We start from the raw sequence: 51982 nt of genomic DNA on the forward strand, positions 1-51982 counted from the left end.
ACTGCAACAGAACAATTATGATCAGAGTGAATGAAACATGAACAGCCATGCACATGTAAGACCAACATAAAATCAGTAAGGCAAGGGTTAAAAAAGTGACCTAGAACACAGCCGAGAGCAGTAAAACTGGTAAACACTGAGGGCTGTGCAGTGTAAACAGAGCAGAAGGCCTGTGCTCTGGGAACAGGAGGATGGCAGCCAGGTCAGAGTACACTGTAAATGCCATCCCTGCCCCTGCTGTCACAAGAGGGAGGCAGAATGTAGCCATGGAGATACCCAAAATAAGAAAACAAATTGTGGAACAACCATCTAAGATAAATAGCAGATGAAGTAATCAAGAATTGGTGGGAAGCAACCGACTGCATTAATCTAACTGCTGATCAGCACAGACCCGCCCAGGGAGCGGTTTGCCATTGCTGGCTCAGAAAATGCAAAGGGACAACGAGGGATGAACGGCAGCAGTGAGAACTGGACAGGGCACGTTCTCTGGCAGACAAGCCCTCCCGGCTGTGCCATTTTGAAGGCAGGTCTTGGAACTATCAAGTATGAAAGTATGAGAAAATTATACAAAAACAGAATATCCTTGAGTTGGAAGGGACCCATCAAGACCATGGAGTCCAACTCCTGTCCCTGCAAAGGACACCTTCAAGCCTCCCATAGGAATGGGAGGACAGAACCTGCTCACAGCAAGTTACAACCTAGAGCCAAGCAGGAGAACCTAGATTCCCACCCTGGCGATCAGCCAGCCCAGACGGGCGGTGGTTTGTCACGGGCATGTTCTGAGGGCGGCACAGGCCGGCGGCCGCCCCGCGGGCTCTCGCGAGAGCTCCCGTTGCCGTTGGTGACGGCGCGGGCGGGACGGGACGGGGCGGGGCCGCTTTGAATCGCGGCGGGCCCGGGGCCGGGCGCGCCATGGCACCCGAGCGGCCCGGGAGGGAGCGGGGCGATGCCCCCAGCCCCAGCGCCGCCACAGCCGCCGGCTCGACGCGCGTCGAGGTCCCCCGGCCCCCCTCCATTGAAGAGTTCACCATCGTGAAGCCCATCAGCCGCGGCGCCTTCGGGAAGGTGTACCTGGGCCGCAAGGCGGGCCGGCTCTATGCCGTGAAGGTGAGGCGAGGCCGGGGTCCGGCGCTGCTGCCGAGCAGCCCTGTGTGGGAAAGCGGCGTTCCCGGTATGAACCCCGGGCCCTCCTCGGGGAGCGGCCGCTGCTCGGGCACACCCCGCTCTCACCTCCCTGGAGTCCTGGAGGGTTTGGTCAGGGGACCTCTGATAACGACAGCTGCTTTTATAAGTACTTTAAATTTAAATAAGGGGAAATAACGGCAAGAACCTTGCCAAGCGCCAGGGTGCTGTTGGCCTCTCGCCTGTAAACAGTTGCCGTAGCTGAGCCCCCTCAGCTGCTGCGCCTGCCGGGGGGTAAAGCAAAGCCTGAGAGAGAAGGCGAGGATAAAAGATAAAAAGCGTTCTTGCTGAGTAAGTAGTTTAAGAAAACTCAACAGAAACCTGTTGTATTTTCTGTCCTTGCACAAAGGGCTAAAATCTAGGCTTGTTGTTACTAAGAAGCTTGCCAATTAGTTGTGCAAACTTGACTTTGTGATTAAAAGGATAATAACAATCTACGTAGTACACAAAGAGTAGGAAACATAAAAACAGTCATACAAAATAGGCGTCGCTCTGCAGATCTATATGTCTCTATGCAGTTTTATTATGAGCATTTTGAGGTTAAATTATTTGTGTGCTCTGTTTTGTTTTTTCAGGTGATGAAAAAAGCAGACATGATCAACAAAAACATGGTTCACCAGGTGCAGGCAGAGAGGGATGCACTGGCTCTCAGTAAAAGTCCTTTCATTGTGCACTTATACTACTCACTTCAGTCAGCAAACAACATCTATTTAGTGAGTAAAAAAATGTCTGTGGCATTTTATGGTAGTCTTGAAAACTGAGCGTAAACGATAGTGATATCTCAAAACATTTTTGTAATGGTATTCCTTAGTCACTTTTGCATCTTTCTCAGAATGGTTGAAGAAGTAAAATATTTCTTTCTCCGGTGTCTTTGAGCTCTTTCTGCTCATGTTCCCCTCTGTTACAGGAGAAACTTAGAATTTCTAACAACTGCTCTGTCTTAGAAATATTAGGGAAAACAAGAAATCATTCTATTCAAGCAGATGCCAAATGACTGGAAGATACTCCATGGCTGACCTAAAGGAAATCTATTTTACTTATTGCCAGTGCTCAAATTTTGTTACAGTTGTTGGCCTACATGACAAGATTATAACTGAGTGGCAAAACTAAATGCTGGTCCACGCAGAGCACTGTGGAGCACAGCAGGACTTGTGCATGGGTTCATGTACTGCTTCCACGTAAGGATTCAGACTCTGCAAAGGGTCTGGCACAATTTGTGAGGGTTGCTGTAAGCACACACAGGGAGCAGCGTATGAAATTCTGAGACAAGGTTGCTGTGCACTCCTACAATGCATTTATATATATGTGTGGAAGAATATTGTGTATTGAACTGTAAGTACTGATGAGATTTCCTGACCAAAACCCCATAAATGCCTTCTTGACATCAAAGAGTGAGTTTCAGACTTCTATTTTATTTATTGCTGACTTCTATTTTATTTTGAGTATGACATGGACCATCATAATGTGTTTGCATAATGGCCTGCTGGGTGTATTTTTTTCCACTCATTTTCATGTGTCTTAATTGCACACTAACTCTCACTGCATTTTTGATAGTTTGTACTTATTTCACAAAGTTCAGGTCTTAATTTAATATTGTGTATAAATGACAGCAAGATAAAGTATTGAGATACTTTGATTTGTGTAGAACAGGTTGTCTTTGGCTTCAGGCCTTGAGTTTCACAGGAATGCTTTGCACTTCATTTTCTATACTATGGAAATATACACTATTAAGCTAAATATAGATTAATATATGAATATAAATATAGGTTAAAATACATAATATTCAATATAGAAATATGGAACATAATATAGAAAATTTTCTGTAGTTAGCTCTCAAAAACTGTAGTCAGCTTTTTAATTAGCTTCTAAAAGTAATCTAGGCAAATAAAATGAGCCAATAGGCTACACAAAGAAAATGTTTAATGCCTGCTGTTACAGGACACTTCAATTATTTTATCCAAGTGAAAAATATTGTGTGGGAAATTAGGTTTGAACAAAGGTACTTCTCTCTGCTTCTGCTCCTTGAAATCATACTTTTCTAGGGGTGAAAGTTATTTTGTATTTTACTTCCAATTTTGAAATGTGTTTTAAGTTTAAAATGCTTGAATGGCAGGTGATGGAGTACCTTATTGGTGGAGATGTCAAATCTCTTCTGCATATTTATGGATATTTTGATGAAGAAATGGCTGTTAAATATATTTCTGAAGCAGCATTGGCTCTTGACTATCTTCATAGGCATGGAATAATCCACAGGTGAATTTATTTTTTATTTTTCTTACAAATAAGTATTTGGTAGTTTGGGTTTTTTACTTTTTCACTCTAACACATAACCATCATTTCATTGTGGCAGCTTCCACAGGCACCTCATTTGCTGGAGCTGCTGGAAGCTCTTTGTGTATGTGTGCACTGCAGCAATGCTGTGAACCAATGGCTAAAATCAAACCTGTGCCTGTGTGCTGAGCACACAAACCCACAGAGCTTTCCCCTGCCAGCTCTTTGCCAGTCCAGAGCTGGATTGGCTGTGGTGGTTCAGGAGCCCTCTGGGTACTGCACACCTGGGCCTGTGGGACAAAGGGACGCTGGTGATGCTCCCCCAGAGTGAGGGCTCTTTTTGCATTCAGCAGTGCTGCAGAGAGCACAGATGAGAACTCTGCTGGAGCTTTGCTTGTCACCTGTAGGAGCTGCACATCAGTGAATGTTATGATGGTGCTGCTTGTGGAGGATGCTTGTCAAGCCTGCTGAGGCACAAAATATGCAACTCTTGACATGCATGCTGATTTTTACAAAGCCTGAGATGTTTGTGCCATGTTTAATGCTGAATACATTTGATTCATATGATGTGTTCCTTGAACTGGAATCTTCTGCTGGCTAGGAGATGTTACTGTTAAACAGCTCTGACCAGTGTTTTGTATTGAGTGTTTCTGGCCAGTGAACTTCCTTCGTGTTGCTCAGTGCTCTTTTTGCTGACTCCAGCTGTATTCATATTTTCAGGGACTTGAAGCCAGACAATATGCTCATTTCTAATCAGGGACATATAAAGTTGACAGACTTTGGGCTTTCCAGAGTTACTCTGAACAGAGGTAAGAGTTGTTTCTATCCTTTTGGTTGTGTTAAAATGTATTTCTGCATCACATTTCCATGTTCTTGAATACTTCACATCCCTGTCAAGGGTGCCTTTCAGTTAAATAAGTGCAAATGTTGCAGTAATATCTGATTTCTAATAGGTAAGTACTGATTAGCTACATGCTGGTAGGGGGTCTGCTCTTAGCATTGCCCTTCAGAAGGTAAGATATTTATTCTTGGGACAAGGGTGTATGAAATATGATCTAGAGCTCTTTCTTTGGAGGGATATGGATTTCAAAGTTTTCTGAAGTCTGCTAGGAGATTTCAGTGGGTGAATAAATAATTCTGGCTTGTTCCTGTTTCTCTGACTACTTCTGGCCTTCAATTCATGTCTCTCAGTCCTGTATAAATTAATTTCCAATAAATTAACTGGGACATTCCAGATATTAGTTTGAGGGATAAGGGGAAGATCAGCTCAGTGCTTTGGCATGTGAATGTTCTCTTTTCAAGCAGAAAATATAGCTGATTAGTCATGACTGTCTGGCACAGGCTGCAGATGTTAAGGTGAATAGCCAATTTCTGAGCTGGTTTGTAGCTCCTTGGCCAGATCATCCAAACTTATGCTGCACAGCACCAGCTCAGGTGTTTTCAGACAGCTGCTGAAGGGTACATCCTTTTGATATAGTTAAAGGAATGTTGAAATTCAGAGTTGTCTATGGAGTTTGATTCATGGTTTTAAGAATATAAAGGAAAATCCTGGATATTCTGTATTTTTTATGATCTACTGCTTTAACTGATGTTCTAATGGGACTGGTTATTGTGTCTAGTTGAACATTATAAGAAAGCTTTAAAGCTACTTACTGCTAGTGAGCAAAAAAAAAAAAAAGGTATCCAAGGTTGAATTTTCACCTGTGAAAAATTCTTGTGTAAGTTTTTTGAGATGTCTTTTGGAAAAAGAATCAAATTTAGTATCCTATTCCACAAGCCATAAGCTGGAACTGCTGCCTAAAAACCAAAGCTGATATCAAATTAGAAAATGTAGTGCTTTTTGCATAGTGTGTTGGAAAAGAAATTTGGCTTCTACAACTTCTGTATGAATAAATGTTTGGATGTATAAGAAAAAACACGTTGTGTTAAGTAAGAATTTACAGGTAGGTCTTCAGTTGGTCTTGGTGGCTTCATTTGTATATTTTTTGAGTATGTGACTCAATTTTTTATTTGGCTTCATGAAACTTAAGTAAATGTCTGCAACTTTGCCTTTTTTTAATATCAAAATGAAGGCCTGATCTATTTGATTTTGGATTTTGTTTTCTTCTGTAGAGATAAATATGATAGATATCCTTACTACCCCATCAATGGCAAAGCCAAAACAGGACTATTCACGTACTCCAGGACAACTGTTGTCTCTTATCAGTTCTCTGGGCTTTGTAAGTAAATTTTCACTGTCTTTGAAATATTTAATTTTAGTTTATTTACTATCTTAAATTCAACAGTTGGCATGATAAGGCTATTCTTGCATCTCTTCTGCCAGCTGGTAGAATGACTTGTGATGTGTTTAGAGTGTTCTGAAATTCTGATGTGATTATCTTGGACTTTTGAATTGCTGACTTTTTAACGAGCGTGGCCAAGCTCCAATGCAAATATAAAGAATGGGTGAAGTTACACTCTCAATCCTGGATTGAGAATTTGTTCAGACTCCATTAACTTTGAACTGTGCTTCTTTCTGCCTGTTAGTATACTCCTCCTGTAGGAATGAAAGTGCCAGGGCACAAATCGAGTCCAACATCCGACAGTCCGCATGGAGCAGTTTCTCCTGTACCTATGGCCCAGAAGGAAAATACCCCTCTTTCAACTAAATTGTTCAAAACACGTGAGTATAACCAGGCTTGTGCTGAGGAATACTCTGCCTGTAAGGTTGTGGTCTTTTAACTTTATGTGAGTAGTTTGGGCCTACTTCATTAAATGTGATTCTGTTGGTGTCTTGCTCTCCACCATTCCTCCAGTGCTTTACATATGACACGTTTTCACCTACACTGCTTATGTCATCTTCTAAAGTGGTTTTGTTTGATTGGTTTTTTTCAAATCATGACCCCTGAATTCGAAATCGCCCTGTAACATTTTATGGAAATAGTGTCAGTTCTTGACATACTTTCAGTGGAAATTGTTAAATAAAGCAATGTATGCTTTCATTTAAATTTTCTTCTCTTGCTGATTTCTCATTTCTAACCTGAAATGAGAAGGAAGGCAGCTATGCTGCTAATGTTTATACTGCTTTTACATTCTTGGCAAGTTCCTAATTAAAAAACTGTGTAAATTGACTATGCAGGAAAGATGACAAGAGAAATTGTTGTCAGCATAGCTTTCCTTAGCTTCCTTTGATGTGAAAGCTTATCATAGTGTGAAGTCAGTCAGTACATGTTGCCTGTTTGTATCAACATTTGAATTTTTTTTTCTCTTAAGATCTGGATAATTCTCAATTAACACCTGTGATGCCAGCGAGGAGTTTAACTCCTACTCTGCTTCAGTCAAGAAACAGGTTTGGTACCTCCAGTGTCAGTAGTCAGTCTCACACACACCTGTCCAGTGTGGAATCAGAAATCTGGATCAGCCCCAGGTGCAGGAAAGGTGTAGAGGTCAGGACTGTTTCATCCTCCCACTCTAAATTTAAATTAGTTTGTACTTGTCTATGCAAATGTCTGCTATTTATTCTACTTGCCTCGGTTATTTCAAGTGTTGAGAAACTTTCCTACAGTAGAAGGAGCAAGGGTTGTAATTTGTGTTGAGTAGGATTTTGGGTCAAACCAATATAACCTTTTCCCTCAAACAAATATTAGTCCTTTGCAATATAACAGGAGAAGCAAATGCTACTGATCCTGCAGCAAAGGAGTGAAAGCTTCCCTGACCATCACTGCTTTAGCCCTATCCTGCACAAGATGGGCACTGCTGGGAGCAGTGGCTTTTTGGAAGCTGACCTTGTCCCTATAGCTGTATTTGCTCAGCATTTTGGGGGAAAGAATTTATTTAAAAGACAGAACTTGGGAAAACAACAAAATCCACTTCAAACTTCTAGTAGCTGTTAAACTGAAAAGTTTAAGGCTTTATTACTGAAGGGTTTTGAATCAACTAACCAACTAACCTAACACCAATAATTATAGCTGTTGATATTTTATCCTAAAATATTTTATCCTGTTTTAATGTGTTCGTGAAATTCTGCACAAACACAAACCTAAAAGAAAATGCTGTGTTATGTAGTTCCTTGCCATGATTCCTATTTAGAGCATACAGAACAACTTACAGAATAATAAATTGTTTTAAATGTATCTATCTGTTTCTTAGGCCTTGGTTTTGGTATTATGTTATCAAAACATTAGGGACATCAGATTTTCCTTTTGTCATCTCTGAAGTGTAATATACCACAGGGTACTATAATGGGGTTCTTTCCTTTGGACTTTCTTTGAAACTGAAAACTTCTGTAGCTTCTTAAAATAAAGTCACAAATACAAAATCAATTGCTCTGTTTTTTCATCCTTTGGCATTTAAAAATATGTCATTTTCTATTGTATTATAATGAGCTTATTTTATGTTCTTAAAAGAAATCAAATTACAAAGTCATCCCTTATTTGGTTTTGATTTTTGTTTATATTTTGAAGTATGGTTTTCACTAGTAGTAATTAGAATGAGTAATGCTTGCAAATCTGCATTTCATTATGTAGGTTGTAATAAAGCATTTCAAGTTAAACATTTCTATAATGCTGTAATCATATTTTTCTTGATACTCAAAATTTAATGTGCTTTTTTGCAGCAAAGTGAAGATGAACCTCGTTCTACAACATCCAAAACTAGTAACAGTGGGTCAGCTCTCCTTTCAAGTGCTATATTGCCAAATAGCAAAGAAGTTTTAAAGAGGAAAGAACTTGAGTCTGCCATTTCTCCCATTGCCAGCAATGAGTCTGGCAGCAGGCAGAAGCTGGGAAGTGAACATTTGGATATAACAGATACTCCTGTGAGCACTCTGAATGTGAAAGTAGTAAGAAAGTGTATTTCTGAAGACAAGATTTGGAAAGAAAAAGTCTTTGTAAATAAAGGAGACATGACTTATGAAACAGTGGAGATTTCCAGACTACAACAATCGCTTTCAAGGCAGAATGAGCCTGTGAAAGAGGAAGTAATGTTTGAAAAGCCAGGTGTAAAAAGAAGCTTTGAATCGGTTGACACTAGTCCTTGTCAGGAACTTAACTATGTTAAAAAAAGCAATGCAGAATATAAACGTGGCTGTCAGATCTCAGAGTTTGCTGCAAACAAAGGGACAGGTTTGACAACAGAAATTCAATCCTTAATGCTTTGTAATGATGGATGCCTTTGTGACACCTGTGAAAGCAAGGAAGAAGTTAAGAGTTTTATTGGTAACCAGGAAACAGCAGAAAGATTGCTTACTCCAACTGTAGCTAAAAATCTTATGTGTGATCTGGATGCAGACTGCGGGAAGGATGATGAAAAGGAGTACATGAACTCCAGTTTTTTGGTCACTGATGATGAAAAACCTTTAGATGTCTTCAGTGCAGATTCTGACTTACTTCCTGAAGTGTCTGTTACAGAAAGCCATCTAGAAAAACAGCTTTTAGATTTGGACAGAAGTGTTAAAGACCTCTCCTTTGAGGAAGCAAAACCTGAAGGTGTGCTGATAACATCACCAGAGTCCCGAGATGCCTTACAGGATGGAGAGGAGGCACATACAGTCCAGAACTGCAAGCCAGTGCATCAGAAAAAGGATAATGACCAGAAACACGTGGAAGAAACTTGCCTTGACACTGTATCTTCTCCTTCAGCAAAGATGAAGGAAGCACTGAGTCTCTTCAAAAAAAATGCCGTTGCTTTTCGGAGTTATAATAGTCCAATCAATCTATCCAATATATCTGAGCCATGCAGCATGGCTTCCTTAGATATAATGGATCTTTCACCTGCCTGCAGTGGCTCTTACCCAACAGCTATCACTCCATTACAGAAAGGAAGACCATATCAGGTCTATCAGGTAGGTAAGGAGGCAGACAGAAACTTTGTACATGCATTGGACATTAGGGACCTGAAATTATTTCAGTGGTAAATTTAGGGAAAACTCAAATAGTTTGAGTTAGTCTGTCAAAATGACGTCTGTGGACAGGGCCTCACTTGCTGCACTTGTGTGGCCAAAATTATCATATCTGTAAGAATTTAGCAGTAGCTTTATGTTCACTGGTTTGTCTTTGGCTCAACATGCACTGACTGTCCATCTCTGAGAAATCTTTGCTGTTACAGTGAACTGATTAAAAAAAAGCTGTGCTGTTTTTTCTCATTCTGCTCCTAGTGCAGTGCCATATTTTCTGTGAGCAGTTTTAGGTTTCCTAATGTAATGGGAAGTCTTTGTTGGTTCTTTTTTGGGGGGGGGGGGGTTGGGTTTTTTTTTTCATTATCCTGCACTCTTCCCATGACAGTGTGAATGCTGTTCAGCTGCTGGTAAGGTGCCATTGTACCTGCTAGTTTTTTTATAAATCCTGCTAAAAGTGATGGTGTAACATATTCTGTCAAGTGCCAGTTACAAGCCTATTACAAAGATTGATGTGAACAGTGATAGCTGCTGATGTGACACTGGAGGGAGAACTTAAGGAAAAGTTTCTCAAAGAGTAAGCATCTTTAATGCTTCAAGACTGTTGAGATAAAGCAATGCAAGCACATTTCACACATGCTTTTCAGGGAATGTTTTGTAACTTGTTCTTGGCTTGAACTTAAGTATCAATTGCTCCATCTGTGACTAAAGCTGGAGCTGGGAGTTTGTGAGCTGGTTTTGTTTGACATGTGAGTCCTTGTCCCATTTTTCAGACCCCTTACCGGGGGGATGCTGGCACACCGTACAGGACTCCAAAGAGCGTTCGAAGAGGAGCTGCCCCCGTGGAGGGGGAGCGCATCCTGGGGACCCCAGACTACCTGGCACCTGAGCTGCTTCTGACACAGCCTCATGGTAAGTGAGGCACACCAGCATCTGGCATTACCTGAAAGATGGCACTTGACATTTCTAAATGTCTTTAGAACTGTAAACCCTTCAAGCGATAAGATTGGAAATTGTTCAAAAACAGCTAGTGCTAAGCTTTTGCCATCATGGGTGGCTGTGTTTGCTTCAGCTGCTCCTTCCATCCCTTTACTGCTTTCTCATAACCAGAGGTTTTGGTTGTCCAGCAGCAGGCTTGCTGCCAATCAGCATTGGAAGCTGCTTTGGCAGCCTGAGACTTGTATGTGGCTTAGGAGTAACAACTTGGTTATCCTGAGTGCCCTTAAAGATTCTTTGGGATGGGAAAGGGGAAATTTAGTGAAATTTTAGAGTGAAAGGCTTAAGCCTCCAATTATTTTTAGAATGTTTTCTGTGTTTATTGATAATTAAGTGTTATGTGAAGCCAGACCATTGTATGAAGTTGCCTTAAAATCAGTTATTGAGTTGAGTGACCTCATGAAACACTTCAGACATCTGATAGGATCTTCTGTACAAGGGTGCAGCACTAGCCATCAAATTTTTGGAGGCTGGTTTTTTGGGTTTGTTTGTTTGTTTTCAAAATACTATACTAAAATAGCACAACTTTGAAGGGCATAAATGTCTTTGTCTCAGATTCTGAGGTCCACTGAGATTAACAAAAAGTCTGAAGCAGTTTACTGCTAAATTGCAAGAAGTATTAACAAAAATTAAATGCAATGTGTCTACCTCTAATACAGTTGTTGATGTATAATTGCATTTTATTTCCATCCCAAAAGTATACTACTATTTTGTAGAGCTGCAAGTCTTGGGAAGATTGCATGAGAGAGAGACTTAAATTGAGAGGCAGTTATTACTGTCCTGTGGAGCAATAAAATTCTGTTAATATAAATTAACTGAAGTTCTATTAAGAGATTTAACAATTTACCATTAAAAACTGAAAATGCTAAATATATGTGATTGTTGTTTTGCACTTCCATTTAGGGTTCCTGGATATCTGGCAGGTGTTAAAACTGGATAATATTTTGGAAATGTAATCAGTGCTACTTAGACCATGTGAAACTTGGTCACAAGGTGATTTCTCTGTGGTTACTGGGTTTTCAGGACTTCAGTGAAAACTTGCAGAATCTGGGGTTTGTGTCAGGAAATAAGTCTCCCTTTACCTTCAGTGAATCCAGGGTTTTTGAGGCTTCAAATTTTCCCTCACTAAATATTTCACATGTTGAGTTGCTTGTAAATGTACTTTTAATCCTAAATTAATCATGTTACAAAACTATTTTATTGTTGTTTCTAACTTAGATTTAACATTGCCATCTTTCCTTATTGTGGAATACTGTCTTAGGGGAAAAAAAAAATCTTCATTCCTATGCCATGGAGAATCATACTTGATATTCAATGTTTGTATTTGTTATGGGGTTTTTTCGGGCAATAATTGTAATATTTTTACTTCATTGTCTTTTCATATGCAGGGACTCTGATCTCTGGTGAGTTTTCTATATTCTGTGCAGAGCTGAAATGTTCAGCATAACTGAACAGTCAAAGTATAACCAGATCACAGTTTCTGAGAACATTGTTTGGGTGAACAATGTTTCTGTGTAGAAAGACATGTCCAATATACCTCCACATGAAAATGTGTGATGCTCACAGAATCAGGAAACAACATATCAGTGTGACTAAGCTATCAGAAATCACACGTGTGAACATGTACTTCAGAAGGAAAGTCAGCATTCTTAAATTGTTTAACACAAGGTAAAGCCAGAGACACTTTTCTCATTGCTGCCTTTCACTTCATTGCAGTCAGTGTCATTCACTGTGCCTAAGGGTGAAGAAGGTTCAGGTGCTCAAGACCTGGTGTTATTGCTTCTTGCTTCAAACCACAGAACCATAGAAAATCCCAAGTTGGAAGAGACCCACAAGGATCATTGAGTCCAACTCAAGTCCCTGCCCAGGACAGCCCCAAAGTCACAGCATGTCCCTGAGAGCACAGCATGTCCCTGCAAACACTTCTTGGGCCCTTACCAGGCTTGGTGCTGTGGCCACTTCCCTGGGGAGCCTGTTCCAGTGTCCAGCCACCCTCTGGGTGGAAAAACTTTTCTTGATATCCCACCTGAACCTTCCCAGCACAGCTTCATGCTGTCCTTTGGTCCTGTATTGCAGGTTTATGGTAGGAGTTAATCTCATTTAGTTAGACTTTGTGTGGGAAAAATTGCTGCTGAAACCTGGTTATTACACTGTTCAGGTTGTGATCTTATTAGACTTTGACTGGAGCTGGGAGTATTTTAGTGAACATCCAGGTACTCTTAACAACAGAGGATGTGAACTCACTGCTTTGATGTGCTTAGCTTGGTGGGCACTCTTACTGCTGTTAGGACATGCTAAAAGTGTATTAAATTTCTGGCTAACAATCTGGTTTTCAGCATTTCTAAACTTCACAGCAGTCTTTGTGAAATGGCTCAAAACATTCATTTGCTTGGAGGTGTCTTAGGTTTTTCTCTATGCCAAAAAAGCCAAGAACAATTAGATTTATTATCTTTCCAAGTTTTGGGGTTTTTTTAACAGCAATTGTGGCATCTGTTCTTTATATGGTGGAGTGGGCATGGCTTGAAGATGCAGGAAGCTTAGGATGCATGCAGTGGTGTCTGGGACTGCTTTGCCTGCTGGTTTCAATGTACATTAATAGGAGAGATTGGCAAAATGACAAAACCCTGGCATGTGGAAAACCAGAACTATTTAATAACAAAGCAGAGATAGCCAGTAACTACACATTGCCCCAGTCAGTTCAGTGTAATGGAAGGCAATGCCAGCTTCATGTGTGCTGGCTCGTTTCTGCAAGCTGTCTTCATGATGTTCATCATAATTTAGACAAACAAAAATGAAGTTCAATGGTCTGAAGTTTTGGAGACTTGTTAAAGAACTGAGAGAAGGGCACAGACAGCAACATGGAGCACTTACCCAGGCTCTAGTCATGAGGCATCTATTTCTTATCACAAAACAATGTCCTGGAGGAGTTAGCTCCTGGATTCTCTGGGATGGGAGTTGAGAATTAGATTGTTACTAAGAGCCCCCTTGGTTTTATCAGTAAACCCCAGTATTATCCATAATGAATTAAGGAGCAGAGTGGCTATAAAAAAACCTTTTAATATATTTTTAATCTGCATGTATATTAAACACAACCTGTCTCTTCATAATTTTCAAGAAACTTGCAGAATTTAAACACTCTTCAGCTTTTGCTAATCTCAAAGTCTTTGCAAGTATCGTTTTTGAAAGTGTAATTATGTGGGTTTATTTTACCAGGTTCTGCTGTAGACTGGTGGGCCCTTGGAGTTTGTCTGTTTGAGTTTCTAACGGGAATTCCACCTTTTAACGATGAAACACCAACACAGGTCTTCCAAAATATATTGAAAAGAGGTAATCTGCTTCAGTAATCAGAGCAAGTATGTATTTCCAATATTTGTTTAATAGTTTGAGTTACCAACTCCACTCTCTTCTTGTCTGTAGACATTCCCTGGCCTGAGGGTGAAGAAAAGCTGTCTGATAATGCCCAGAATGCAATAGATCTTCTTCTAACAATTGACACTACGAAGAGGGCTGGACTGAAGGGTTGGTATTAAAATTGTTCTTCGTAACTTATTGCAGATTTTTAAGTGGTGATTTCCTCCTCCTGAAACTTAGGCTGATAAACTTCAGTGCCTCCCTAGGTTCCATGTATAGTACCACAGCACTTAACAAGTTGTGGTATTTTCTGTATTTCTTGTGGGGTTTTTCCTTTTTGAACAAGGTAGTTCTGGGGCTGGATTGTTTTGTTGATTTTTAATTTTTTTAATTGAACTTCTGTTTTGCTTTACTGCTGTTCTGCTATGCATTTTTAGTGTTAGGCATCTGATGTCCCAAAGTTCTCTCTTCTCTAATGAGTATTTGGAATTTTTAACCTAAATGACATTGGGAACCTTGATTAAAAGATGATATTTTGGGAGAGAAGCCTCCTACAACAAACAGTTAATTCAGAGAGAGCAGGTTTTTTTAGGAATCAGCCTCTCTTTACTGAATGCAGAGGAGAATACAAAGTTGGACAACATATACTATACAAAGTCTACTTTTTTTTCCCTTGTAGAAGGGCTTAAACATTTCCTATTGTTAACAGTGATTATGCTTTTTTTTCAAAAAAGTTGATAATGGAAAGAAATTTAGAGTGAGATACTTTGGAAATAGAGAAAGAAATCTTATGAGAACTGTTCAGGAAATCACTAGAGAAGGAAATTACTATGGAAAGGCTTACACATAAAGAGACTAAATGCTAGAAGCTGAAATCAAGCTAAATTAAAATAGAGAAGGTCAATATTATGAATGAAGATTATTATGTCAGCAGACAATTCTGTGGCTTTGATAGATCCCAAAAAGCAATTTGAAGGAGTTTTAGTTAAACACAAGTTATTGTCTTTGTTTCTGGATTTTAGAGTGGAATCCAAATTGCCTGTCAAGGGCAGAATTTTAAAATAGATGACATAATAGTTTCTTCCTATCTAAGCTTCTGCAAAATTCATTCTTTGTCAAGATTTACAACTGTATCTGGCCTCTTTGTCCAATTTATAGTCCACTGAAGTGAAGTTGGATGAGTAGTTTTCAGAACAACCATTAAGTTTTTCTTGTTGCACTTAAGTTTCCATCAGTGTCATCTTCTCTCCCCTCTCCCTTTTATCACTACAGCATGAAGCCTTTGGTACTGGGAAATCCCAGTTATGTTGTTGTAGTGCTGTGCTTCTCTAAATTCAATCTTTCTGGGTAAGAGCAGCTTTCAAGCTGCTTTTGGCTCAGTGGAACTGTATGGAACAGGTTCCCTGGGTGGGGGTGGCAGCAACTTGTCCTGCCAACAGTTTGGTCCTACTGAAGTTGGGGTTAATCAAAGCCCAATTGCAATTTGCACTTTTATGAACTTGTAGAAAAGGAATATAGAGCAAATCTCCTGACAGTTATAGATAAGGGAACAAAGTGACTGTGGGGCTTGGACATAAGGAAGTTTCTAATGCTGATGTGAACTTCTGTTTCAGAGCTGAAGCATCACCCCCTCTTTCACGGGGTGGACTGGGATAATCTCCAGAACCAGACGATGCCATTTATACCTCAGCCCGATGATGAGACTGACACCTCTTACTTTGATGCTAGAAACAATGCTCAGCACCTGACTGTGTCTGGATTTAGCTTATAGCATCAAGAGAAGTGGACATTCTCCATGGTTTTGCACACTTACAGGTTGTCTTGTAACCCTAGTTTGGTATTGACTAAGTTTCCTTGCTGAATTTAGTGTGTTTCAAGTTACCAGCCTATTTTTATTCTAAAGAGAAACTACTGTATGAAACTGGTATCAAGTGCCTTCGTGCTACTTGTTATCTCCTGCACCTTACTGAGAGGCCAGAGCATTGGGCTTCTTGGACCTAGTAACTCTTGGCAATAATGGGGCTTTTTAATAGTAATAATTATTCCAGTTAGGAAGTGTGGTGTTATTTCCCAGCTAAACATAATAGGGAAAGGATATAAAGGAATTGTAATTGTATCTAATTAATAACTTAGCTATTGATGTTTCAGTGTTGTGGCAAGCTGGTTTGGGAGCAGTCCTGTCTGAGCAGTGTGAATATATATCCACTGTGCAAAACTGGTCATTTCTATTCAAGGTGGAAAACTGAAATCTTAATGCAGCATTGCAATGTCTTGTCTTCTGTTTGTCCTATTCCCAAGAAGGGCTGGGAGGGTACAACAGTTAATTCCAAGTTAATTCCAAGTTCATTTGGCTAGAAGTGGCACATGAGGCTGGCAGGAGACTATCCTGTCCTAGAGAAATGGGGCAGGGAGAGGATACTTGGGGCAAGTCTGTTAAACAAATGCTTTGCTGAAGTTGTGGTGTTGTAACCCCTTGGGCTGTAGGAAGCTGGACTGAACACACATTTTAGCAGTTACTGGTTTTATATCGAAATGCCCACTGTGTGTGTGTGTGCTCCCTTGTGTCAGATGACAAGTGACAGATGATTTGTTTTCTAGCAAGCAGTATTCATACTGAAGTATTAAAGACTATAATATATTGTAGGCTAACAGTCTGTTTTGTAAACTCACAGCCAGAGCTTGGATTTTGACTAGAATATAAAATAGAAGTGTATGTTCTATATAAACCTGAATTAGGGGGAAGTATATTTAAATTTATATTTAAATGCAATACAACTCTTGTGTCTGCTAGGTTTTAGAGGTTTATTTGTAGGTAATTCTGTTTAAATAGTTTTCAGTATTTTTCTTGCATATGTATCTCTAACTTAAAGAAGATTTTAATTTTTCAGGTTAATGAAATGAACATGTTAGATAAAGATCATTTGTGCTAGATGGTGTTACCAGCCAAGGGCCATGTGCCAGAAGCCAAGCATTTTGCCAGTGATTTTTGCCAAGTGCCTTTTAGTTTCATGAACTGACTCTTTTTGTAGCAGTAGTGAGCTGTCCCTTCATTACCCTGCTTCCTGCAAGACAAGATTTATTGATGGAATTCTGAGCAGAGTCTGCCAGGCTTTCTGCTGCCCCCTCAGGTTGCTGGGAAAGGAATGGGAGTGGTGAGGAAAAAGGAAGTTTCCTAGAAAGACCTAAAGAGAGCTGATTTTTAATAGCTCAGAATGACCAATCCCAGTTCTTGTTATGAAAATTCAATTTTGTGAAACAGATCTTGGCAAGTTGCAAAACATACAGTGAATTTCACTCCCTTTGCTAAGGACTGCAGTTTCAGAGAACTTCTAAATTGTTCAGTCACACTGCAATTGTTACATGATGGAAAAGGTGCAAACAAATGAATGCACTACTGAAGCAGTATTCATAGACAACATTCTCTGAAAGTGATGAGAAGTTCTTCAGTGGTTTTGCTGTGTACTGTTAGAATATATAAACTGGGGTAGAAGGGTACCTTAATCATTGGTACTTTATGCAATTTATTCTTCCATTTCTAGTAATCTAGTTTAAGAAAGCAAATCTTAAGAAAGCAAATCTTATGATTACATGTCAAAGAAATAAGAAACTGAACGCCACAACAGCTCTGTGTCTTCAGTGCTTTGGAAATGGTTACACCAGTTCCCATTGGTGGTGTAACACATTCCCATCAAGGTGGAAGAAACTTCTTGCACTGGTAATAGTCTTCTTTAACCCTTTGAAATAGTTCTTAATCATCTACAAGGGTCAAGTAAGCTTCTATAAAAATCTTATCCTAAAAGAAAATTGTGGTATTTCTACCAGTTGATTAATGCAAAAGCATAGAATTAATACAAAACCAGTTGATTAATACAAAAACATAGAATCTGTAGAACAGTAAATTGGCCAATTGACAAATCTGAATGTTTAATATAAAGTTATCACTACACTGCTGTCCAAAATTTAAATTTCACACAATTAGCCCTGAAAATATTGCAATATCCTGTTCTCTTAATTATCTTGCATTTATCCAGGTTATAGCAAACATGGAGTTAAATGTCAGATGTTGATTGTTGAGATTTGTGATGTTGTGGGCTGTTCTGGTTGGTGGGGCTTTCATCTTTTGTAAAATGGTGAATCCTAGCTTTATTGTTCAACATGGAATTCCTTATCAACTCAGTCCCAGTGGTTTTGTCCCAATTGTTGCTTGACTTGAAATACTACAGGTGAAAGTTTAAAAGGTACAATGTAGTAGCTGCAAGAGATCTCGTGTTTCTTATTAGTGAAGATCTACAAATAACAGTGTAGGCTGGCAAAAGTTTCTGATCCATAGAAGCTGTGGAATACCACTTGGCAAGTCCTGCAGCTGTCACATGGTGCTCCCTGAAGGCCTAAACTTTATGTGCATAATCTACACATAAACTCTGCAGCTTCCAGGTTATCTTGGGAGACAGTTTATCAGCCATTACATCTGAAAACTACTGGAGAGTTCAGTGTTGTACTTGGTTACACAGAAGCAGCAGTTTTGGATGGTTATTCCCAGCCCTTATGTGCTGTTGGGCACACCTACACATGGGGCAGTGTCTGGGGACCAAGGTGCTGAAGTGCTGCCCTGTGTTGTTGAGCTCAGAGATTCCAGTTTCAGCATGATTGGTTTTACCACATGCTTACTCTGGCAATAAAATGCATTCTTTTCCTCTCTACTTCATTCTCCAAAAGTTCACTTTGCACTTCAAAATTCATGCTTCAAAAATTCACTTTACTTTTGTGTAAATATATAAAATAAAATAGTGCAGTTGTGCTGCTGCTGCTTCTGTATCTTGTTTTTCTTTTGCTGTGTTACTTTTGCCCCTGCTGGGAGTGTGGCAGATGGATTTTTACACAAAGAAACGCTGAGTGCTTCCCAGTACCTCAGCAAAGGCAGCGATTTTAAGTTAGGAAATACCTCTTACTTTCAGTACAGGTCTGTATGCCCTTCAGTTAGCTCATACCTTGCTAGGCCCTGCCTGGAGGCTTCAGTAGCAGCTCCGTTTGTGTGCTGAGATGGCAGAGTCCTGAGTGGTAACTCCTGCAGGGTGGGAGTCTCCTCTGCATAACTCACATGAGTCAAGAAAGGATGGGGCTCCACCTCCTCAGCACCTGCTGTGCTGCCCCAGCCCCAGAACAAAAGCAACAGAGCCCTGAGGATGGAACAGCTGCACCAGGCACACACTTAGACCCAACTCTGCTTCTGTGCTCTCAGCTGAGCAGCTCTGAGGGGATGGAGTGTCTGATCTGCTTTGATACAGAGCAAGCTTCAGGAGCAGCCTGATTTGCTGCAGGGAACCTGACTGATGTTTGCTTCACAAGAGCAGTCTGGGGCTGGGTCTGGCCCTTCCAGGGCTGTGCAGAACTGTTCAGGCTCCCAGCCCTCCTGCAGAGAGCACAGGCTGAAGCTGTGTATCCCAGCTCTGAGCTCCAGCCTTCTGCTCATGCTCTGCCTCCACATCAATGCTGTGTCTCTTTGCACCTGGGCAAATGATAAAAAACCAAAACAACCAGTTTTCCTTACCTTTAAGCTGAAATACCTGCTGGCTAGGAACCTCTTCAAATAATGGTGAGTTTGAGATAGGCCCAGTTGTGAGTTACAAGTGAATTGTTACTCAAGTGATGATGTTTTGTATTACAACTTCCAGGTTGTGACTGATTCTTCATGATACAGCCAGCAGGCTCTTGTATACACAGCATCTGGTGTACAGCATTCAGGAAATATTAAGTCCAAGATAAAATACAAAATATTAAGGGACTGATTTATTGAAATATGAATAAATAACAAGGATAGTACAAGCCTACATTTATTTGAGGGGGAGGTTAACAATTAAGTACCTTTGGGAATGTCTGTCCCATGTCTAAGAGCTCGAGCCCTACAGGTGCCAGGAGCTGTGGGAGGCACTCCAGGGTGGTTTGTCCTGCCAGAAGACATGCTGCCTCAGGAGCCTGGGCTTTCCTGTGACCTGCAAGCTCGAGTGTCCTTCCTGAACCATTTCTATCCTTTATGATGAGAAATCAGTCACTTTAGAAATTTTAAGCTCAGGCACAATGGCTTCAGGTCCCAGCAGAACTTCCAGGATAAGCTTTGTTCAAACCTGAGTTTTCAGTACATCTCATGCCAAAACTCATCTCTGGCACATGAAACCATCTGCTTGTTACAGCAGTCTTCAAAGAGTTTACAGCTATTTTATTTTTTTAATTCAGCTTTACAATAAGAAAATCAGAAAAAGGGAAAAGTAACTAAAAAAATTTTTCACGTAACTAAAAAACAAGATTAAAATTTCTCTGGTAAAACCAACATTAAATTCTGTGATTACATTTTTATACAGTATAGCTTGTATGAAAAATGTTTTCCAAACTATAAAATATTTTCAGGAAGGACCAAAAAAAACTTTCCTTAAAAATTAGTTGTAGGATGTAGTCCTGGTGGAAAATGAAAGCACATCAATAATGGTGAAATTTGAAGATTTAGAGCTTAACCATGGATTATGTTATGATATAATTCTTCATAGCAAACTGTAAGTTTTCTGTCAAATCTACTTTTAGTGCATTTACATTTTCCAGAGATTTATACAACTTATATATTAATTTATTTTAAAATTAAGTGTAAAGCATGCTTTTTGTCAAGCAGACTTCACAAGGTTGTACCTCTATCTATATATGGGTTAATAAATATTCTGTGGGGAAAAGAAAAAGATCAGCTCCAAAATCAGCTGAAAAGGTTTTTTTTCTGAGAGGAAGTAGAAGGATAATAAGAAAGACATACCAGAAGTGATATGTTTCATGATGTAACTTGGGGAAAATCCACAATACATTAAATCTTACTTTAATTTAACTGCCAACAGAAAACTTACAGTGTACTGAGTTTTTTAAAAGCTTAAAGCTAGACTTACTGAGCTAGTTTTCATCTCATTTTAAAGCACCTTGTGCCTAAACTATGCATTTCAGTTAAAATAAGCTGTTGTCAACAACAATAGAGTTAGGAAAGTTAAAAAGATAAGGTGCAGCCTCTTTACATGGATCCCTTGTACCACATGCTGTTTCCAAACTCGTATTTGACAGTCCCCCTGTTATTAATGGCTCTAACTTTCAGGATATATACAAATTCCAAAATCTTCTTTACAATTTTACAGAATAAGTGAAGGATTCAACTTCATTCTGACCAATTTATATGGAAATTGCTCCACACCAGTTTAGCAGCAAAAATAACAAGTTGAATTCCTCAGAGCTATATTGTATTTTTCCAACAGCTTACAATGTATTGAATTTATACTTTTTCAGAGCTTTCACCTGGTAATACCTAATGCTGTGGAAAAACAGGCAGGGATCTTGAGATTGTAACATTATTTCAATGTTAAAGTGACAGTTTTACATATTTTCATTTATTCTTTTACAGAGATGTTACTCTCTTCATCAACTGACATCAGCAGGCCAGTAATCACTGAAGGCCCATCCACAAGCACATTCCAAAATAATTATTGTTCATATGGTGTTGAGGATGAAATTATTCAATTTATTTGTTACCTAGGAGCTGTGAATCATTCAAGTTTCAATAATATTAGTCCTTAAACATTTAGCTCAAAGGTAGTAGAAAATATTACTGTAACATAAGGAAGATCATCCCAAATTCTGAGATTCTATGAGAATTCAGACTTCCTTTGTTTTCCAGAGCCATCTTCTCCTAGAAGTCCTTAAACACAGTCATGAATTCTCAGTTCAGTTTTCTAGAAGAAGAAACAAAATAAATTAGTTTAATGTACCTTCATATATGAGATGATTTTTCATTTGTCTAAACAAACAAATCAATTAAGGTTGCATGTGAAAGGTTTCCATTCCAATAAAACACATCAGGCCTTCAAGACACCCAAAAATTTGCCCTCTTACACCCAGGAGTAGAAAATTCACTAAGAATTTGGAACTGCAGGTGGAATTCCACAGAAAAATCCCTGACCCTGGGTCAGTGGTGTGCTGGCTCAGCAGAGCAACACTTAAGAGCTGTTTTCCCCATGACTCCATAAAACTTAAAATTAGAGGGTTCTAAAATCATGAGTTGAACCTAGACAACTTTTCCTGTTATGAAAATACATTTCTATCTTAGGATAGAAACTTAAGATTCAGCTTTTCAAGCCTTCTTGGTGAAGGCTCCAGTACGAGTACCCAGATTTTCAGGGTTAAGTTCCCCATAAAGGAACAGGGGACAGGTTAAGAGGTGCTGGGATGGGACAAGAGCTGAACACAAAGCTCTTGCTTACAGAAGGCTGTCCCACCAGGGACAGGGAATTTGCTGCACTGTGCAGAAGGGTTTAGAAGTCAAGGCTCCACAGCTGCAGCACAAGAGAACTTTGCATGGTAACAGACTTGTGGTTTCTGCTCCAGGGACCCGTCATGTAATTTAAAACTAAAAGTACACAGACAGGGCCAATGCAGGCACTGAGAACAGCTATTGCCTAAGAGCTCACACACCTTGCCTAAGAGCACAAGCTGAAACTGGCCACGGGACAGGAGAAAAGGATTCATTTTGTAATTCTGTTTTCTCACTGAGTGTACTTGATCAGCTTCCTACACATTGTTAAAGGAGATAGAACTCCAGATAGAAATGTGCTGCAGAAGCACATAGTCCTTAAATTCTGCCCTTGAGTAGACTTCAGAAACAGAGAGAAAAGCTCAAGAGCACAGACAATTCTTGAGTTGTTTCTGTTATTGAAGTTCATCTCAAAACAACACATGAAAGAGTAAACAAAACATGGGGCTGTACTATCTCTGTTTCACACCAACACTGGTATTACCACTGGTACAAATCTTGCTGTCCAAAACTCAAACAGAATGAGTTGAAAAACTGAAGCATTTGGCAATGAACCACAAGAATCGTTCTAAGATAGGAAAACAATTTTAAAATGTGATTCCAGTTGCTCCATTTGTTTTGTTTAAGTAAGAGATTATGAGATGACCTGGTGATGGCAAAACATAACCATGGAAAACACATTACAGCCTCTTTGTCAATTGCATAAAGATACAGGAAAATCCAATGGATGCAAACTGAAACTGGTCAAATCCAAACTAAAAACAATGTACCATGTGTTTATTCATCAAAGCACTGAATTACTAGGACAATATACTAGAAAAATTGCTGGAAAGGGAGCTTTTCTAAAAACTGATTTCTGTCTGAATCTTGGCTGGATTGAGGGTGCTACAGAGGTCAGAATAGATGATCAAAAAAGATTTTCAAGAACAGCACACTGTTCAGAGAGAGGGAGAAAACAACCATGCAAGAGCACATAGCAGAACACTGAAGTTCATAGAAGCTTCAAGTAAAATACTTAAAAGAAATAGTTTTGATTTAAAACACCCCAACTTTCTCCTTGCTGACAAGGGGAAATTTCCATTTGCTGGTGCAATGAATGAGCAAAATGTGCATAACTGCCTGAAAGGCTCAGTACTGCAATCTCTGGTTTCATCAGACAGTGCAGCAATCCCGATGCTGCTGCTGACAGCTCTGAGCCAGGGGAGCTCCCTGGCAGATCTGCAGCCTCTGTGGTGCTGTGCTGTTTACAAAGCCATGGGCTGGGCCCAAAGAGCAATGATCAGGAGTGCACTTGGAGGCCAGTAATTAGTGGTGAATGCCAGGGGTCAATACTGGGGCCAATCCTGTTTAACACCTTTAGCAATGGCCTGGATGACAGGCAGAGTGCAGAGTGCACCCTCAGCAGAGCTGCAAATTACACAAAACTGGGAGTGGCTGATATGCCAGAGGGTGGTGCTGCCATCCACAGGGACTACAGCTGGCTGGAAAAATGGGCTGACAGGAACCTTATGAAGTACAACAGGAGCAAGTGCTTAGTCCAGCACTGGAGAAACTACTCCAGGCATCAGTATGTGCCAGCTGGGAGGCAGCTTGGCAGAAAAGGATGTGGGCATCCTGGTGGACACCACGTTGAACGTGAGCCAGCAACGTGCCCTTGCAACAAAGGCCAGTGGTGTTAGAGGCTTCCCTTGCAACATTATCCCTTCCTGCATTATCCCTTTGGGGTCACTGAGGTGATCCTTCCTCTCTGTTCAGCTCTGGAGAGGCCACACCAGGAGTGCTCTGTCCATTCTGGCCACGAGAGACATGGACAAACTGGGGAGAGTCCAACATAGGGCCACAAAGATGATCAAAGGTCTGGAGCATTTCTGAGGAAACACTGGCACAGGTTGCCCAGGGAGGTGGTGGAGTTTCCCTCCTTGGGGACAATCAGAAGCTGCCTGTACACAGTCCTGGGCAGCCAGCTTTGAAAGTGTCCCTGGCTGAGCAAGGATGTTGGACCAGATGACCTGCAGAGCCTTCCTTCAACCTCAGCCACTCTGTGTTCCTGTGATTAACCACAGGAGAGAAAACTGTACCATGAAAACTAGCAAACATTAAAAAGCTAGAGCAGATTCTGCTAATTCTCCTAAGATACACACACGTGCAAACTCTCTGCAGTCTGACAGAGGAAAAAGATGTAAAAGCCAAGAGCATACTAAGCTAACAGAACCAGGTGTGAGGCTGAAGTAAGCACACAGTAACTAGAGAACACTCACTTGATCTGATGCTTAGAGAGTTGAGAAAAGGCAAAATCAGAGTTCAACTTCCCTTCAGCTGAAGGAAGTCAAGGTAGATGTTACAAAAATATGATAGTAAGGTGCTAGTAAATGTTAAATATAGGCGACAGATGGCACTCTATAAAGGATATGATAGGCACATCTATAAAGGACGTGATAGGAGAAAAAATTCTCATGGCACAACAGGACTAGGAAGTCCCATAAAAGCAGTGAAAATGGCTCAAGAAAATAGGAGTGGGAGGATCAAAGAATGTTATGGAGATGCTTCCAAGCTATCCAGCCTCACCCACTTGTGTATGCTCAAAATTATTTATCCTGCATCACATTTCATAGATTTAACATAAATTGCCACATAGAAAGCATACTACACATAAAGTCAAATTAACCAATACTTTCTCATACTGACAAACATTCAAGGCAAAGAATTTTCTGCCTGTCTAAATAACATGATAATATCACTTATTGGTTTAAACAGGTGACACACAGTGTATGTGTTCAATTGAATGCACATGCTTACCTTCGTTTTCTTTGGTGATACACATGGACCAACCACTGGGCAATAAATGGCCAAACAATAGCAAAAGCTAGAACACCAGGAGAAATTTCAAAGGGCCACCATGATGGTTTCTAAGGAAAACAGAAAAAAATTCCAGTGAGCAATGTATGTGCACATATTGAATACCACCCGTATACTTCTCATCACTTCAAAAGAAAATAATAGTAAGACCATAAGAAAGGATTAATCTATAAAGTAATTTCCTCAGACTGATTATTTTTTATGTCCTAGTCAAGGAAGAGACAATACAAAAAGCACATACCAAGAGCTAGAGATAAAATATTCAAATTAATCTTTTTTCACAGTTCACACTTTTTACACATCATAAAAACAGTATTTTACCTTGACAGAGGAGGCAGGCTGGTAATTTGACTGTAGTGTTGCAGATTTTGCCTTTAAATAAAAACAAAGACTTTTAAGTATAAAATGAAACTGCAATTAAAATTTTTCTTCTTCACAAAACAAGAACATGAGTTTTTTCATCTTGTGATGGCTTTTCAATCAAGTTTAATGCACAGAACCACCCCCATGCCATCCCACATAGCTGCTAACTTGCCTCTCATGTTTCTACTACTCTTTATAGTAATTTTATCACTTCTCTGTGTCTTAGAAAATGAAGCAGTGTCACTTATTGGACCTCTTTACAGTTTTTGAAGGCTCCCCTGCTCCACTTGTCATTGCAACTTTCTCAGCTCTGGTCTAGTCCCAGTTCCAGCCCAGAGCAGAAACCACAGCAGTTTAATTTGCCTGCTTGCATGTCTCAACACCAGTCCCTACTAAGATCACAGCCACTGCTTTAGTTTGCCTGGGCTACAGCTACAGGCATGTCTAACACCATAAAGGAAAGAGAATACTCTGTTCCATGTTTTCAAAGCAATCCTGAAAATGGAAGTATCAGAATCAAGACTATTCCCACACACTATTGTGGTGCTTCCACAAAAGCAAAGCTGCTGGTTTTCTAGGTCTTTCTTAATTTATGTAAACATGAAACAGAAGCCTCTGTTTCTCCTTCAGTAAGGACAGCAAGCACAGCATGAACTGCTGAGGAAGAATCCTCTACTACTTATACTGCTCAGGCAGAGATAGAAAACCAATCTGTATTTAACCAAACATTAGATTCTTGAATATCTGTGATGCAGCAAAATTATGGTTTTAATAAATCCTTTTCTGTGGCTGCCTTAGATTTGGAGTATGTGCATATCCCATAGGATATTGCTTGTACAGCTTGCTTATTCTCATGCAGATCAAAATATATCAGCAAGTCAAACAAAACCAAACATTCTCAGGTTGCTGGTTCAACTATATTCACAACATGCTCTATTGAAACAGAAAGAAAAAAGAAACACTGTATCAATAATGTCTACACTTGCTTAAGAGTTCTATTCACTGGATGAGGACATGATGTACAATTCCAATAAAGCTGGATTACTTCACGAGGAAAGAAAGCTATGAACAATCAGGTCTCTTGCATCCTGAAAAATGGAATCTGAAGTTCTGTCTGTGAACATTTACCATCTGAAAGATTAAGATAATTTCTTGCTTTCTTTGAAAATGCTTTGAATTCTGTGGGATCATGCACTAAGAATATTAACTGTGGAGTGTCCATATAGAGCCCATGTAATATCTATCAATAACTATGGCTAAGATCAGTCTGATCAGAAATCAGTGAAATAACATATGGTTAATTTCTAGGTAAAAAATGCATGGTTTTGCTTACACATACCAGAGTTACAAATTGTACTGCTAAGAGTATCAATAGGAAGTTTTAAGCTGGACTCAACTACAAAATGTGACTGAAATGTCTTTACAGTTTAAGAAAATATTGCCAAAAATTTTAATGAAAAAGCACAAAAATATCCAAAGACATTTAATAAAAGGTGATCAAATAACTCCAAAGAACAGTACCTGTGATGCTGCAACAGCCTCCAGCATATGCAGCCTCTGCAGGACATTCTGCATGTCCTCCTGCAGCCGCATCAACACCACTGCAATCTGCTCATTGAGGCTGCCCTGGGGGCCTCTGTCGGAGCCCCAGCGCTCGCCGTCCCCTCCGCCGCCCATCTGCCCGCCCTGGGAGCCGTCTCCCAAAGGCTGGAGTCTGTGTCCTGCTGGGAGGGAGGAAAAACAGAAACACCAAACACAGAATGGGCTACAGCTCTACTGAAAAGGTTTAACGTAAGTTCAGTTTTCTCCCTCAGTTTTCACCCAGGAGTGTGGCACTCCGCGTCAAAGGCTACATTCAGACAGTTCAGCAGCACTGTGAGGTCACTGAAATGCCACCTGAGATGTTTCCCTACAGCCTTAGTGTGACACTATCAACCAAATTTCTAGAACTGCAAGAACATTTACAAAAAGCTATTAACACACAACCAGTCAAGTTCAGCAGGAAATTCTGCCCTAGTAAAAAGTAAGATCTGTCTTAGTATGTGTTTTAAGTTTGGCAAAGTCTCCACCTGGAAAACAAAGATCACTGGAATACAGTGAGGAGAAAATATAATTATTTGAAATTGACAATACTGCCTTAAACTAGATACAACTACCACTAGGTAACATAACTAACTAACTAACATAACTAACACTACCTAACATAACACTGTCATGTTTCTGCCTGTAAGTAGCAAACTTCAATAAAACAACAAGAGACAAGAGGAAAGAGTTAACTATAGTAGTTAACTAAAATAGTTAACTATAGTATGTTTTTTATAATAGTTTTCAACATAAATGTTTTATTTGGATTTTCTTTTTAATTTTTCCATCTGATTACTTATAGGTGCTATACAAAAAGGCATGCTATATATAAATAAAATACTTTCTGCCTTTTGTTGGTTTTACAAGAAAAACTGATTTTATCCTTGACTTTACAGATCTTACCACTGGAATGTGGTGCTGCTTGTAGGTGACACTATCAGAAGTTTTCTGGAATTAAAAAGTGCAGAGGTCCAACATAAACTGAACATCTGGGCTATTATGTGATTAAGAACAATTAAGTTCTAAGAATCATAATGGCTAGTATCAGAATCACTCAAAGGTGTGGCTAACATTCCAATTACATACAAAACAATATGTCACTGATACCTTTCCATGGCATTCCATGGTTTCAAACAAACCATCACAGAGATATAAATGCATATGTATTTTAACAGTAAGTATGTAACTTCTAAAGAAATTCTTCTCAGGCACAGACTGGTTTTGAGGATTACATTTCCAAAACCCAACTGCCAGAAGCAGCAGCTGGAGTATAAGTTACCCACTATTATATAGGGGGTGTATATATTTATATAACAAAATAGGTATTTTGTAATCTATTTTTATTGTGAAGAGCAGAAGCACTGTACACATGACTGTCCCACTGGACAGTGCTGACAGGTGCTTCTCAGACACCAGTAATTTATGGCAGTGAGGAGAGTGCAGTACACAAATACAGGGTCACAGTACCTCTCCCTCTTCTGACACTGTAGAAATCTGCTTTTTCTCCACCTTTTTTCTCCTTGTGAGGACCCCCATTACTGGCTTTGCCATCTTCTCCTCCACATTTGACTTCACCTTGTTCTTCAGCTACTCCCTCTCCAGTATTTCCAGGTTGGAGATTCCCATAAGTCATGCAAGTGCGCCTTGAAAATTCCGTATTTTCTAACAGAGGACTGTGATCTACATCCAAGAAATGGGATGAATGCTTTAAAGATCCTTTAGCTGATGTGATGATCTCCAAGGGCTACAAATTAACATTAGCAAGTAATTAAATTCTGTAAAATATGACAGTTAAACATTAAAAAGGAAAAAATATCATCTTTACTTTCACATTAAGAAAATACTTTGCCCAGAATTAAGACTTCTTTTAAGGGGAGCAGTTGTTTTCCTGTAGAATATACTTATTATTGTCTAAATGTTATTTCCAGATTGACAAGGTGTTTCAGGGAAATCTCACAACAGTAATACCACAGGAATTTCTTTAGACATTTGCAACATACATTAATACTCAGTAATTACTAGAATAGAACATTAATGTCTAAAACCATTCAATTTTCTCCTGTAAAAGTGGCTTTGCTTCCTAGACAGTGAAATGGCCTCTTCCCTTGAATTTGGGAGGCATGGTCAGAAGGCCCATGCTGTCAGCAGCCCTGGGCAGGCAGTGTTTGCACTCACAGCAAAGAGAGCACACAGCTTTCATCAGCCTGCTCCAAACAGCTTGGCTGCACCTGCACCTCACAGCAAACAAAGGAAAGGCAGAGTATTCTATCGACTTCTCACTCAAAACTGGTGCTACTGCAGGAAGACAGCAAGGCAGGATGACACAGGTGCTGTTCAGGTTCTGCACTGGGCCTGTCTGGGTGGGTGATTCAAGCAGCCCTTGGCACAGGGCAAGGTCAGGCCCTTGCACAAGGATATGTTGAAGCAGCTTTGGGACCTCAGCTGAAAAAGAACTTCATGGAGAAGTCAAAATAACCAAAAGGAGGGGCAGTGAAATGGAAACTGCTGCCCAAATTTATAAAATAGCAGTTCTGGATCACCAGAACTGAAGGGCAGAGGGCTGGCTACATCTTTTCCAAGAAACAGCCGTATTTATTCAAGCTGTATTTATTTATTAAGTGAACCTCTTCTAGTTTGAACTGATTGACCTGTAGTTCTACCTGTATATTTCTTTACATATACCTTAGTTACTTTGTGCAAAACTGGAACTTTCCTCATGCAGGTTGGGAAACTCTAACAAATAATCCACCCGCTTCAATTAAAGAATTCAAACAAGCTTGAACAATACACAAGGTTGGGAAATGAGCTAGATAAGACAGCTTGCAGCACTTCTATCAAATTACATTTCCCAACATGTTTTATTACTGGGCAGAATTTTGATTTGTTAAAATGAACTTCCTACATACTCAGGAAAGAGCCAGACAAGAGAATGATGCAATATTTGAGTGCTTCTGGCCTTTCTGATCCCAGGCACCATTCACACATTTCTCTCCAGAATCAGGAAATGAGGTTTCTGAGTACAACCTACAAAGCCCACACTTAACCTGGGCCTTGGAAGAAGGTCTAGGCCAGAAAGCCACCAAAGATTACAGTTATGAGTAGTAATCAGCAGGAGCACGAATCCAGTCAGAACTACGGCAGCACAGGTGGTGCTCACATGTTATAGGGAAGTCAGAGGTGTACATTATGACTGAAGAGAATACAAAAGAACACAGAAATCCTTGTAATACCCCACTTCTTTAGACCAAGGCCACTTGCAGGCCCTGGCCTACAGGACACCTGCTAACACTTATTTCTTTATTCTAAGAAACAAATGCAGAAGTCATCAGGCCAGAAAAAAAGGCAAGCAAAAAGTGAATTGTTACAAAGATACTTCCCATTTGTTAAAAATAGCTGAATTCTGGTCCCTACATATTATGAGACCCTACATTAATTTGTGAACACAGACCTTAGTTTCTTTGTATTGATTTTCCTTTTTGGACAATTGTTTCTTTGTACTGTTGTTTTTGAAGCTTTCTCCTCACATAAATTCTCTGAGGGCTTCCAGGCTTTTAGATTAGCAGTAACCAAGTTGTAAAATGCTGGCAATGAAAGGAACAAACCCCTCTAGTTCAAACAGAAGGACAGCATGCATGAGCCACATCATTCACCTCTGCATGTCCATGTTCACTTGACTGAGAGGAACCCTTTAAAAAATAAGCAGTCTAGCAGCTTCAAAATACACCCAGGAATACTAAACCCCTACCTCTTCTAGTCCAAGCTGCTCCATAGAGTCACAATAAACTTCACTGTCTGAATCACTGGTTAAGTGCTGAGCTGCTGAGATCTCTTCAGTATTCTCTTCACTTGCACCTGCAGGGAAAAAGGGATAGCACACATGGTTTGTAAATGTGAGCCAGTTGAGCCACCCTGGCAAAGACTAGAGCAATTAATTAAAATGTGTAGGTGAGCATCAATTCATGATTCTTCTACCTACAACTGTCATCCTAAACATGGATTCTGAATAAAGATGTTACATTAATTTAAGAATTATAGACAACTTTTGCTAGTGGTAAAACTATACTTTATATTGACATTTCTGTATTATAAATTTTAATTCTGCCTTTTTCATTACCCTCTCCTTCCTAAGCTCAGTATAAAGCAGTTTTGGCTAATGCTACATTAGTATTAAAAATACTTATTCAGATCCCAGTTTCAACAAACTGGCATTTATAAAATGTTCAGCTTTTCAGAATGATAAACCAGATACAGGTGACTTTTGTTTTACTACAAATTCATTTTCAAAGGCAAATAGTATTTGCATAGGTAGTACAATGATATTACAAGAAAACATTTCTATTTCTGTGGGTTTAGGCCTCTCTGTCTCTGAATTCTCCTTTCTTTCTGTAAGACATACTAAAAGAAAGCCTTATTTTTAACTGGAATTAATTAATTTGTTTTAGTATTTTGTCTTCAGATTTCTGCAACTGAAAGACACCATTGCTAGTCTCTGAATCCAGGGATTAAGCTTCCATAAAAAGAATATTTTTCATGAAAAACATGTGCAAATGAAAACACAGTCTTGGAAGGACAATACCTTGGTGAGCAGCGCTCTGAGCTATTTCTAGGCTTGGCTCCATTTTATTTGTTTCTTCCTCTGGGCTCAAGCCATTCAAGGCAGATTTGGTCTGGATGCCATTCTGCATATCTGGGATAAAGCTGTCCTTGTAACAGCCATTGCTAACAATGCCTTCCAAATCCTTAGCAGCTGCTGGTTCGGGTTTCACATTCTTATAATCTGTAAAAGAAAAGAAAACTTTGCAAAGAGAAAGCTCTATACCTAATAGCTCCAACCACATCTCTTCATGCAGCTCCCTTACTAAGGGACTGTATGTGTAATGTATCTAATGTAATGCCCCTATATTCCCATTTGTGTGGATTGTTCTGTTCTTGTAAAAAGCAAAAAGAGCAGATATTCAAAACATCAGTAAGTAAATCTGAAGTAGGTGTTTCTTCTAAACTAAATAATAATCTGAATATCCTTGGAGAACATCTGTACAGAATTCTAAATATGTCATTGCATTTGGTTTTTACTAGATGCTGTTATTTCAGCATCCAGTTCTTTATGGACCCTCTAAATTAATCTCACTGAAAGTTCTGTTGTATTATCTCTGAAGAAAAAATAGTAATTTTCAATTCTACTCTTACAGGCCATGTAACCATTCATAGCTCTTACAAAAAACCACTGGCAACAAAACCCAAAACAATGCAGGGTATAGATATTTAGATAACCTTTTGAAAGAACTTGCTAGGCAAGTCAAAAATCATATGGCATAGCTTGCAAATTTGTACTAATTTTAATTCTTACAGCTTAGGTTAAAACACAGACATCTTCCACATATGCATTCACATATATTTCCATCTAATTCCCTTGAAAAAGCATTCATGATACATTGGTATTTTCTGCCACTTAGGTGGCTGAGAACAACTCTGGGACACACAGAGTTACCTTTTCCATTTATCTGCACTTCTTTTTCTTCCTCTTCACGAAGCCCTTCTTCTTCTGATTCTGCTCCACTATCACTGCTTTCAGCTTTTCCATTTACAGCTTTTATAGCTGGAGTGGAATTCATAACATTACTAAGGTCTAAGAAAAAAGCAAAGAAAAAAAAATTTTTAAAGGAAACCAACACACATCACTACTACCACCCCCAAAACTATCAGTCACAGATCTACAGAAGTATGTCCATATTAGAAGATCTATCAAATTATGGCAACTTATTTCTGTAAGCTCTTTATTAACTGGTTTCATGTTTTTCTTTTGTGGCCCATCACTGAGTGCCTGGCTGCTGGTGCAGATATTCTCAGTGACTCTGGGCAGCCTTCAGGGAAGGGACTGCAGCCACTTGCAGAAGGAGCCTCAGACCAAGCCTGTTACTGTATTTAGGTTACAGCTGCAGCTGGGGCTGATGTAGCCATGTTCTTTTAAACCCAGAAATCACTGTTTAAACAGAATTTACCTTTTGGGCTGAAATGCTTCAAACCTGCTCACATTTCAGAGGCAAATCTTGAAACATATTCAATTATGTGAACAACAGAATTCTGAATAAGGTAAATATAATATTCTACACATCTGCTGTAATTTAGGCAGATGCAAAATATGGTAAGATGATTCACATTTATACAGATCTTCCCCTAACAAATGACACATGGAAATAAATTCCCTGATTTCAGTGAAAAAGTTGATGAAATTAATATATACACTGAGCATTTTTTTCATAAATATTTAAAGAAAAATATTGAAATAGACAAAGTAACTACCAAATCCCTGTTTTCCACATCTTTGATCACTCCAAGGATAACAATTTACTGTAACTGTACAAAAAATTGAAAGGTAAAGATTCATTAAAAAGATGAGGTATATAAAGGACAATTCTACCATCTCCTGTAAAACAAGTTATGGTCAAATACATCCAGATGATCATTTAAGCCTCCTGTGTTAGGACACAGTACAAAGGTACAAAGAGGGGACACTTTCTGTGAGACATTTGCATAGATTAGATGCTGGCTCCAAGGCTGAAATCTGACTGTTTTAATTGTCACCACAGCATTTCATTTGCCTAATTTCTACATTCCCTTGTCAGAACCTTGAAAGATTTATTCTCACGTTTAGGATTAACATTAAACTGCAAAATAATATCCAATTACACTGGAGTTGCCAAACCAGCTTCACTGCTTTCTCTGCTGCATGGTAATTTAAGCTAAGGATTTTTTCTACTTTAACCTTCCAATGAAGAGCCTTCCCACATTTCTCTAGTTTCCAAGCTTATCCACAGCACTTTAAAAAGAGAAAAAAAAAGGTAAAATAACTTCTTGTATAGTAACAATGAACATGTTAAATATTAAGTTCACCTTAGTTTTAATGCAAGGTAATGTTTCTGTGGGCACCCTGCATCACTGCTTTGGATTGATTTAATCCATCTCTTTATCTGAAGATTAAAAAAACCCTACTTTTTGTAAAATGAGAATTGGAAAAGCAATTGTCTGTCTTGTACACTACAAGAATGTAAGCACCTGCTCATTTTCTCCTCATAGATGGTCACTACTTATTTGCACAGAAATTTGCTTCACAAAAGAGAAATCCCAACAGTCCCATTTATTTTCTCCCAAGTGTGTTTCATGAATTGCGAATCCCAGTTCTCAAGATGTTTTTCTAAGAAGCAGCAGCCCAGGAAGGATAAGGCAGCAGTTATGTGCTCACAGCATGAGCACTAGGCACAGACACAGCCCCCTGGGCACTGTGAGGGACACATCACCCTTCCCTTTAACAACATGGGGGTGGGGACACAATCATCCATGTGTCCTACCCAGCCGTGGGAGTGAACAGGAAAGACAAGACCAGGAGGAACATTGAGTTGTGAAGGGAAATTAAAACTGTAAAGCTCCTCACCCTACCAAAGACACTGCAAAAAGCCCCAGCTACACCATAAGCCTTTTCCTAAGATTTTCTTATTTTCTTTTTGAAAGGAATGTTTTTGAACATTCAAGCATGTTCTTTCTTCACCTATTTGCTGTAAGGAGATTATTCATCTGGGGAAACTTCTGAGTGATCTATTACATACATTTAAAATAAGAGGAGGAACTGAGAGAATGTATCAACAATTACAGATTTGTGGTATCACATCACAGGACACCTGAACAACTGAAATCCATCAGGATCCTATTTCTTCCACTAAGTCATTCTTAACAACAGTGCTCCCAAAGACCACAAAGAGGCATTGCTTTGATGCAGTCTCTAAGAACACAACCCTGTACAGAGTTTGGCCACCTGAAATGCCAGGCCTAATTGTGTGCTTTTCCTCAGAACCCTTACCCTGCTATCCTCATCAGCTCCATCCCCAATTGCTTTTATTACACAGTAAACCCACAGCTGGCTGCCATTCTCACTGCTCTGAGTATCTGCTAAGGAACCACACATGAGGGTCAATCATCAGTTTAATCCTGGAGGTGACAGGTTTAAAGACTAAGCAGTGACTTCCACATCCCCTGCCAGTAGGTTAATGGCTGTTCCCTGAGGAATGTATATTCACAAGTTAAGCTAGCTTTTAAAACCTTACTTGGTTTGTGCTAATCCCACCCAGCCACCCCTCAACCCTTTATTTCATCTACTCACTTCAACTGCATGCAAAATGTTAGTAGCTTTTTCTGCTGCCCTACTTTAAATACCGTAGAATTCCTCTTGGTTTATTATTTTCCTCTCACTACATACAACATCAAAATGTGATATTTGTGACAATTTTTTAAATCAAAGCTGTACTGTTTTTTAGCCATAGAAGGAATTCTATTCCATAAAAGCCTGTGGTGGGGGTTTGGGGTTTTTAATGCTAAATAGTAGGAGCAGTGTAACAGCAACAACTTGAAATAGAAGGAAAGATTTGACCAAAAATAAAGCAAGATGGAAAGGATGTGAAGAACAAACATGTAGCTTCTCTACAAGCTTTCACCAGATATTTATTTTCTAGTATCAGCTCTATTAACGAATTTCCTACAAGCCATTCTAAATATATTTCTTTAAAGGCATCACTACAATTCTCCTCAATGACCTGTATAATGAGGCTAAGTTTCTCAATAGTAAGTGATTTTTAACTCTTCACATATTTCAAGGCTGTTTTTGTTACCCAGATGGGAGTTCAGAATTTAAATGCCTCTGTACATCTGCCCCAGCTTGAAGGTCATTTGACAAAGAAGAACCTTGCCTAGCAGGTTTTTCTCAAATGCCTTGTATTTTTGTTTTATGAACAGGCATGTAATTCTTAAACAAAATTAACATGCACTGCTAGAGCTGTACTGATGGTTAGCCCAGTACACCACAGTATCATCCTGACACAAGTTCCACAGCCTCTCACATGATTTGATAATACCAATGATCAGGAGCCAGCCTGCAACAGCACAAAGATGCGATAAAACATTTAGCTAGCTGTGTACACCCTCACTGTTTAATAAAAATTATATGTTTTCATGAAATACCATAACATCTGCTCAATAGCAGCAAAATCTTAACCATGGCCTACACTTGTATCACTTTGTGTAGGGACCTCCCTGCACACCTGTGTTTATGTTAATTCTCAAGGAGTCTACATGCTGTACAAAGTTGTTTTCATCATCAGGTAACTGTAATTACTTTCTAGCCATCACCCCTTGATGTTTCATGCTTGTTACTGATCCAAGTAGGCTCCCTACTTCAATTCCAAGTTTGTGCAACCACGTTCTGCCGTTTCCAATACACTTGGTTACACAAATCCCCACCTCATTTTGAAACTGATGTATCAAATATTGCAAGAAGCAGCGTGTGCAGGAGACAGAAGTGGTACATAAAAGCATCTGGGAGCAATAAACTCTTCAGCTAGACCAAGAGTTTTTATTCCCTCATTTCCTTGCTTTTTTTTTTAATATAGGACAATATATAAAAATAGATCTATATCACTATATTGAAAAGATATTTTCTTCTTTACAAAGAAAATTTCCGAGGCCCAGCCTGCTCTACAACATCTGCTCTGCCCTACTCAAACAAGCAGCCAACACAAATAAGAAGAGATTTTACAAGAGTCTGTAAGAAATACAGACTGAAAAATCTAAAACTCATTACTTTAACTACCATGGTTCTATTTCTTTTAAATTTAAGTGCATTAGGTACAAGTTCTCTGACAAATGTACGCCCTAAGCACCCACATACTGGGACATCACATCTTCCTCTATATAGTTTTCCTTTTTTTTTGGTGGTTTATTCTTCCTAAACTTTACAATAATATTAGAGAAAAGGCCTCTCCTCATTTTATTTTTCTTTTAATATACTCCAAAATACTATAGCCTTGCTTTGTCAGCTTTCGTCTCTCTGCTCATGTGCCTTTCAAACTGTTACACTACAAGAGATGACTCTGTATTTAATAAAAAAAAATTTAATCAACAATACTCACATCTTTATTTACCATTAATAAACATTAAAACAATAGTCTGTGGATGAGAACAAACAGAGAAAACAGCAACTTCTCAGACATTCGTATTAACTTGCAAGTACAGTATTTAGGACTACTGACTAGTCATCCCACACCTTTACACTTTTCAGTATCCAAGGAGTTTCTCATCTCAACCCATATTGCCAATACCTTTTCCCAAGGATTTTCAGAATATGTGCCATATAAATAAGGATACCAAGTTTTGGAGCTGACTTGGATACATTTCCCTCCTCCCTGCCGCTCCTCAGCCTTCTGCAGTAGAGACAAGGTGCCTGGGACTTCGTGCAGAGAGAAGCCCAGCAGCAGAGCAGCAGCTGCACAGGCACTCCCAGCACTGGCAGGAAGCTCCACACAGGCCTGGGTGCCCAGGGCCAGCAGCACACACAGCTTGGTTACACAGCACCAACGATCCAGGCCTTGCCAGCTCGGTCAGCACCTCAGCAATGGGTGAGAATGAACATGAGGAACAGCTGCTCCTTAGATGTTGGAACTTGAAAGCACAGTAACATCATTCCAGGATCCAGGATGTCCCCAAGCCTGGTGCTACTTCCCCCCAGAGGAGCAAAACTTGCTAAGCTCTTTTCTGTGCAGAAGAGATAAAGTCATCATTTGGAATTTTCACTTTGCATGGCAGCTAGGAAGGAGCATTATTCACTCTTGAGTTTTGTCCCAGAAAATACAAAATGTGAGCACAGTGAACTCAGAACCCTATAAAGAAAACTGAATTATACTTGAAAACAACACAAGGCCACATAGCTGAGACGCACATTGTAGCCTTGAATTGTAGCAATCAAAAATTGTTTTGCCCTGTACCAGAAAAAAACCAAAAATGAAATAACATTAAGGTCATATTCTCCTGCCATCTGCACCAAGCCTACCATCTGAAATACCTTTTACAAAGCCCATATCAAGCACAGCCTCAGAGGTAAAATAAATGGCTTTTCTATGCATCTTAAAGGCTATAATTAATTAGTTTTGCTACACAAAGTTAAATACAAAACACCAGACTGTGTCCACTGGGTATTTTTCTGACAGCAATCAAGATGTGACTACCAATATCTGACCTTCCCCAGCCTCCTACACTCCTATCCACTGCTTCTTTGTAGCTTGTCCTTGTAGAACAGAGCTCTGAGAAATACAGATTCCAGTTCTTTTGTCACAAGATCTTTACAATAAGACAGCTAAAATATAAGACACCAGAATTATCTGGCAAGTGGGTACATCTTCTAAATTATGAAACCTGAAGAGCTTTTGACATTTACTTTCCCTTTTGTAGGGAAATCTTGTGTGGCCAGAAGGAAAAAATCCAAGTTCAACAACCAATTATGCACCAAAACTGTTACTGTTGACTCAACCCAGCATGAATCACAATACAGACAGGATTTTCTTTCCATGGAAGAAAACATCTCATAGCTCCCTCCACTTATAAAGAAACAATTTTTAATCTTACATTTTACCGTTTGGATACTTTGCTGCTCAGCCTGTGGCAATACATTTTCTGATCTCTCTGTATGAGAGGGGAGCTGTTGAAATACTCAGGCTTAGAGCTGCACTGATGCTCTGCCCTCATTTCTAGCACTGTTAGACAGCACTGACATAAAGCCATCAGCTTGAAGTCGAGTTCACAAAGGAGGCTGGGATTTGGTGTGCAAAGCATGAAGCAGGTATAGATTGCAACAGGACAAGCCATGGCTTGTTGAGTCACTGATTCCACATCTCACTGAGACTCTCCACTGACTGGCACTTGCTGGCCCAGCCCTTAATCTTCTCTAATAATCCCATCCTGCAGCAAATGCTGGAGAGAATGTTCTTGACACTTCTGAAGGCTAAACATTTGAGAATTTAACAAAAAGTATTTGTATAGTAAGTTTCACAGTAGCCTACCTGAATATCATTTGTAATCTTGATTATACCTGTTAATTTGTAATTGGAAACTAGAAAGGGAAAGTTTAAAGGATGGGATTTTAAAAACCTCACTCACCCACATAGCCAGCAGCTTCTCCTGCCTCAATGCAACTCCTCATTGTGGTGCAGACACTAACAGAACCTAATAAACCCCTGCAGTTCAGAGCAACACAGATTTCAGCTCTTTCCCCCCTTCTTATGAACGACTAAGAACAGAACATTCATTGACATTGAGTTCTGTAAAAATCCTAGTGAAGAAAGGTGGAAGGAAAGGGAAGGAAATCTGTTAACCAAGTATCTTTGTAGTCAAAGAGCCATGAAAAAGTGAACTTATGAAGCAAACAGAGGGTGTTTCAGAGTAAAGGCTCACACACAAGCAGAAAGAGCCACCAAATGCCCCACTAGGAAGCAAAGACATTGGAAACAACCTGAGATGGTCTTTGAGAATACAAAACTATTTGAACAGATAAACTACTCATACACAATATAAAGAAACACAGTTGGAAAATATATTGCATTTTAAGAGTAAGAAAAGTATTTCTACCTGGAAAATAGTAATTAGGAACAGACTCACTTTTTTCAAGCTGATCCTGTACTAACTACTGCCTCTGAAACACAAATGTTTCCATGTGTTTGCTCGTTCTAAAAGCACACAGATCTCAATGAGCATTGTCTTTTAAACCTTGCTCCCATATTGAATGCAAGAAGACACCAAGCACGTTGTTAAACAGCTGTGTCTGCCTGTGAGCTGGGCCAGCTCCTGCCATTCACACAAGCAGTGCCCTGCACGGGCTCCTCCTCCACAGCCTGTGCTGCCATCAGCACTGCCCCAAACCAGCACATGCAGCACTGCACAGCACCTTGCTCCAGCAGACCTTCATCTGGTGCCACTGCAACACAGCTGGGAGAAAAACACTCCTTAGGAAGCCAAGGTGGAAGAGTATAATAATGCTGAGACTTCCTACAGCCTCTGCAGTACTTAACTTCTTGTTACTGGAGGCAACATTTGGTTGTCACAAAGGTTTACTAACACCACTGCTACTCAGCATGCAGGCAAAGGGTCATCTTTATTTGGCAGGAGTTTAGAACAGATTAAATGCCTTTTCACAAAGCAGAAAGATTATACAGAAAAATTCTACTGAACAACCTGCAAACAATTTCCAGATACTTTGCTTAGTTGTTCAGATAACCTAGTGTAGGAGCCTGTCAGATAGGGATTTCCTTGCCCCCTTTTTGGATTTACTCTCATTCTGAAACAAGAAAATATCCACAAACATTCTCAGCTCAACATTCTGAAAGATGAATTGGTCCTGAAGCTCTCAGTATTTTCCAGCCCACATCTGATCACTAGGTGCCAATCCTAGCCCACCTTTGGCTTCTTCAGCCATTATAAAACAAGAAAACTTGAATGCCCATTCTAAAAAATTCACATTTACTGAGCAATGGTGTTTTGAAGCTTGTTTGCCTTTTTAACATCGACTTAGACATCATATTTCTTGTGCATTTACTGGAAAGTGCAAAAAAGTTAAAATGCTACTCTTCTAAAGCACCTATCCACCTCATGTGTCTCTCTACTCTTCCAGCAGCTACAAACAAGAGTCTTTTCTATAATGCTGCAGGTTACCTCTTCCCTTCTGCAGTGCTATGTCAGCTAAGAGCCCACTTTCTTCTTTGAAGTCCAGTATATCATGTACCCAAAAATAATTTGTCAATGACTCTGTCTGTAAAGAAGCACTTCATATCTGTCAGAAAGACACTTCTGACAAGCTTTCCAGAGAAATCAAGCTTCTCACACAGCTGCAGGGTGACCTTTCCAAACACTACCCAGTTTTTATGCTTTCAAAATAACTCTTAGATTTGTTCAGCCTTTTGGAGTGAATTCTTTATTTTTTCTTTCTTTACCAACACATTCAAGTCTGGGTATTTGGAACCCATGGATCCAGTAAGTTCGTCCTCTTTTTCTAGTAGATGTTACAAGTAATTGATTTCGATGCTGGCATGTCAGACTTCTGTGTTCTTTATTAAGGACCCACAGGCTCTATTGATTCAGAAAGGCAGTATTTCAATGGTTTGTATTTAACATTTTCAAAGACCCACAAAGACTAGAAATGCAATGATAAAAGGCTGTACTTTTCTGTTGAGCCCAATCTGTGAGAGACAATACACAAGCCATAACTGATGTACACTGAGCTTACAGACAATTCTCTTCCACTAATTCAAGAAACTGTCGATTTTGAGGCAGTGGCATACAATTCCTAAACAATTATATAATGATCTGCATACAGATTAAAATTTGATGGAAGAATGGAAGGCAAACTCAAAACAGAATGCACCAGAAGATGGGGGTACAATATGAAGCAAGGTAGTCAAGAGAAGGGTCCCAGATTTCAGAAGATACAAACTGCCTGCCATTGAAAAGCATACTTTCCACAGCAGAGTTTACAGACTGTAGGGGTTTGGGGGTGAGGAAAGAAACAAGACTGGATAAAAATGACACCATTTTTAACAGTATTGTCACCAGTGTTTACATCATCTCAGACAGACTTGGGCCCTTTGGTTCTATTCTTTATTGTGTATCTGAAAGACTGAAGGTAATCACGCTTCTATACTTCTACAGAATATTTTGGTATCTGTACTGTAAACAATAAGAATTATTTCCAGCTTCACTTTTAATCAGGGAAGTGATAAGAGCAACAAAGAAAGGGCTTCAAAACCTTAAATGCAATGGTAAAATTGTAACATACAAGGAACTTTATGAAAATCTGTCCTAATTTATCATGGCATAATCAGGTGTTGCACCTGTAAGCAGCATGAATAATGACATATCACTAGAATTATTGCAGAACAAGGTAATTATTACAGAACAAGGTAAAGCTGAAATCTGCTGTTCTGTTTAACTTACACTGCCTTATGTTTAAACTGCCTCTTTAAAAAACAAGTATGCTAGATTTGTTATGGAAATAGGTACAGTTCAACTTCCATGATTCTCTGTGTCATTGTTTAAAGAAGAGGTTTCTGGCACTGTGCCACAGACAGCAAGTCCAAGTAAATCCTTATTACACAGATCACTGACCTGAATCTACTGATACTCTTACCCACCCACCAATCCAGCTGCCAGGCAAACCTATTGCATCCCACACATGAAGTATACACAACTTTAGTTGAGAAAAAAGTCACACCCACTTTCAAAATAGCCATGTAAAAACTTCTACCCCTACTTTTCCCCCAAAACAATGAAAAATTATTTCTGTTTCTCTGAGGCTTGATAATAAAACCACATTCCTTTAAGGTAGGGGGAAAAAAAACCACATACAAAAGGCAATTTAACCAGTTGACTCATGCTTCTTAAAGACATTAACCAATTTATATGTGCAATGGATTTAGTTTTTAAAAACAGTTTCAAGTTTTGCCCTGTTGCATTGCAGTTTTTAAATATCATTTTAAGCCAGACTTAAACAACTGTAAGACTTACACAACAGCCTTATGAACACATTACCTGTAACATAATAATTGGTATGATCAAAACATTCTCACAATGGTATTGCTAAATAAAAATCAACACACTGAGTTTTATGCAGCTATGATACCACTAGGTTTGCCACCCATCAGTAATTTACAATATTTAAATATTCCCTTCACAAACTGGAGCCTCAGAAAACTTGAGAAGCCATGATTTTTTTTAAAAGCATGAGGTTTGATTATCAATTTTTTTCCATTTTAGATTAGATGACAGAGCTGGATTACCAGAACTGTATTCATTTTGACAATCCACAACTACACCAGAACATACCAATACACATTAGTTGTTCATTTTCATAATGGAAAGGCAGAAACTAGATTTGCTTGGGAGAGTTGTTTTATTTTAAATACTCTCCTTTCTTCAGGCTTCCTTCAGCAGCCCAAAAAGCCTGCTGACAAGGACTAAATGTGCACCTTCCTGGACCTAATCACTTCAAAAGTAAAATAAAACAAAACCCAGCCTAATGAGGTGGCAAGCCCAGAAGCCACAAGTGTTAGCAGGAAATTCCTACAGCACCAGAACAATGGAAATGATGGTTTTACACATAATTTATTATTCCTACCTTCCAAATACTTAGAGACTTTCTCCATTCGAACTGCCATACAGCAAAGAGAACAAACAAAGAGATGCAACATTTAGCTTTCAAATCATTTACAGAAAAACAGCCCCCAAAACCGATGAGTTATGATTATTAGTAGTACAAAGAAAGTTATTTGTCCGAACCTGATGTTAGGTCAGATCCTCTGTTCTTTTTATCTTCTACTATCTCATAGAACGGGCCTATTACTTGGAGTAACTCTTCAACTTTGTCCGTCATTGGCATACTCTCAAGAATCTGCACAAGTCCAAGACATGAAGCATCTTATGAAACAGCATTTCAATCATTCATTCATTTCAACTGATTTTAAAACTGCTGGTTATTGCAAAACTCTAACATTTCACTAAGTCATTAAACTAGTTATTCTGATTTTTGTTTACTTTTTTTTTAATTATGGGGAAAGAACATAAAACTAAGTTATTGAATAGGAATCTTAAAATAATATTAATTTTTTTCAGATGAAGATGAGATGAGAGAGCTAATGCATTTGCCAACACTAAAACACAGGCTTGAGACAGTATTTATTAGTAAACCTTGGAACCCATTATTTCTTCAATTTTGAATTAAACCATCTCAAAGTTCAACAGGCTGCTGTTAGCCAATATAACTGTTTTATAGACAAGTCTTTCCACAGAAAAGATAAAACGGAAATACTTTTTTGTCTTAGAGGATTCTTTGTACTGTCAAACCCTGCTGCCCTCAATGGAATGTAAGGAGCAGATCAAAAATGCTCTACTAGGTCCTTCTAAGCCCAAACAAAAAAATGGGCACAATACAGCAAAACTGAAACAGCATAAAGATCCACTTAGAAGAACAAACTAGAACCAAGTTCTGCTCTCGAAGTCATTTGGAGCATTTCTTCATTTTAAGTTACAAACACAGTATCTTTGATCACATGATAGGAATGCAAAATCTTAAATCTAAAATAAATTAAACAGAAGATGTTCAATAGTTGGATACTGTTTTTAAAGCACATACTATTACTGTCCCATTCTCGTTTAAATCCTTTCAAACAACCTTTTTGCCAATAGCTTTGTTCCTCTTTCATCCTCTACATTTTTAGTTATCATATTTCAAAAGTAGCAATAGCTATAGGTGAAAACACAGGCTGAAGCAAACTAACAGCTACAGTGCACCTCCTCCTCCTCCTCCTGAGGGCCACCAAGAAAGCAACAGATGAAGGGACATGCTGCCACAGAACATGCTGCTCAAAGGCACCCAGCACACCAGCAAGCAGTAGGAGCAAAAGCTGCAGCATTACTGCACAGAGCAGGAGCTCCAGGCTGGCAAGTCAACACTTGCAAACCAGTCAAGGATACCAAGAGACAACAATTCTATCAACCTGCAGCTTCACTGCCACTTCTCTGATCTGCTCAGTGTATGTAATTCACTCTGTCTTTGTCAGGGAGAAATACTCAGATACAGAGAGCTGGATATGAAACACAGATGGAACACTTTTGTGATTGCCGATTTTTTCGTTTCAATAACATTGAGAGAAAGAAGCCTTTTCTAGAATAAGACTTGTATTTGTTATGCAGTTATTTCTCTAGTCAGCTCTGTAAACTGCTTCACAGATGCATTTCTGTGATGTCTGCACATTACTGCCCTTCATGTATTCTAAACAGACCTCAATATATTCTGTGCTACTTATAGCACTTATAATTTCTTTCTAACTGCTAGCTTTTAGGTGAGCACAAAAGGAGAAAATACTTTGACCAGCAAAAGTAACTGCTTGCTTACTAAAGCCACTAAGCTTAATAAGCAACCTCAAAAATTCAAAGTGAAAAATAAGTTATTATGTACCCTGATTTACTGTTTTCCTTGGATGTCACACAATTCATATATATACTCATGTTTTAAATTAGAAACACCACATAGTGTTAACACTTCATGCTAAGATATCACTTATTTGTAATACATAAGAAAACAATATATCTGAAATGTAAACAAATTCGTTTAAACAGCATTGCAAAATAAATTTCAGAAATGCAACCTGAAACAAACTAACCTTGAGTCTGAGCTCGGGCGCATTTTGTTTATTTTAACTAAAAATAATACATTTGTGCTCATCTCTCATCAGCATAAAGCTCACCCAGACACATTCCCAACTGTGATTTTCAAGGTTACAACATTAAGGAGGAAAAAAACCCCCAAACGAATTTGGGATTTTGGAACAGAGACATCTGATGCATGCACAGCCCAAACACAGTGTGCAAATGCCAGGGAATGCCCCAGGGCTGGGGGAATATGGCAGGCTTATACACCCTTACACACAGTCCTGGGATATCAGCATACAAGTGGGTTTTTGCACCCTCAGACAACAGCAGACTGCCCACAGTAAGTCCACAAGGATTAGTGCAGTATGTGCTGATAGAACAACCCAGTGGATCCATCTGAAATGCACTTCCATTGACATTGCAAGTAGAATCAATTGGGATGGAAAAGCAGAAGCTAGGATTCCAAATGTGAGAGCTGAAACAGCACCAATGCAGGGTAAACAGACTCCCCAGTTTCAAAGTGGAGCAAGGCAGGAAGTCATCTGCTCTTTATTCCCTACACATAATCCACACAGAAGCAGAATATTTATGGTTCATTAGGGTCAAGGAGGCAAACTTCCTCACAGGAGTCTTACTAGAGTTTTTTTAAAACAAACATTGCAGTTTCACTTGGTTTTAGTGTCTTGACCAAACCAGTTATTGCACTAAAAAAAATCCATATGGTAATCTACTGCAATATCACACATATTGAATTCAAGGTTTGAAATGAAGGACTTAACCTTGTGGCACACATTCAAAGGAATTGTTTAAATTTAGTGGGATTTTTAACCAAACAAACAGTATTTGGCCTTCTGGGTTTTCTGGAGCTGCTTATTTTCCAGTTTAGAGCAGATACAGTAATAGCAGCAGGAACTAAATTACCAGAACTATAGACAGGAAAAAGAACATAAATCAGACTCCAGCTCCTTGCCTAGTAAAAATTTTTGTTGTATCACCCATTAAATAGATACAGAGTTTGATGCCAAGATAGTGGCCTCAGGAAAAAGCAAGTGTATTTGGAGTAGAACATTTTCCCTTTGACTCAAACCTCATTATAATAATAGATTACAACTATGGTTTTGTTCAGACTGACAGCAAATAATCTTTAAACTGGAAAAGTAATCTCTAAAAGTTTCAGAGAAAAGACTGCAGTGAAAAGGGTTAGTTAAGAAACGCCATGAAACTTTTAACTCTGTTTACTTTAGTTAATGCTGCAATTCCTGCTTAATATGATAACTGTGACTGCTTACAAGTTACATCTATTTGAAAACAGAGCACATTACTCAATGCTAATAGCTTCACTGCAACTATAACATTCATGGAATGTTTTTGTAACAAGTACAGAAAATTCAGGTTGCTGAATTCTTCCTGAAAAATAGAAAATTATTAGGTTTACATATTGGATTATATTCATGTCTTCAGTCATAAGAGTGAGACCTTTTCTCCTAAACTTCTTCTGGAAAGTTGTTTTAGTCTCTTTTCCAGAATAAGGATCACTTACCTCTCTCAGCTCTAAGAACTGAGGCATTGTGCAGTACAGTTTTTTTTCCTTAATGCCCCCTTTACCATTACTTCAGTATTTCACTTTCTTTAGCTTTGTCATTTAAGCTTTGTATCAGCTAGAGCTCTCATGTTTCTCTGAAAACAACACAAATTCTGTGTTTTCAAGGAACTTTGTCATTTTCTTTTCCCCACAGGCCAAACAGCATAGTACTGAAATGTAACAGTTCACATAGGGGATAACTCATTTGGAGCTTTGGCAGCAGCAGTCAGCAAGACTCCCCTCACATTCCTCTATTTCTGGAACATTTTTTTCTAGAAAAATCTCTTCCTTAGTAAACATACCTTTTTCATTTCATCAACATAAGCTATCATGGCTTCTTCTTTGGACATGTTTCCCAAGGCACTCCATGCATCCCTAGGAAAGAAAGTCACATACACCTTCAGTATCTTCAGGGCAAACTGGATTTTTTTCAACTTGGCCTTAAGTAGGTCAGTTATGTAATGTCCAAAGTTACTCTGATACAAGTAAAACGCAAGAATGATTCACATTAATTTTTAAGTACAAATATATAATTTGCTGAGATAATCACACAGTGGAAGAAGAAGCAATGAACTGAACAGACTGGGGACTGAAGAGTTCCTCACTGACTATCTGTGATTATGTACCCAGTAAGTTGAAAATAAGCCCAGATAAAAGACACACATATTACCCTTCTGACTAAGCTGAGTTTAAGATCCTGTGCTGTATAAAACAAACAGACCCAGATACCTCAGCCAGCACTTACAAACAGCTGTCACTGAGGTAGAATAAGCTACAAGGAAAATCTGTCCTTTTTGAGTTTAGCAGCTGGGGAAAGACACATCAACCTAGAAGGCAAATAGTTACCACAGCAGCTACTTATGACCTAAATAAAATCTTCCCCTCTCCAACTCTGCAAGACAGCAAACTCTATCCAAATTTACCAGTATTGCACAAGGCATCTCTCAGACCACAGACTGCAATAAAACAGTTCCTCAGTCTCACACATTATTTGACATTTCAGAGTACTTGTCCCACTCATAGAAAACCACCAAGGTTGGTGGCTGACATTCCAGCTACAACCAGCCAGGTGGATGAAAGCTCCCAGCCCTAGTCTATCCCCTGCACTCTGCCTTGGGGAAGATGAGGAAGAAGGGAGGAGGAAAAAAAAAAGTCCTAGGAATAATGTTTTCACAGATTCCCTAGAATACCACAACCACAAAGACAACGATAATATTTGTTTTTTAGGACAAATTATCATTAAAATATTACAAGCAAAACCTTCATATTGGCTTCTCAAAGAGAACTTAGCAATTTGGTGAATAAGAATTCTTCCCAGGCCAAGGCAAACACAGATAGTGGGAAGACCTGCCACTGAGCAGACAAACCAGAAAGACATAAAGCCAACCTCCCCATCAAGAGCCCAAAGCTGTATTAGTGGTTGCCAGTGAGCATTTATTTACTTCAGGCTCACATCACACAAGAAAACTCAAGGAAGAGCTCCAGACACTCCTCCACATCACTTATTCTTCAGAGCACCTAAGACTTCATTGTAAAACATGGGATAAACACTGCAGAGGTACCATGATGGTGGTTGCCCAAGAAAAACCTGCCCACCTGCATAATCCAAGGGAACGTTTCCACCTGCAACTCTGAGAAGTGATCAATTATCTGAGTTAGAAAGTCAGAATAAAACAGAAAACTAATTCAAGCATCAAAGGTTATAAATGTTCTTTTTATTTAAAAAAGAAAGCGTTTAGAGAGCTTCTTTCTCCAAGTGCTACTCTTCTAAACATCTCCACTCTGAACATTACAAAAAAAAAATCCCCAAAACAACAACTCATGAAAAGTTACCATTTGTATCTACCAATTGGATCCCAAAATCCAGGTCGAGGAATGTTACAGGGTCCTTGGGTTGCTTGCTTATAAAAGCTATAGAACTTGAGCATCATTTCATTCGTTGGCTGGAATGAACCTAGTGAAAACATTTTAAAATACAATTAAATTGTCATCAAGAATATTAGTGAGTATTTTACAAGCCTAATGGTTCTGTGACAAAACAGCCTGCAGCCTGTTACAGCAGTACAGTATAAGTCAACAGAGAACATCTTCACATCATTTATCTGAGAACCAGCACCACTGAAAATATTTACTATACAAACAGCAAGTTTCAGATGGAGTTTAAAGGACTATAACCTTTCCTACTGCTAAGGTCAAACTCCACAATTAGAATAAAAAAAGGTAATAAGTAACATCAAGCCGATGTCCTTTCACTCAGTTTAAAGGGACAGGTTTGGCTCTAAGTAAACAAAGTATCGTGCAAGTCACTTTACTGTTAACAAATGGTAACTTATTGCGAGCCTCCAGAAGCTAAAAAACAAACAAAAAATCCAAATAAACACAACCCAAACCACGGCCTTCTGCAGTGTTTTTGTTTACCTCAGGTATTTGACAACTTTCAGTAAAAGTTTCACCGTACCTCCCGATTTGGTTTCCTCTTCTTCCTTTGTGGAACACATTTTTGTAGAGGTAAAAAATGTAAATATAAAACTCTTAACAGCTAGCAGGGAAGATTCATAACCAATCCACTAAATCAAGTAGCTTGAGGTTGGATTCTAAACATTAGAAGCTTACAGTGACATTTACCTCAAAAACATCCGATTTTACATTACACCAGAATTAATGGTGTATGAAATAAATGTTTTTTTAAAATTATCATAGCTCTTATCAAAAAGATAAGGTTTTTTTTTCCTTTTCCATTTTGTTAACTCTTTCAGCAGAGGGAACTCACGGTAACAGCTTTGTTAAAGCAACTTTAGGGTTTCAGGGAGGCTGAGATCGCGGGGAGCTGCCTGATCCCCTGGTCCAGGCGCCCGGCTGAGGAGCTCCTGGCAGGGCTCAGAAGGCCCCCGAGCCCGGGGCTCCCCGACAGGCGGGGAGCAGCACTAATGCCGAGCTTGGCAGCGGTTCTCCAGGGCTGCTGGGGCGGCCCCGCTGCCCCGAGCCCCCGCGGCCCGACGGGCCCTGCCCGCTCCCGGAGCCGCCCGGTACCGATGGCGCCGCTGCCGCCGGACCCTCCCGCCGCACTCACCATTTTTGGGCAGGCTCTGGATCACCTTCACGGCCGCCTCGAACCTGGTGGCGTGCAGAGAGCCGGTCTCGGCCATGGCCCCGGCCCCTCAGCGCCTCCTGCTCGGCTGCCGGACCGCGTCCGGCGGGGCAGGCTCGGCTCAGCTCAGCGCCCCCGCCGCAGCCGCCTGCACGGGAGCGGTGCCGGGAGGAGCCGGGCCGTACCCAGCCCCAGTCCCAGCTCCACCGGCCTCGGCCTCGGCCCCCGCCCCCGCGCCCTCCCCTCCGGCGGGGCCGGGACAGCCCGCCCAGCACCTCGGACCTGCCTCGCCCCTCACCCCCGCCCGGCCCCGCGCTCAGCCCAGCCCAGCCCGACCTCCGCCCCGGCCTCAGGCGCCCATGTTACGTCTCCCACAGCGGCTCCCTGCCCTTCCCTCCTCCCGCACCGCCCCGAGGCCGCGGGGGCACGACGGGAAACGTAGTTTCTTTGTCTCTCCTTCCTCTTCCTCCCCTCTCTCCCCTCTGCTTGTATTGCTGCAATACGGGGAAATTTGAAAACGTGCCATTGCCATATTCCACCCGTTTTATGGACCTCAGTTATCTACAGGACACTTACCACCTGGCAGCCTGCTGTGCTGCTGCCTCCCCTCCTCACAGCCATCCTCATACCTGCACCTAGTCACACACAATTCACCTAAATTACCACTGTAGACACATTTTTTGAAATAGTTTGAATGACTCCTATTTCCATTAAAATTTTAGGCATGCCTAGAACCCAGGGAGCAGCTATTTCCATGGTATCCAGAGATGTGGGTGAATAACAGCACAGTTAGCTCGGTAGCTTATAAATGAATGTCCTTATTCAAAAGCGCTGTGCATCCAGCACTCTGCAAAGTCAAACAAAAGTATGCTAAACCAACTGCTTTTGTAGCAAATGGAATAATTTACCCAGTGAGCAACAGGATGAATTAACAGCCCCATTGAATGGAATTGAGTCCAAAAACTTGGCATTTCAGTCAGTTCATTTATCTAGTACACAATATATATTTTAAATTCCTCTGAAGGCAGTTGTGTGCTCACAGTGTATGCCCTCTGGTGGGAAAGAAAAGCTCCAGAGAGAGGGAATTAGAGCAGATCAGCCCCAGCTCTGCTGAGCTAGTGCATTCTACAAGGTCAGCAGCCAGCTGGCCTGGGGAGAGCTTTGCTGGAGAGAAGCTGACAATTCCAGAGGTGTTCAGATAGGATTCCCCACACTGGGGAAATGATGAACCCGTGTTTAGAGCACTGCTCCACTCCTGAATGTTACAGAATAATTTCTCTGCATTTTTCATTTTGAGTGCTAGATTTCTAAAGTACTTGTGAGCTTCATACTAAGATCTATCATGTTTTTTATCCATGAAGGTAGGAATGACAGAAGCTCAGATCAAAGAGAAGTGCTTTTTGAAGATAAATGGGTCTCTGTATTCTTTGAGCATGCAAGGAGTTAATTTCAAAAGTAATAACAAAATTAGGAGCCTTTTGTGAAGCCAGCTGATGTGTAAATTCTGTTTATCCCAGACAATCTATAATGATGTTTGCCTTTTAATTGATTTAAGAGAAACGCAGTCTGCATTTTTATAATGAATGTTCCCAGACTTTCACTGGAAGTAGGCTTTAGAAGAGATGCAAATGACAACCTATTTAATGTCTGTGTGCAGAAACAGAAGCTGCCCTCTTTGAACTGAAGATGTGTGAGGGTGTAAGATCTGCAGATCCAGAATGAGGCAATTGAAGTAGCCCAAAATAATCAGTATCATCATGCTCTGACACAAGCATGAAATAGTAAATGAGAGGCAAATTTTGAGCACTGACGAACATTTTGTGAGAACATATCACAAATGACTCGTTAATTTTAGTGTTCATATTTAATACTAATTAGCATTGTTAATAGATGTCTTTATGTATTTTGCATCCTTGGTGCTGTGACTTCTATGAAATTAACTATGAAGAGTTAACAATAATTAAATGTACAGGTAATTAAGGAGACCCTCTCATCTCTCACAGACAGCCAGGAATGGATCTGCAGCTTTATCTCAAGGAGGACCTAGGCTCCATTCTTTAGGGAACACAATTATATTTCATGCTTTCAAAATCTAATTATTATATATATATGTGTTAAACTGGGCTGTGTTTCTATTGTTCAACAACAGCAGTTTCCAAAGTAATCATAAGTATGACTTGCTCTTATTTTTTTATGATTCAGTGTATGAGAAGCCAAACTTTGGGAACAGTGACAGAAGGAGAAACCAATGATGCCCATCAGTTGAGATGTGAGAGAGGACAGACCATGGCTGGCTCTGCTACCAGTGTGACTTGGCAGCGAGTGCAGTGTGTGACACTTGACATGTCTGAGTGATTTGCAGTCCTCACGCTCCTCTTACTTGGTCTTTCACAAATTACTTACAGAGAGCCTGTGAGTCACTAATATGAGGCATTCCTGGCAGTGTTGAGACACATAAAATCTTGTACGGAAGCATGCTGTTGTAGCTGCTGCAGG

General features: G+C 39.7%; 2 protein-coding genes across 6 annotated transcripts; one reads left to right on the forward strand and one right to left on the reverse strand.

The window, feature by feature from the left end:
* The first annotated feature begins 905 nt into the window (after positions 1–905).
* Positions 906–18521, forward strand: MASTL (microtubule associated serine/threonine kinase like). Of its 2 annotated transcripts, none has more exons than XM_064704058.1 (12): positions 906–1107; positions 1758–1895; positions 3296–3435; positions 4174–4262; positions 5566–5672; positions 5980–6115; positions 6706–6878; positions 8048–9274; positions 10099–10237; positions 13535–13648; positions 13739–13840; positions 15286–18521. In XM_064704058.1, the coding sequence occupies exons 1-12, from the start codon at positions 913–915 to the stop codon at positions 15441–15443; spliced, it is 2718 nt and encodes a 905-aa protein (XP_064560128.1). In that variant the 5' UTR covers positions 906–912; the 3' UTR covers positions 15444–18521. The 2 variants fall into 2 exon arrangements, with proteins under 2 accessions (XP_064560128.1, XP_064560129.1); XM_064704059.1 differs by lacking the exon at positions 906–1107 and adding an exon at positions 1340–1473.
* Positions 18522–19444: 923 nt separating this feature from the next.
* ACBD5 (acyl-CoA binding domain containing 5) lies at positions 19445–49881 on the reverse strand. 4 transcript variants are annotated; one of them, XM_064704061.1, is made up of 13 exons: positions 49469–49881; positions 48232–48352; positions 46701–46773; positions 42945–43056; positions 42784–42816; positions 32293–32430; positions 31381–31581; positions 30550–30656; positions 28272–28548; positions 26742–26941; positions 25179–25229; positions 24798–24907; positions 19445–21423 (listed from the first exon to the last, which is right to left on the reverse strand). In XM_064704061.1, the coding sequence occupies exons 1-13, from the start codon at positions 49542–49544 to the stop codon at positions 21411–21413; spliced, it is 1512 nt and encodes a 503-aa protein (XP_064560131.1). In that variant the 5' UTR covers positions 49545–49881; the 3' UTR covers positions 19445–21410. The 4 variants fall into 4 exon arrangements, with proteins under 4 accessions (XP_064560131.1, XP_064560130.1, XP_064560133.1 ...); XM_064704060.1 differs by having other exon boundaries at positions 26742–26944; XM_064704063.1 differs by lacking the exon at positions 42784–42816.
* Between the last annotated feature and the right edge of the window lie 2101 nt (positions 49882–51982).

The sequence above is a fragment of the Zonotrichia leucophrys genome, chromosome 2 (assembly GCF_028769735.1).
Source record: "Zonotrichia leucophrys gambelii isolate GWCS_2022_RI chromosome 2, RI_Zleu_2.0, whole genome shotgun sequence".
Taxonomy (NCBI): domain Eukaryota; kingdom Metazoa; phylum Chordata; class Aves; order Passeriformes; family Passerellidae; genus Zonotrichia; species Zonotrichia leucophrys.

What these genes read in the sequence shown, in the direction of transcription:
- MASTL (XM_064704058.1), top strand. Translation starts at nt 913, where the DNA reads ATGGCACCCGAGCGGCCCGGGAGGGAGCGGGGCGATGCCCCCAGCCCC. An exon ending in GCCGGCTCTATGCCGTGAAG is followed by an intron (nt 1,108 to 1,757) that starts GTGAGGCGAGGC and finishes TTGTTTTTTCAG; the next exon opens with GTGATGAAAAAAGCAGACAT. An exon ending in GGTGCAGGAAAGGTGTAGAG is followed by an intron (nt 6,879 to 8,047) that starts GTCAGGACTGTT and finishes GCTTTTTTGCAG; the next exon opens with CAAAGTGAAGATGAACCTCG.
- ACBD5 (XM_064704060.1), bottom strand. Translation starts at nt 49,544, where the DNA reads ATGGCCGAGACCGGCTCTCTGCACGCCACCAGGTTCGAGGCGGCCGTG. An exon ending in CCAGAGCCTGCCCAAAAATG is followed by an intron (nt 48,353 to 49,468) that starts GTGAGTGCGGCG and finishes TGTTTTCACTAG; the next exon opens with GTTCATTCCAGCCAACGAAT. An exon ending in TCAGAGCGCTGCTCACCAAG is followed by an intron (nt 30,657 to 31,380) that starts GTATTGTCCTTC and finishes TTTTCCCTGCAG; the next exon opens with GTGCAAGTGAAGAGAATACT.